Raw genomic sequence first — 64,976 nt, forward strand, 5'->3', positions numbered from 1 at the left:
TTTTTTTTTATTGTGGTGTCCCCTGTAGGCTTAATCCACATTGTAAGTGAAAACGGGAGAATGCCAGTCTACCACAACAATGATGGTTAATTCACAAAGATTTGTTCAGCAAAAACTTGCACTTATCTAGTATAAAATGCATCTTGAACATGAATAATTAAATAAATAAATAAAATATATCGAATTACAAATGTAATTGTTTCTAATTTAGAACTGTTCATTTTGTCGCATCACGGCACTCACCTATATTCAACTTACTGAGGTTGAATTTAAGACTTGTATTTTGTCGATGGAAAGGTACCGAGGCTGCAGACGCTGAGGAATTTGTATTTGTCGAATAATAATTATAAGTCCAAGAAGTAAAAAAGGTAAATATTTTTTGTGGAGTACAGATTTTTACTCCCTGAATTTATAACACATTTGTGACGGGCGTGAAAATAATTGATTATACGTCCTGATATTATAATATTAATAACAGTCGTTTAAATTGATATAAAGGAGCCCTCCTCCGGATACTTATTTAAATTCAACACTGTCCTAATGATATAATATAAGGTAGGTACTACAATATTAGTATTATCAAATTTATCACATAAGATAATATTTAATTATATTAGGTGGGTACATATTTTTTATTAGTTTATTACCATTTACTGATCAACCAGAGACCTATTTATAAGTTTCCAACCACTCACTCCAATTAATAAAACTTCACGGCTATTCAACCTTATCAAAATGTGGCAAAACTCCTTCATACGAATCTTTTTACATTTTTTTTTACCAGAACAGAGTGTTTATGAGTGACAATCTTGTCGGCACGATATGTTGGGGGTGGAGATGAAAAGGTGAGTCATGGGTGGACGACAATATTAAATAAAATAATAATAATACGCTACACGAATAATACGAAGTCGATGCGCCACAAACATTTTTCATTCCCATCACTAAGTCACAGAAATCCTCTAGACACTGGTTTATTGTCATCTACCATTATAACAGGTGACCTCCTGAGAGTTAGTCTATCAAATAAATTTAAAGATATATAGTACTTATATTATAATATTATATACTATTACGATACATAATAAAATATATACTCAATAGGTATTACTAAATAGGTACACTCTAAAGCGTCTAAATACTAATATTTATAAAATACATAAAATTAACTTGCCAAGACTTAATATTTAAAAATAATTTCTTACTATCACTTGGACTCAATTAATTTGCTATAGCGGCATAAGGCTTAACTTACAGTGATGAAACATTGTACATAAAAACTATCTCAGATCTTTGCTCTGAGAAATTAAATCCTTTGTTAATAATATAGAATTCATTATTGATGAATGCATCTAAGAATCTAAAACGGATTAATGATTTTAAATTAAAAATTTAAAAAACATACATTTCACGAACAAAAAGAAACTAAAGAAAGTCAAAAATCATCTCGAAATAATTTTACAAATGACAAATGGCAACATTAATTGGAAAAATATAAACATTATTTGTGAAAACTAAAACCAACAGGATAATGTTTAAATTTATTTTGAACAAAATTGAAATAATAGTTAATAATAAACAAACGGTTATTATAACAATATAACATATATTATGCAGTTAGTTTCTTATATTGGAATAAAATGAATAACAAACACATATTAATTAGTCAGTGTAATATAATATTATTTATCATAATGTGAAATCACAAAATATACTTCATACTTGTTTGTTTATTGTATACGTTTAATATTATGTTTGTTGCCAACACACGATAATAAGAATTAACACTGTGCACTAAGTAGGTATAGCCAGCACAGCACCCTTCAATAGGGCCAACCTCGGGACTAGCTGGGCATAGAGCTCAAATTAATTTGTAAGGCCTACTGTTGTAGATTAATTTAGTTTTTAATTAAAACGGTCCAAGTACAATAATCACAGGATTTAAATTCACATCAATGTTATGTTTTTGTAAACTCCATTTTTCGGGACTATAATTATTATTTTTCTTATTATAAACAATTCAATAGCTGAGTAAGTACTCTTTTGAATTTTGAAGTAGGTACAAACCTACTTGCATCAACATTTTACAAAAAAATATCCCCTAATTAATTTACACTTAAAGAAGATGTGGCGAGGAGGGGAGGGGGTGTTCTCATTTTGAAAACAAAATTCTGCATCTTCACACTCTGACACTCTTTAAGTAGTACTAATAATCATAAGGATTTTTAAGCTGCTAATATTTAAAAATTCAAAAAATCAGAATTCGAATAAATTCGTTATTAAAATAAAAAAATAAAAATTGTGATGCGGTGAATCGCCTGTATAGCATACTCATAATGGTTATAACGTCTTTTACACTGTCACTCAACAACGATGTTCTCCTTTTCTCTTATAGTTATATAATATGTACGTTCAAATAGTAAACATTTTTTTGGAAATACATACTTACCAACGCGCAACTATGTATGTAAATTATTTCTTACGTAGCATTAACCAGAGTTCACAACTAAAAAATATACACATCTAATTAATATAGTCGATCTCGGTTTTGTTTAAAAAGATTACTGCGTAACAACTAATTTTTTATGCATAAATTAATATTAACAATATAATAAGTAGTATTTTTCATATTCGAAAAATTACATCGAGTATATTATTATAACTGAATGATTTGGCATAATATTATTATTCAATAATCATCAGTCATCACATAACATAGTAAAGGTACCTATTATCAGGATAATCTTTGCATACACATGTATGTTTGTCTTTTTTTGTCCTCTATAGAATCTAGAATCTAGATTCAGAAACTATTGGTCTAGGACAGCGGTTCTCATACTTTTTTATTCGCGGAGCCCTAATGTTTCTAAAAAAAATTACGGAGCCCCCAAAATTCAGAAATGTCTATTTGAGACAACAATAGTTCATAGAAAATGATGTTGATTATAAAAAAATATGTGGATTTATAAGTAGTATACAATTTTAAACTTTAAAATAATACATATTGGTACGGTCCAAATAATAATGAATACAAGTATAAAAATTAAAAATGTAACTAAGAAATATAATAATAATTTAATTAATACAGATAATATATGGGAGCTATGGAGCCCCTAGATTACTTTCGCGGAGACCCAGGACTCCGCGGAACACAGTTTGAGAATCGCTGGTCTAGGATGTTTACAACCGAATCTCTTCTCTGATTCATTGGACTTCCCACCCCCAAACGAATTTTCTCCTTGACAAAAAATTAAAAGTAAAATCATTAAAAAATAATATGCAATGCAAATCAATAAATGTATAAATTATTAAATTGATATATAAGTATAATCGAATTGTAGTTTCACATAATACTTTGGTGTACCCATCATTACTCATTAAATTAGGTAATAAATCAATAACATAAATGATGATAATCGGTAGATACCAATATGACGACCATATATTTTGGGTAAAACCAAAGAACCTATTTTTATGTGTAGAAAATATAAAATCATTCAGGGGAGAAATGTCTCAGTCCAGGCCGGAAACGTCCAGTACCCTCTAAAATTCTTAAGAAAGAGAGGCACGAAGGGGGGGGGTCCAAATACCGAAACTACTAGACAGATTTCCAAAAAAGTTATGTCAACAGATTTCTAGAAACTTATGGAGTATTTATCTTCGTTGTCAACCTATATAATACTTATATGAATAATATTTGTCGGGTTTTAATATTTGAATGAAGCTTATACAAGTCAATAATTTTTGACAAATTGGCATCAAATTTTGAACACATTTTACTTGGAAAATCGGACGGGCAGGGGGAAGGTGCTACAATAAGAGTATTAGAATAGACTCAATGGCAACAGTTATATTATTATACAAATTAAAACTTAAAAGCCAATGTGTATTACTGAGGCTCACAGAATCAAAAAAAACACGATCGATATTGACGATTCAAGGAAGGTTTTTACAATATTATTATACTGAACCGGTTAATTTAGGATACCTACTCACTGTTAATAATATTAAAATAAGAACCAAGTATTCGTTTATTTCTGCTCACAATTATTGGTTACTGTGCGAAAAAAAGCTACTTATTAACAAAGCTATGATATATATGCAATACAAAATTGTAAAATATGCATTTGATTTACTAAAACTATGCATAAATATTATATTCTCCTATAAATATGAAATATCAATCCGAAAAAAGAAATTAATAGATTTTATAATTAATGAAATGTAATTCTTAACTATTGACGCTATCTAAATGTATTATACGAAATTATTATATGGTGTTTTTAAATTTTCAAAACTAAATGATCTTTTGTTAGCCCTTATAATATGTTCCTATATTTACTAATATTCCGTTCGACATCACATGACGTCATTTTCTCGTTAGAACTATTGTAGCTGTTGCATATAAATCCTAGTCCTGCTTACAATAGCCACAACAGGTAGATTGTCCATATCGAATTAATTTATCTTTGTTAAACTCCTCGTAACAATATACCTACAGCTAGTAGCTAGTACCTACCTATTAAAATATTATTTACGTTTTTATATTTTATTGATGCCATGGCACAAAAGCCCAACGGAGACGATGTCAACAACCAAGTAATATATTATATCACCACGCAGACGAAGTTCATCAAAACTGTATTCTTATGCTTTCCCAAACTGGGTTGAAATATCTACCCGAGTGTTTGTATTTTATTTTAAAATGTATCTGATGGAAGGACAAAATGTCTTGTAAATGGATATGTAGTGCACACTTCTCACACACAATCCAAGACACTGAATGCAACGATTTGATTTGATTTCCTAGGTAAAGTTACAATATCATAGATTATGAAAAACTTTCTTGAGAAATCTTCAGCAAAATATTTTTATATTTTCTGTTTGTTGGCAGTTGAATATATCGTCAACAGTGTGATTCATGATTTACTGAAAGCTCAGTTATAACAGTTTAATTAGTAAAATTTAATTATAAACAGATAGGTAGTTACTGTGTGATGGTTCAATAAAAAAAAATTCAATCCAAATTATTGTTTTTTGACATTATATCTTAGTTACGCCAATACAACATCAGTAGTAACAACTGCGCCTTACGTCAAATTTCATCAAGAATTTATGGCGAAATAATTTACACCGGGGGTTGGGTGGGGAAATATCGATAAAAAATGGTCAGCCAGTCAAAAAGCTTTAACATTTTAAACAATCTTTCGTGTAATATTATTATTTAATACTGAAATAGAAAAAACTGAGAGTGTAAATCCGCAATAAATTTTGTTATGCTCGTATAAAGTTAGAATTTTGTCAAAATATTTTAGCTTACTGCTAACACTCGCCGAATCTTATCTGTACGGAACACTATTAGCGAATGAGTATAGTAATAACAATATAATTCACATTTCAGTTGGTTTTATATGATATTATACTTTCACCGAGTCGATGCAGCACGGTCAACGCAGTACATATATGGCCGTATATGATGTATAGACACATGCGAGTGGCACGAACAATAATATTGTGTGTTACATAAAATAATATGAGTGTGTGCGTATAATATCGTTCATATACTCACACACGTAATAGGTATAACGATAAATACTCGGCCGTGTAATATAATAATATACATTATTATTGTATATAGCCTCTACCAAGCGAGATTGGAGTATGACCGCTGCTGTGACGATGATATCGGCCACTACAGCGTCGGCGGCGGGTAGGTGGGTGGGCAAGTGGATGGCGGTGGCTGCAGTATTGGATCAGCATCCGCGCACGAACCATCGCCAGCTCCGTCGACCGACCATTATAATATATTCTAACTGTTTCTATTATTATTATTATTATTATTCCACATCCTAGCCGACGATTATTTTACATACACCCAATATAACATCGTAGCTTATTAAAACAAATCCTTTAAAAATGCAGACCACTCAACGGCTCTCGGTCAGCGTGCTGATGGTGTTGTTACTGCTGGTCATCGGATGCCTTTGCAGACCGCAGGACACCGGCAATGGCCAACCGGCAAAGGACGGAGGAGTCAAACCACTGGAGACAGCGACCGGGCCCACGATTCCTTCCAACAACCGGATGAGCAGACTTCAGAAACCCACCCAAGGTAAAATTTCATATACGAAACGAGGAGAATGAAAAAATGGGTTTTCCCCCTCGACTCCTTATCACTAAATTAATTGTGACGTCGCAGTAGGCACTTATATCTAGCGAATACACCCTTTGCAATCCAACCTATTTATTTGATATCAGAGGCATATACCAAATTTTACGTCACAACCGTTTTTTAATGATTCAATATTGGTTTTTTGGTAGTGTTAAACGTGGGCTTCGACGAGATCGTCGTCGAGTCGAATTTGCAAGTGCACAACCGAGTCGGATCCAAAAACAAATCAAAGATCATGTTGCCTTCCAACTCGACGACCGCGGCCACATCGATGCAGCCCAACAAATCGGCCAGAGCGTTGGTGGTCTGACGCGTGCGACGGCGCACTTATCACTGAAACCAAGAGATGTATAATATTTTAATATACCTTTACCTGTCTTACTATTATTTACCATAAGCCACGCGCAATGTTTTAATCCGGACAATATTATTATTATTTTTATTCAAACCGCATCGCGTTTCGGTTTGCGTCGAGTTCGACAATTAATGCACCGAACATGTTTGTAATACGAAAAAAAATGGATGTAATATATATTTATTCATGAATTTAATATAAAATACTTAATATACGAACAAGACTCACGTAATGTAGAGTTGTAATTATGCGTTAAGACATATGCCAACAGCTATTGACTTGTATTATGGTTGTTTATCGAATTAAGAATTGTAAAAATTTGACCATATATAGTAATATAGGTACTTCAACAATACAATTTCTTCTTGCGTATAGATTCCTGTACAGATCCATACTGTTATTTTTTTGCGCCTATATAAAAGTAAGAATTACGATAAGATTAATAAGATTAAAAAAGTTTTCGTTTTGCTATTGAGTAATATTATTGAAACAATATTAAAACATTTTCAATGAATAATCTAAATAGTAAATTATATAATACATGTATATTACAAAAAATATTACAGTTATAATCTCGATTAAAACTATATAATTGTATAACTTTAGTGTTGATTCGTTTGTGCTTGTGTAACAGCAACTAAATATTTAATAAATAAAAAGCTGAGTCTTAAGAAACTTTTTTACACTATAATACTGTATACGTCTTATTTAAGTTGTTTAATATAATGTGAATCCAAACTACATGTACATGGTTTTTTTATTATACTATTTTAAGGTTCTTAATTTTCTATAAATACAGATTGAATAACATAACAATACAAATTAATATACGATTTATAGACAGTAAATTATTGTTTTATAAATTTCAAACGCAGTCATAAGTCTAAACTAGAGTGTTATAATGATTATGCTCTTAAGCTTTAATTATAATATTATTTATATAGTTTATACTATACATTATAAAATATGAGACTCAATATTATGACTGTTTGGCATTCAGGTGGATCTCATATACATTTTTTTTTTTGATGTAGTGCGTTTAGGTTTCGTGGTTTACCTAGGTCCATATAATTTTGATTATAACTTCTGAAAAGAATATTAGATGTATTAGACTATTAACGAAAATATTTTTTTACATAATCTGAAATCGTTAAAAACCATTTTTTATCGTTTTTGTATTTTATTTATCTTAACAAGATGTATATTTAATTCCTTATTCCAAGTAGAATATTTTTTAAAGTACCCACTTACTTCAAATTTTGAACGAGTAGCTTTTGAGGTAAAAGTATTTAAAGTTTTGGTGAGCGAAGTGAAGTGGTGGTCCCCTACAAAATATTGGTTCTTTACTCCATTCGTCAAAACTTTAAAATTTAAATACTTATAAGTTTTAACTAATTATCTTGGTACGTGACTGAAATTTGAGTCTTATAGATCGAAATCTCTAACCTAGTAACATTGGATTATGTAATTAAAAATGTAAGTTGACGTTCAATTAGGTAAAAAAATTTAAGAAATAGTAAAAATCAATTGTTTTCTAAGGACTTTCAATATCATGTCAAAGAAATATTTTCAAAAACGTTAGCGTTTTCTGAAGTAATGAGTGTCTTACGTTACATAGATCACCCCATATACCTGAATGCTGGCTATTAGCGATGTATTGAATGAATACCTAGCTAAAATACAACATTAACTCCGTACTTGAAATGATCATTAAAATATTATAAAACGTTTGGGTACTTAAGGGATTATTGCTTCTGTGATTTAATATCAGGGAGATTAAACCATATTAATGCGTACCTACACGCATAGGTAGGTATTACAGAAGTATTTTGACCCATAGCAAAACGGTTCATGTAATGTCGAAACCGAAACGTTTCCTCCTAATATAACGGCAATTAATAATTGTATTATCCTATATAAGTGTTTATTAAGATGCATTACCATTTACAGTATGATGGCAAGCGAACGCGTCACGAATAACCATAACTTTTCACTCGTCATAATTTTATAGTTATTGGTTTCAAGTATATCATCGTATATTTTAGTTTTTGAGAACCTATGTTTGATTTTTGTTCTATTATATCAATATAATATCGATCGGTAAGTGTGCGCAGAGTTCAATGACAAATAAATAATAATGAAACACACTTTATATACCAACATGTGTGGCTACACAGTACACGTGCATACCGTAAACCCGTTATAAATAATTCATATTGTCAGTTGCACTTAAGCGTGTTGTTGTGGGTATGATCACTATTGTAACTTGTAAGTGTAACTCGAAAAACGAAGAAAAAACGATTATGTTAAAATGCTCATAACACAAAAAATATTTTAAATACGTTATTGCAATTCGGATACCATATTTCTTGTGGAAAGAAAATATAGTATGAAAATAATAAGTACTTCTCGAGTGCATTATAAAAACGTATAAGTAATATTTTATACCATAAGAGACCACGACCTGCAACCAAAACAAATATATCATTTTTTAGTTATCTTTTCAATGTTGGAGACGTAGACACTGACAGTGTGAATTCTGTACAGTCCCAAGTCACTTGGTGAAATAATAATTTAGTATAGTTATATATTCGCCATTCAACTAAAGACAAATTTCGCTTATAATAATCAATATTAGTTAGGTCTTAGTACAGTTAGGTACAGTGGAGTAGCCAGGGGGGTTTGAGTGTTTAACTTACCCACCCCCATTGCCTTTACCCCCTCCCCCCAATAAATCTATTATTTATACAAGATAACTGTAAAAATCTTAGTTTCATTTATACTTAACCCTCCCCAATTCATAAATCTGGCTACGCCACTAGTTGGGTTTAATATAATATTCAAAATAATCATAGCACTTAGGTAATAGATACTTTAAACCGATGCAATTCAATTAAGGAAATATAAATTATTTAATGACATATACTCCGTGGTAAAAATAATATACAATATACATAGGTACATCGATATTTTAAAATAATTATCGTAATTAGTGAAAATATAAAAAACAGGAAAACAATTTTGCTGATGTAAAATAAAAATGTGTTACTAGAATTTCAAAAAAAACCTCAATCTTCCTAAAATAAAAATGTTCTAATGCCTTGTGTGTACATTCTATAATGCTTCCGCTATAAAAAAACTACCTTTAAGGTTTTTTTAACACATTTTCTAAACTCAATTTTCCACAGCGTCATAAGAAAACCTTGAAATTTTTTCCTGTTCAGGTATATCTAATATATTATGTATGTGGACCGTGAAGTAATTCAAATTATATTAACTCGTATGTTATATCTACCTAGCTTGTAAGATTATAATATTACATATCACACATTTTTTTTGAACAAGGCATCTAATAAATTAAAATGCAACATTGAAGTAAAATGTTTACTCAGTAAACTGTAGCTGTACACATGTAACTGAAATTTTCAGATATTGTGAAGCAGATTTTTTCATACGTAAGCATAATATTTAACCATTTCACGGGTATCTAGGTACGTACAATAATATTGTTTTAATATTCTTGTGATTTCGTCAGTCATAACTCATAACTAATGACGATATTATACAACTTACTTCGGGCAACTAATGAACAAACATAATATTATGTAGTAAGCTAACTAATATTGCTATGCAAAATACTTTTGGTTTTCGTAAGGCTTAGTTGAAAACGAGTAACAAACACTTAACAATGACATATCTGAGTTTATGAATAGTAATTATGATTTACAATGTATACCATTGTACCTACCTATTTGTTGTTAATAGCGCACTTAAAGTACAAAATCTAGTTTCCCCGATTTCAATGATTTCTAGAAGTCTTCTACTGCAGTTAAATCGACCAACCTATTGGTAATCGAAAACATCGCTACTTGACTCATTCCATTATACAAATACATGGGATTATACTATTTTCGAGTTTGAATATAATATTTTGTTGTACTCTACAAAAGTGATTTTATTTTAAAATATTTTTGGTGGTAAATTGAAAAAACAATAATATTACTTATAGTTATGTCATAGGAATATTATAATAGTCGCCACTGAAATATACGACGGACGTGCAAGTCACTGTATTATGCAGTATTAGAAGAAGATTGAACCATACCCGGATATGACCTGTTGACAAGAAAACGTAGGAAAACACTTAACGCTTTCGTATAATGTATTGTGTACATTGTCCGACATAAAAGAAACATGCCAACCACCACGACCTTGGCTACTGAGTTTTTTCATGCATGTTTTGTCTTTACATAATAATATGTGTCAAAAATGAATTATAATCATTATTTTTGAATCCATATAACTCAATCAAAATATTATATTAAAATAAAACATTTTAATTTGAGAATCAATCGCAATAATGTAACTATAATATTCACATTTTATTCAAAAAACCAAAATTGTAAATCATAGATTATTTATATCTTCTACTGTATTTTAATACATTACAGACTGTTTACCATGTGTAAAAAAATAGAAGATTAAAAGATAGTGTATTATAATAAATTATTATTAATAATTTATAGGGTATAATATGTTAAAAAAATTTACTGTGAATATTAATCCGCTTTTAGTTAAAACTAAGATATTATACCTACACAACAGGTTTATGTCTACATTTTGTTAGTTTCGTTTCATGTACAAAGCTATCGACCTAAATAAAATTAGAAAATTTAATACCTATAGTGTTTAAGTATGTAATTGATGTGGTATTCTGTCTTAGCTTTGCTTAATTTATTATATATATTCCTCCGGATGTTCTGTTTTAGACAGTAAAATAACTTTAAAATGCATAATGTATAATATAATAAAGTACACCATCTATATAAATGTAGGTATATAATTATATTCAAAAACTATTTATCTATTCATTTTTCCAACGGATGAACCAAAAATTCCAAAATATAAGCACAGTAACTACGAAATACCAAGTGAAATGTCACATATTAAGTTATGTATTAATCAAATTTGAGCAACTTTTAATTTTTTCAATAATTCAACAATATGGTGTGAATAAAAGTTTACGCGAATAAATCAATTTTCTAAAAATATAAATTTTAAACACAAAACATTTTTAATTAATTTTAAATATTATAAATCGTTACGTATTGGTTGAACTCTCTAATTAGGCGCTTTTTGTATTTTAATTATCTGCTGTACGCTGCATAACATTTATTTAATCGGAGCACTGCTACATTTTACATTAATTGTATTGCTTTAGAATAATAGTAGTCTCTATTAGAGTAGGATAGTTTAGGTAGTGATCATTTTACAAAAAAAAAAAAAACTTTGTTACAGTTATTACACCCCGTCAGCCCCCCTCCCCCAAAAAAATCTTCGGCACTATTATCTATTATTTACAACTTTGGTTATAAACCCGTTTTATATTTGTTTCATACATTGATTTCTTTTAAAGATACGGTGTAAAAATATGGAAAAACGGGATAAAAAGCGTCCATTTCGAAATTGGTCGGGACAACGGAACATGGTGGTCAAAAGAGGAACAATCCCGGAACGCTGGTCACCCTAGGTTAGTTTCATCTTACTGCTGTTTCCTGCAGTAATAATAACTAATGATAATTTCCCTAATTTATTATTTTTTACAAAGATACTGCAAGTAGTTACCAGAGCTTAATTGCTAATATCTAATCAGTGTTCTTTGATCAACTCACCACCCATTTGTCCAGAGTAAATATTACAAGGTACAAACTTTAGATTAATAATTAACTTTATGTTACTACCTGCAGACCCTAACAGAACTTGAAGATGAACATTGATTATTTTTAATTTATTTAAACGTCTTAATGTTGTAAATTATAGTATTTTATATCATACAGCCATTTTAATCCTATGCACATTAACTTATTTTTTCAATGAACGTACCAGCTACTTACAAGCATAATTAATAAAAAAGAAACTATAACTCTTATTTAATTACTTAAATGATATAATGCCCTGCAATAGAACAGTTATACTGTACTGATAAACAAAAACTGTACCCAGTAATGTGGTCGCAATTAAATAATACAATAAATATATTAATAATAATTAATATATTGTTTAACATAGTATTATCTTACTGTATTACACAAAAATAGTGTGTCTCCTTGTAAATAATTCAACTTAACCAAAGTCTGTATATCAGTAGGACCTATCTTACCTTTGTAAAAACAATGAGTAGATTGTGATTCCTTAAGAAAGTATTTATTTCAACATTAAATCCGAATATATGTGTGTGTGTGCTTATTTTATTGATCATTTAAAACATAAACGACGACAAATTTTATGATTTTAACATTTACAATACCTCTTTTACAATTGAGAGATGATAAAAATCATAAAAATTACATTTATTTTATTTTAAATTTAAATTTTATTGTACTGGTTTCATAAAAAGTCCATCATATTGTTGATGTTTTCTGTGTTTTACGGAATAATTCTAAGTTTATAATTTACTCAAAGCTTACTCTTAAATTATATTTATTAGTGTATTTTTTTAAACTAAATGGTTTTATAACGCTGTGCCTTCGACACAAGCCCAGATTAGAAAATGTATTTCAAATTTCAAAATTTCACTCTTATTTATATAGTTTAATAAATATACACAAATTTAAAAAAATATATATTTGATGGGATTTTGTATTTTCTGAAGTCATTAATATATATATATGTATTGTATTTAACTGTTAGGTTTAACGCCACAGGTTGTACACTGCACACTTGTATGTAATATACATATACGTAAGTAGTGTGTATACATATTTTATCACCTTATATATTATATTTATGTATCTATCACCTCTTGGTTACATATTATTCTAATCAATTTTGTAACATCTGTAACACAACATATTTTTAACCTGTTCTCCTTCTTTTTCTTTTTCTTCTTTTTATTTTTATTTTTCTCATTCTCAACTTTCTCTTCTTTAACTGCTCAGTTTCATCCAGGTTCATTGTGAGTGTTATACATTTCATGCATATTTAAATACATTTTCTCTAGTTCTTTGAAGGATATTATAATGCAACACAGACATTACAAATACCTACATAATATTAAACATGTTTAGACTAATATCGCCCAGCTAAGTATATAATTTCAAACATTTAGTGTGTCCAAAAAAATTTTATTTTTAATTAGTAACCGTTCTGTTGCACTGCGCATTAGGTGACGATTATTGAGTATTAAATTTGATTTAAATGATAAATCATTATCAAATTTTCATAAAAACGAAAACGATTCTGAACAAAAACAAGTATTGTATCTATATTATAATAGTATATTTTTATTTCAATATTAAAGTTATTTATTTTACTATTAATATAATAAAACGTTATTCTTCGTTTAAATACCTAATTTCGTCTTTAAAAATTACAAATATATAAAATGTCTAAAAGAATATTTTGTTCCTACATTCTTTAGTTTTTTTTGGTTACACGATAAGCTACATATAAGAAACCTGATATCCGATTTTCAATCTTTTTGACACAAAGGAAAATCTATACCTCTAGTCATTTACAGAAAAAAATATAAAGAAAATTTCAAATATTTATAAATAGCTTAAAACAAAACAAAATTTTAAAAAAATTCTACTATTTAAGGGAAATGATAATATTTTTGTGAACATTTTAAATATCTACTGATATTTGTGTTTTAGTTGTACCAAAACGACAAAATCGATTTTGTCGAGTACTGGTTTTGCACGAAAATTCCCGTTTTTCTTCAATATATTTTTTGTTTTCCCCGGTTATTTTGAATAGTTCTATTAATTATTTACATTTTACTCCTCAATAAGATGCAATTTTCTTAAAGTATATTTTATCCTCAAATTTATTAAAGAAACTTTTTGCATTTAAGTTTTTACTACCCCAAAAGGTAAGGTTACAGATAGGACAAATGAGAATTATTATAAAAAAACACACATCGTTGTAAAATCTGTACACTCATTGCTCATCCACTTAGAATTCAAAATCGTCTTTTCTCTCTTTTATTTTATACCGACTAAATAGTTTAATAAATATCCGAACGGATTATTAAGATTATAATTAACATTTATTGTACTTTGTTTTGTTTTTTCATATCAATCGTTATTCTTAAACAAATTAACAATAATAATACATTTTAAATTCTTAAAAACATGTTTTATTTTAAACGAAACCATGTCTTAAATGCAATATAAAAATACGTTGTTATTTATTGTACAAATAAATTTTAAAAATAACATTATTTCTAAATAAGTCAGTCGATTTTGATGAATTATTTCATCATTTAATCTAACCAACCGAACAAACAGTTTTCAAAACGGATAGAAAGTTTAAAAAGATTATAGTATATGAAAAAACATTTTGACATTTTAAAAAGTGATATTGAACAGCAAAAGAGTCGTTTACAAAGTCGGATAAATAATCTTATCTAAAACCAATTATTTCTACTATAATTTTTCAATAAAATACAAATAAATAAACATTATAAATTATAATAATAAACATAAATTAACAATAAAAAAAACAACATAGCACACGCATAAAATTGATTTAAAACAAAATATCTGATGTTTGAGTAATATATGCCATCTAATATTTAGACAAACAACAAAAATAATTCACTATTTTTTTCAATAATTAAAGTTATTTTAATTATAACTAAAATAATATATCTTGAATATACTAATATAATTTTTATTAATTAATTTTTATTTATATAAAAAGGTAACTTAATATATTATGTGACGCTTAAAACTAAAAAAAAAATATTCAATTAGAAAAATAATAAATTAACAAAATAAAAATCGATTTTAATTTGTAAAATTAAAATAAATTATTATTGTTTTACAAGAAAACGAATACAGCCTTTTCATCGTTTTAATTTTTTGGGTCTCCGGGGTCCATCATGAATTTGAGATTACAAAAACAACACACTATAATATTATTATAATTCAAAAACGTGAGATAAGTCGATTTTACATTGTATATTATTATCTAATTGTATATAATAAAGTGATGTATACTGTAAGCTTAATACAATAAAAATTGCAATAATGTAGTAAAGTCATAAAAAAAAGGTTGTTTGTAGCAAAAGTAATTGACTTTAAAATATGAAAAAAAGTTTCACCTAAAATAACAAATTTCCTATCAACAATAAAATACGCATATAGTCGTTTATAAAAATATATCTAATAAAAAACATATAAAAAAAATTCTATTGTTTATTTTTCGTTGCCTACAATAAATGTATTATTGTACCGGTAAGGAACGAAAATAATTATTCTATCTATATAAACTGTAAGTGATGCTACTTTTTTATATAAATTGAAAGCACCTTGTGGTGATCATTATAATATAAATTTGTCATGTTTTGACTTGCGTAAAATTATTAAAAACATTTATAATATACCTTATATATTTACATAAGTTATAAATGAAAAATTTATACATTTAATCCGTATAAAATTCAATAACAATTAAACAGATCTCTCCGAGGTTATGAATAAGGAACATGACATATCGTGTTGATGTTGATGTTCTTTAGTACCATCTACCTGCAAATAAAAAAAACATGAGTACCTATAGTACTTTTTTTTTATTGAAAGAAATATGGGCTTCAACAATTTTTTTTTTTTATTAAAATAAAAAAATTTACAATCCGTAACATAGGAACAGTAAGCAAATTTGATGATAAAATAATATTAACATCAAATGACTAGTATGAGGAGGGATGCTGTCCAGTGACAGCACCCTCAGGAGCTTCAACAACTTAGCCTGATTATGATTTTTATAATTAATAGTTAAAAAAAATGAATTACTACTAGTTAATGATAATTAAATATTTTAAATGAAAATGATTGCTGTTACATTTGGAGACTAATGATTTTAATTCGTATGTAATGTACTAATATATAGGTATAGGTATACCAAGTAAAAAACTGAAAACTTAATTAAATAATAACAGTCAAAGAAAATTGGTAGAACTTTGGTTTGAAAGCGATTCTTCTTTGTTAATACTACAATTAAATTGTACATCGGTTTAACTTATACTCTGCAACTGTTATATAATACATTTAAAAAATTCAATTATAATTTATAAATAAAATTAATTGTTGTTAATATTTTTTATGTCGTTTTTATTTTTATTTTTGTGTACACACATCTTATCATTATATTTTTATTTTTTACACAACCAAAAATGGTTCTCAAACAATAGCCAAACCTAATCTGAGACGTCTTCAAAAAAATACATTTTGACAAAAACGAGAATCAAACCTTTTACGTTTTTGATGGAACCAGGCTACCAGTAACCGATTTTATGGCGGAAAAGATCCATGACCCTATTAAATTCGATATATTCGTCGAATAAATACATTAAACATTCAATCTAGATTAAAAAATATACATGGCCATCAAATTTCCGTATTCATATTATAGGTATTATTATTATTTAGATAACATTAAGGTTGTTAAAATATTTGGTGTGAGTCCAACCAAAATAATGTTGATCTAATCCAATGAAATGTAGATTTTCCGAAGTTATTGAACTTTAAATCAGCCGACAACCTGTACGACCTATTTACCGTTATTTCAGTACAATGATGTTAGATAACCTGTTACATATCATAATATATAATATTATTATGTTTATGAGACTATTACCATATACTATGTTATTCATATTAAATTATATGATAATTCTGATTCTCGAGAATAATATATCATCAAAAACAGATCCATATTAATATGTAGGTTGTTATTGAATATGATTTACAATTTATACTTTACGGAACTTTATTATTTTCAATTCAACTTATTCATATAAATTATTGTAATTTGTTTTTTTTCGTGATACTTAATATATTATGATAGAAAAAGTGATATTTCTCGATGGATTAAATTGTTTTTATTTTTAGCCTCCATTTCAATAATACGCACTCCGACTTAACAAATGTATGTTCCGGAATATTTAAGATTTAAATTATGTTACGTTCCACATTATAATAATATTTTTTTTTACGGCTTCTGCTATAAGATTTTATTATTGATTCCCAGTTTTAAACTTAATAGATTCAAATTAAATAATATTATGTAAATTCAAAATGTTGAAAGCCCTAGCTCCTCCGTAAAATCAATTTAAATCCATGACATTTCTCACTTTAGTCAAACAGTCGTTTCGGTTTTGTCAGTTATAGGTGTCAGTTGGCTCAGTTCTTCCTCGTTAATCGGCAGTTGATGGTCGTCCTCAAAGCTTATACTCCCCGCCTTGTACCAGACAATTATATCAACGAAAAAGGCGCACATCATCAGCAGTCCAGTAACACCTGTTGTGAACAAAATATATTTTAAGGTTTATTGGAATATATAATCATAATATAATCTGAAACATTTTTACGATAAGTATATTGTATATTGTGAGTAAGAAATATTGGCAGAGAATGCTCGAGGGGAGTAGCTACCCAGTAGTAACACTCGACCAATGAACAAAATATAAACAGTTAATTGGAAATTAATTTGAGATTAAATTATCATATAAACGGAATGTTTGCATATCATAAGCAAACGGCGCTGGCAATAATTATAACAAATTATTATTAACCCACGCACCGTCCAATTTATATTTGTATAGTCTCTTTTAACATATTTTGGATAAACAATTAATTGTTCTTACAATTTAGCTTTATAATAGTTTATAAACGCTTTGCTTCAATATTATGTATCGTGTAAAATATCATTAGTAGACTGAGATTTTGATGCATTTTCATTTTTTTATTTTTATTTTTATTTTTTGTGTGTGTTTAAAAATTTAGTTTTATAAATAAAATAACATTAGTATTATAGATATTCAAATGTAATTTGTATTTTACACTCTTCCTCGTTGTGTACGTTTTGCTCATTCTTAGAATTTTCAAAGGTAGCAATTTATCAGCCAACCTATGAAAATTTTTTATTCAAATATTAAACAACAACGAACCATAATTTATACAACTAAGACAACGTCAATTCATTTTCAAGTTATATCAAACCTGCTTATCTTATTTTTTTATTTTAAAGAATAGTTTTTCATTATAATTAGGTTGGGTAAAATACAGAAAAACATACTTAATATTGAGTAATAAAATTATAGAGGTTAGCCAGTAGTAACACCCTAAAATATCAAAATATCCCTAATATCAAACCTAGTCAGAATATGATTATTTTTTGTACTATTTGAAATGTATTTCAATCATTTTAAAAAGACGAAATCATATAATGTTTAAAAATAGGTACCTATCTAATTCAAGATTTTTTTCACATTTCAAAGATAAAAAAGATAAATTTAACCGTTTTTTTCTACAGTCAATTATTTGAATATTTATAAAGCATTTAGCTTTTCTTTTTTTTAGGTGAATTTTTAAAACGTATTTAGGCATCAAAATCTCACCCCTAGTCATTACATTTTTTCCACAATAGGTATTAGGTAAGCTACGTATAATATAATATTAATATATCTACGATCTCCGAGGAAACAGAAACACATATACTTATTACAAAATAATAACGACACCCAAAGTCTATAATGATAATAATTGTGTTATTATCGGAAATCGAATCTTCCCAGATCGACCGCCGCCTGTTATTACCGTGGTAGAAGATACGGAACGAGTCCGAGTTGTACAGAGAGCACGCTCCTTGTTTTCCGCACGTCATTTCCCATATGAGACAGGCAGAGTCGACGACTGCTCCGTATAGTATGGGGCAAGGAACGTTACCTGTGTGACAATAAAACAATTATATAACTCATAGTAATCGTCACAGTGTGTGAAAAAGTTTTAAAAATAATATTAATATAATATAATATAGACACGATAAATAGTTTAGTACCGATGATCGTTTTAATGCAATATGTAGATATAGACAATCAGTCAGTCCAAGTAAGCGCCAGGAAGAGGATGCGGGCTTAACATTTTGGTTATTTTATTATGTGTAGACATTAAGTTGTGATCTAAAAATAACTATTAATAATCTTACTAAGATCGTTCACAAGCTAGCTTTTGGATTTAAAAATAAATACTATTACTAGGTATTTAAAAATAATTGTATTTATCCCTTCCAAAGAAAATCTTGGGTGCACCCCTCCTTAGCTCTTGAGTATGTAATAGGCGTGAGTGTACGATATAATATATCTACATACAATTATATCATATTTATAATATTATTTACCTATGTAGCTATCCTATGAATGTAAATCTAAATTGGTTCCGAAACGTCTGAGTTGATTATGGGATTATTTCGTAGGATACGTAGAATATTTTTATTTTCAATTTTCCAATACCATTTCAATACGGTTATTTGTTTTTTATGACATTTTTTGTATGTAATTTAAATACTAAAACACCGGTAGATAATGTTTGAATAAGATTTAACCAACTCCTTACGATTTGTTATAGTAAAAAAATGGGCAATCATATAATACCTCTTGAATCTTACTTTTAGAGGTATTCCTTACAGATTTTACCTGTTTATAATATTTTTTTCTATGATTTTCGTGGTTATATTTAACTAGAATTTTTCCGCGGTAAAATCTAATTTATTTAATATTAAGCATGACTTATAAATTATAATATATTATTGTAGGTACAAGTCTACAGTTTTTTTATAGACAAAATTTAAAACCTCCAAATACTACTAATTGTTGTTTTATTTACTAAACGAAAATTCTCTCTTCCACTCGCTATACATTATAATATGTTACAAAATATGTACGTTTCAAAAGTATAGGGACCGCTTTATTCTGTATTTTTAATTTCTTGGTAAAAAAATCGATATTAACAGCGGCAGTTTGGTTCCCCATCAAGGATTTATTAAATTAAATTCATAATATTGTAAGCTAAATTAACTAAATATCTAACTTGACAACCGTTTTTATTATTTGCATTATTTCCAAGACTATCCCTCTAACATCCCTTTATGCTGCAATGACACCCATTGAACTTCCTAAATGCGACCCTGGATTTCCAACCGGCAACCACTAGATGTTCGACGAATGTTGTCACTATCATCTATCACTCTGCCGAGGATAATTTTCCCCCTGAACTATTATATAAATACAATACGTTTGTGTTATGGCCGTTCTGGGTACTTTTCCCTGTAGATGCTCCACATATTAAGCTGACTGAATATTACCACAGGTGGCTATGTTATTAGTAAACATGGAAGTCGGACGGTTTATGGCCGCTATATATATTATGGACTTACCGAATAGGCCTATGGCGAATTGTATGAGCCCGAGAGCCATGGCCTTGTCCTGAGGATGTACGCACCGAAGTATAAGCAACATGCTGCCCACCTCTGAAGTGGAATGGATGAACACGAACAAGGAGAACAGAGCTATGTACCAGAAGCCTGAGTCCTCGCAATCGTCTTTGCACGAGCCCGGATACGCCTCAGTGGCGTTGCTGTTCATGCACTGGCAGTCCGTGAACTGCAAAATAATGTAGAAGATAAAGATTTGTGTCTTAACTCGGGATAAAAGAGCACCAAATAAGATAGTAGACATTAAAATATTATGTGACTATAAAATTTGACGGATTGTGCTGTGATCGATTTGTTATATAGAATAATGTTATGGAAAGTTCTGCAAGATAAGTGTAAAAAAAATATATAAGGTTTATCTCATTAATAAGTCAACTAAATATAGAGTAAAATAGCTATAAGTTAAATGGAGGCCTAAATGTTAACTAAATTTAATTAAAAGTTAAAAGTTGACATTTTTATTTGTTTTTATGACAATACATATTATATTAATATTATTTAATAGCAACCATATTCATATTTTATTTATTTATGCATTGATCTGCAGAAAGCACGAGAAAAAATGTCTAAAGATAACTCTTTGTTTTGATGCCTTTATAACTGCATCTAAATAATTTAACTAGAAGTATTAATAATTTTATTTTTATTTTATTTTATAATGAGTATATAATGAGTATATATGACAGTAGGTACAACAAATGTAAATTGTTGAATTAAAATTTGAAAGATAAAATATGGTTAGCTCGTAAATCATCTTTTAATGATTGAATCTTAATATTATTGTTCTCAACTCGTTGGTGTCCAACGTCGGAGTGACAATAATGATTATACGCAGTCAATTATTTTTATAGTCGTGTTTTGGGGGATAACTCACTGAGGGAGAGTGGTAAACATGATATAAAAACAATAGTATATGATCGTGGTGACAAAAATAAGTCGACGACATCACGATTGCGATGTGACCCATATAATATCACAGGCGGTACAATATACATCATACTATTAGTAGGTACCTTGTAGCCAGCGCTGTACTCTTTTCCAAACGTCTGATTCCGGCATCCGGCGTGGCACGCCGAGAAGTAAGTTATCCCATCCACGCCACAAATCGGACTGAACATCTCCTCGTCGCACACACATCGGTCCGAGCACGGTGACTCGAACTTGGGCTGATCCCTGTACAAGACAATATTAAACGAACAATATTATGAGGCCATTCTACTGACTCGTGAGGTTATTATATCCAAAAAAACGACGCTTACATACTAATTGCAGTGACCCCAGTGTTCACCCCACAACATTTTAGAAAAATTAAAGAAACATAATATAATATGTTATAATATACTTCATTATACTTTGATACTTTGTTTCACTAAACGGCTAACTTTACAATCGTTTTTTTTCACACTATTTCCAAGATAGGTCCTCACACGTTATCCGTTTGTTAGGTATGCGTCCATTACGCCTCATAAATGCTGACTCACAGGGTTCCAACATCAAGAGGTAACGAACCTATTGTCACTATGACTCTACTCGAAATCTTTTCCCTGCTGAACTATCAGAAAATATGCAATATACTTTTTTATTGCGGATACTTTTCACTGTAGATACTAGTTGATGTTCTACCTAATACTGAATATTAAGTACAAGTGGGACGGACATATGTAATTATTAAAGCTGGACTCGCCGTAACAACTAAGGAGGACATCAGCTCCTCGTGTCACACGCGACGATCCGAGCACGGAGACTTGAGCTAGAGCTGATTCTTGTGCAAGACAACCACGAAACCGATAAAATTAGAAAGCCGTTCACACCGCACACTGAAGTGCAAAGTGACTTTAGCGTGTGACACGAAAATGCACTGTTCAGCAAAAAAAAATATCACGACGCATTACGTGCATTAGGTGCTTAGATAAAACTCGATGTCTTCGAGAATAAATTTTTACTGTGAATTATTTTTCTCGTGATTTAGTTTATTTTTTAAAGTCGTTTAAAATTTAAAAAAAAAAACAATTCTACTTGGCTTGTCTGAATCGACACTCATAACCACCGTAATTACTTAGATTTATTCATTTCTACAAATATACAATATTATTATAATGCCTTGTAGTTGTTCGTTTACTCCGATATAATAGAATAACATTACCTTTATCGATTCGTATAATATACCTACTTGATTTTTCACACTAACTTCACTCATAATCTGAGACGTCATAAGAGTTTTTCAGCGAAATATAAATAAAAAATAACCGAAATCTATAACCCATTATACTACCTGTGGATTGTGTGTGTATTTATTTAAAGGTCCCCGAAAATAAAACCGTACAAGAGTCAATGACTTTCCAAAGTATAATGATATACGTTACAGTGATCGTGTTGCATAATTTTGTATACTCACAGTTCGTCGTATCGCAATCCTGTGATATTCGTAGTTGGACATCCGAAAAACATTAAAATGCACATACCTATAAATCGTAATAATAATTCAAGTCAATGCCTCTGTGTCTGCCGACGTACCTAACCATGATATTATACTCGTCTTACCGATGGCGTATGCCAGGGCCGTAAACGCGATCCACGCGGCCACTGCTCTGGCATTTGGATTTTTCTTCAGTATGAATATTCCCGATATTATGATTCCAATGCCCATGACCATAATTCCGTAAATGCCTGAGATGAAAAAAAAGAGAAAAACTTTCAGTTTTCATGCGTTCATGGTTTTGTTCGCAGTTATGCCTGCGACACAATATACCTATGCTATAATATGACTAGAGCTTAAAAATTAAAAACACCGGTATTTGAACTTTACCGGTACGTTTTTACGATTTTCTTATAGGAACCTATACCGATACCGATATTCGTCGTTTTTTTCCGGTTCCAATATTGTTCAGATATTTTATTTATTAAGGTAATTATAATTGGTTCATTTTATTTGGTTGTAAACGTGGCTTTACAATTTTCTATTTCTATATAATCTATAAAAGTTCCAAAAAACGATAAAATAATAAGACTTTATTTGTACCACAAAAATAGATAGCAACACGTCAACACGTATTTTATTGCAAATGCAACACTTTCAAAATATGAAATCTAGTGATTTTTCTACAGATTTCATCAACAAAAACAAAGCCAAAGTAATTACATATTATACAGTTTATAAATCTTCCTTAAATTGCATACAAACAATTTAAAACTAAATTGTTGGCATTATAAGTATACAGTATAATATTAAATGTCCCTACAATAGTTAAATATTATGGTCAAAAAGTGGTATATATTACGTTTATATTAGCTCGTAGTTTTGTTTGTTAAAATGATATTTAAAAAAAGCTCATTTGTGTAAAATAATTTATTAAAGCTGGATATTTAGTTCATAAATATGATATGTGTAGTGGAAAGTACAGATTTATCCAATAAAAAATTGATTAAACAATTGATATTTTTGTTTTTCAATTTTACTAGACATTAGGTGAATTTATTATGAATATCCCAAAACATCGTTCCGTAATTTAAAACAGATTGCACTAAGGATAAGTATATAGCATTATAGTAAATTTCATATAAATAGTAAAAATAAATAATGTTTTTGAATATAATTTCCGAAGATGCAGAAAAACTTTCGTAAAGAAGTGGCCAAATGATGATATGACTATTCCACTTCAGTTCATTGTTAATTAAGATACCAAAATATTTAAGTTCTTCAACTTTTTCCAACAGATTGTATTTACAATTATTATTGACAGTGTGAAGATTAAAATTACAATGATAGGAATGTATAAAGTAACTTAGGTAACACATTAAGGTTATTATTATGAGTAGTTATCAACATTATTGTAGTATATAAATTGTTATTTACTCGTCCGATAGTCATTGACCCATCGTTGTGATTATTTCTTTATAATTTGTTTATAGTTTTGGACGATGAAGTCTAGTGACGTTGATGACTAATAAAATTATTAGACCATACTCATAACGCTAAGTTGTTTTCGTATAAAAATTAAATAGCATTTTGTACTAAAACATTTAGTATACACAATTTTGTTATTTGAAATTTTTATAAAAAAAACTCTCAGATGAGTACCTATTAATAAGAAGATACATAAAATAAACATCTCAATACATTGCACTAATGCTAGCATAAATGTCAGTAGTTTTAAGTTAACACTTTTATACAACTGAAGCCTACGATAACTTACAAGTTACAAGTTGCAATGAGAGGTCACAGACTCACATCTATTATAGAGTAATTTAATCAATGAATTAGGAACTGTATATAATAGATTATAATTAGTAATTACCATATTCATAAAAAATATCCTTTTGGATCACACAAAATTATGCACCTATCACTCGTGTGTTCAGTGAGCGAGCAAATGACGACAATTACAAAGTTGGACACACACATCTTGTAAAAATCAAGACCACTTAAAAAAAAAAATCACTTTTGACAGATAAAATGGATTATTTGATTGTATAAAACTATGATATTAAAACTATGATGCACTCTGGTACCACAACTTCTCACGACACGGATCAACCCAGGTTTTTTTTAAATTTGTTTTGCATGTATTTAGAGAAACAGTTAAACTCACTTAAGTTCCCTAAACCTATTAAGACAACTATTATTTTATCAGAATATTTTATATAATATGAAGTTTGTACTTACTTGAATATTTTATTACATTTGGAAAAAAAATTATATTTCTAAATACCGGTATATACCGGAACCGGAACCGAAACCGGTAATGAATTAATTTTTAAAACAGCCGTATTAGAACCGAAAACGAAAAACTCATAAAGGTACCTAGCCCTGATATAATATACTTGTGCTAAACTGCAGGCACTTTCCTTTTTAGTTGAATAAGATTGTTTTGGACGAAAATTCAAGTGCTGCCGATTTAGATTCGGAGTGGTTCAATTTTTGTCCGATAGATGCCGCCTACCTCTGGTACAAGTAAAATATTATATTACTCGTTATTTTAAAATCATAAGTGTGCATTTATCTATCTAATGCCCTAATGGTTTATGAAACATTGCACTATACGTGTGATACCGACAACTTTGGTTTTGGGCAACCTATATTTTTATCAAAATGAAAGGGACCACATTGTTAATAATTATTGAACTGATTTTTAAGTTTCAGTTCATCAATGTTTCAATAACATTACATTACAGTCAACTTAAATTTAACCTGCGAAGCTTAAAATTTACTATTGAAAATAATATTCAGAAGGAAAAATTTATACTTTCACTACCCTAAAAAACTGTGTTTATGGCGGATATGGCCGTTTGCCTGTATCCGCCGAGTAAACATCTATGAAACGTGAGTACTGAGTAGGTCCACTCACCCACAACGACAAACACGACATATACATTATAAAAATGACGTAATTATAAATTACATTAATATCTTTACCTGTGACCATGTTGGCGGTGTGCGTGGGAAAGTGGAATTGTGACTCGAAATACTTGGGCAGGAACGTGTAGATGCCAGCCAGTGGCAACAGGTGGAACACGCTACTCGCGGTCCTGTACATGAGCATGTCGTTTTTCAGAAGCCTCTTGACGGCGGTCGGAAAATCTTTGAGCTTAGGCGTCTTGGGCACGTCCGACGAGCCGTCGTAAGGGGGAGGTGGTGGCAAAGACAGGGATACATCGGCGCACCCGTTGACGGCTCGCTGGGGTGGGTGCTGCTTTTTCAGGGCGGCATTGGTGGCCGACGGCGGACCAGGCAACCGCTTGGGGAACGCGAACATCGGCACGGAGGCCAACAACAGAGTGGCCGAAATGCCGACCAGGCCCAGCCACCAGGCGCCCACCCACCGCGGGTTGTTGGTATCCATGTTGGGCTCGCTGCTCAGGTCAGCGTACAGGCTGGTGCACAATGCGCCCAACAGGAACCCAAAAGAGGGTCCGAGTATGCGGACCCCAATCGTGATGGAGAAGTACAGTGGCGACTCGCGGCTGGCCACGTTGTCGTCGATGAACGGTATGCCCAGCGTGTAAACGGCAGTCTGTCCGATGCCCACTCCCAGCAGGCTGGTGAAAAATATGGCCAACACAATTTGCGTGTTTCTGGACTGTTCCAACTGTTCGGATAGTTCGTTCTGTTCGCACATGTCGTGTTGCTGCACCGGTGGCCGAGGACTACCTTCGGCACCGATGCTGAGGTCGGGAGCCACGCACACGTTGGAAGGATAATAGTCGTTGGTCGAGTTTCCAGCCGACCCGGCCACACCGCCGCTCATCATCGAAGCCGACGGCGAATACTGGTGGTGGCCGAACAGGAAGTGCGGCGACGAGCACGCGAAGGCAGCAACACCGAACAGCACCATGCTGGAAGCTATCCACCTGGGCCGATGTCCCTGGCCGCCGTAGTATGTGAGCAACAAGGACGATCCGATCTGTCCGATTTCGGTGGCACTCAGCACCAGTCCCATGGTCTTGCTCTGCAGCTGGAACAGCTTCTCCAACGTGGTGATCACGCTAACGAAGTACGTGGAGAACATGCCCTGCAGCACCCAGCTGAAACAGAACGTGGCCAGGAACACTTGCTTGGACGCGAACACCTGCATCCACTTGGACCTGCACGGCCCTATGCCGCACTGCAAGTCGCGATCATCGTCGTCGTCGTCGTCGTCGGTGACCGTGGTGACGCCGCCTATCACGGTGGTGGCCAGCATGGCGTCTGCCGCCTCCTTGTCATCGGCTGCTGTCCCGGTTCGGCCCTTGAATGCTGCCATATTGGTAACGTAACTATAATGATAATAATTCTGCGGGGTTACTGCGCCGTCGTATTGTACGACTGCTCACTGTGCACTGCGTCGGCCGGTCGTCTCTGTGGAAAACAAGAGAAAAATATAAATCGGCTAGTCGGAGGTAATCGGTCATAATATCGAGGCAAACGGTTGAAATATTATTTTATCATCGGCGTCGTCGTGACGAATACAAAAGTGCAAAGCTAACAGGAAATCGCGGCAAGTCCGGGAATAAAAGGCGATTCTCGAGCACTCGGAAGTGCTGCGTTATCCGGCAGACGACGCGTCTGTACGGGAAGCGCGCGTGCTGCGTAGTCCACGCTCGTTTGCGCACCAGAGCGGCAGAGCGCGGACAAACAGACGGACGGACGAATAAAGACGAACGACTCTCCCTTTCGGACGTCGTAGGTAGGTTTATTGTGCGCAACGTATTATTATTATTACGCCCCAAGGTTTGCCGCACGCTCACGCGCACGCGCGCTCGCCGATATTGTGATGATGGCCTGTGCGGGGCAAGGTCGATGGCAATTAAACGTCACGGCGGACGCGGCCAAAAGTGAACGCGCGCGTGCGGCCGAAAGCGACACGACGATGATGCGCGCTACAATATTATATTATTATATTATTATCTCCCGAAAAAATTATATTATTATTATTATTATTACTATTACTATTACTATTATTACTATTATTGTGTTGGTTAAGCGTGCTCGTAACACAGACGCACAAATCTACACGATCGGTGCGTGTGTGAAGCGCGCTCGACCTTGGCGTGCGCGCGGACAAAAAAGGGTGACGGACTGGGCGCGCGCGGTCTCCCGAGATAGCAACAGGTTGAGATCGACGACGAATTATTCGCAAACGACCACCGCCGTGCAGCGTGCGTATTTACAAGCGTATTAGATATGACAATAATAGTGTAATATTGTGTTATATTGTACGAATTATTATGACATGATAATATTGTGTTTTGAATAGTATTTATTGATGCTATTACATATTTACATGTATGTGATTTCATTAACTGGATGGCCAATAAATTATCATTAGGTATTTAAAAAAATTACTACATTGGACGAGGTTTAGTTTTTAACAATTGTTCGTATTGTAAACGAAGTAGGCGTGTTGCAGTATCATCGTAACAATTCGCCTGTCTGGTGCTAGTCTTGACTTAGTCGTACCTAGGTGAAAACCCGATCGATTGGTCGGTAAGACAATATCTTTTCGAGTATTTACCAGAGAAATATTTTTTGTCCCCTTAAACACGTACCTAGTTTTGTTTAATATTGTCCTCGTCAATATTGTTATTAAATATTTTGTCATACTACACAAATATAAATCATATTTCGATCATTTCACAGAACAATGTAAACTTATACAGGAAGTCTGCTGTTTTCATAATATAACTATATCGATTTATATTCAAAGCTGTGTCTCTATCAGTTTATTCCCAAAACATGTTTATCATTCATTTAGTTGGCCAGTATTACTATAATATATTAAAACTCAGAGTATTTAGGAATTATTGCTATCCTTTTTACGTTTTTCGCGTATTTATGACATCGAACAAATAAAATAGGTAGGTAAACTACAGAAAATAGGAATTAAAATTAAACCATAATATATTGGATATAATCATATTATGGATATTATATTATTTTATTAACCATAACAATATTATGCCACATAAATAATATTTATGTGTCCTTATTATTAAAATTAAAAAAATATATCAAATTTACCCATCACTATTATATTATTAGGTGAGATATTCTTACTTGAATGCGCACGTTATGTTGTATTATAATATTATAGGGCACCGCCGCCGCCGTCGAGACGAATGTGTTTTTTAATCGTATTATTCTTTTAGGAAAAGAATATTTTGATTATCGTTTTTTACCTCACCCCGGCCTGCTGCCATTGCGGTGTACAATATCGCATGATGTACGCACGCGCAAGTGTATTATTCTTTTGTGCTCGTCAAATGCTCTGACAAACTCCACTCATCGACATACATATATACATTACATGATCACCCATATTATATATTAATATAATGCAGAGCTACAACAATATGACGGTCGTTCATTATTATTAAAATATATTGTAACAAATAGAAGCTATATTTATATAACTTACAATATGCTACGTGCACCTATGTGGGTATATCGCATGATGCGAAGTATGCGGAGGGACGCGCGTTTGTTAAGTGAAAAAACCTCTCTAATTACTACACACGATCGATCGTCCAAAATTCATTACCTCATTTTCTCATCGATTACACGTGTAGAATTGGTATTCGGTTGGATACGAATATCCACACGAAAGGTTTAAATCTATGATTTATGAAGGTATAACACTCACATATATTATCGTTTGTCTTTTAAATTTCACCTGAAAAACAATATACCCAAATATCGAAACAAACTATTTGAATGCATGTGAAATAAAATGTCAAACCCTCGGTGGATAAGCAAACGAGTGCTTTTTTTAGCTAAGACTTGGAGTTCCACAAAATATACCGACACACAGCTGTGCTTCTCGAACCTAAATAAATTAAACAGTGACATCTCAGATACACTTGTGCATTATATTTACATTACGGAGTTACTGCACCAAACTACCAAAGAGCATATTATTTGTCGTCGACTTACAAGCTGCAAACCGACTAAAAGTTGTCTATAATAGGTACGATTATTATATTATATTATTATGATACCGTCATCCAAAGCGCGAGGAAGTATAAAAATATTTTAATATTACGAGTTATAAAATATAATTATTGCGTGTATTGACAATTATACTAACGGGGCTCCACATTCTCTACTTTTCGGGTGTGACACTATAATTTTTGATGCAGCTTTGAACGCCCACGCCTATTTGTTTGATTTTGAGAAACTTTAACAATTTTTAAGCCGGCTAAATCTATTTATTTTTTCTTTGCAAAATATGATACTAAGATGACAATAATATTATGCAACGCTCGTGCACATTTATCAATCATTTATTGTACATCGCGTCGGTCACGTCACCGTTGAACGACGAGTGACGACGTATTACAATAATATCAAATCACTCTATTCAATATAATTGACAAACTTAACCATGTGTGATGACAACAATAAGATGTAGAATGTTAAGTCGAGTCACTTTGGACCGACGACAATGTCATAACGGGTTTTCTGTAACAATCGGATGACCGAGATTCGTCTCGTTTGCACGTGGAACACAATATTATTTCAAAAGCCGTCCGGCCGCCGTTGCTGAAGCATTATAATATACGCGCATATATTATTATTATGTTATTGTATACCTACATACATACGTATTTAGATATATCATCATTTTATTATATTATTGTATTAACGATTGTTGAACATCATAATATTCTTTAGACGGATCCTTTCTTTATTATCACAATAAACGCGCGACAGAGTCTGGTAGGTATACAACTACAGTTAGCAACAGCAGAGTACAACGCCACCGTCATAGTCGTGACTTGAGACTTGAGATGTATATTTGCGTATTTTTTTAGTTTTTTTCTATAAATTCGCTCGCAAAGCAAAACTATTGTTACGATATTGAATAAACTATTCCGATGGCTAATATAATAACGGAGAAATCTTTCTAAATCTTAAAAATGATGTAAAATATCATGTTATATTATAAAATCGTGTCTTGTGAATTGCATATTTTTACTTAATCAATCTCACTGACAGTCCTGGATTAAGATCGAGCATAGCCCTAGGAACAACATTTTTTTATAGCCCATTGTATTAAGTCGACGGCTTAGTGTTTCGTATAATATGCCATGTAATTTCGAATTTAGAAAACAGTTTCTAGTTGATTCCGAAAATCAACATTTTGCGTTACCCTTTTAAAGATTAAATTGTTTAATGATATGTGTTCTTTTAGTAACTAGATGGTCACAACCTGTGACTGAATTTCAATATTTGTTAATCCATAGATAATCGAAATATTGTACCAAACAATAATATATTATAACTAGATTGCATTTTAAACTGCAAATAAGTGTAACTAATTCCATTAGATCATAAAGGCAATCCTCGTTAGTCGTTTCATAACCGAGTTTAATAGCCTTTTCGTTGAAAGAACGCTTAAATATAAAAAAACAAAAACAATATGGCATTAGATAGGTATGGAAAAATGTTCGTTCTATCAAAATTTGATTTTTGAAAGGAGAGCATGATAAAAATAATATTATGCACCTTGCCTAACCTAATCATGTTTAAGCACACAACTCATCATAATATAATGTACATACGACGATCATATTGTACACTATGTAGCGCATCGAATTTAACTGTTTGCCTAGTCAATCGGAGAGGCACTCCCATTTTTTTCTCTGGAAAAACTTTAATCTTATCTGTGTAGTAATAATACACGCCGTATAATAATATAATACTGTCATTATGTTTGACTACAACTGCTGCAGGACTGGAGAGTTACAAATATTTTTTGTGTTGTGCTTCAAAATCAGAACACCCGTATCTTATTATGATAATATTAACAAGCTAGGTATGTTATACCACGCCGATAGCATAATACTACTAATAATAATAATATTATAATGTATGTAAAATAATATCAGCTGTCCTGCTTTTTTCACGATTGATTATTACAATAATTGCGTTCGAGGCCCGAAACCCGAGTTCGCTACTTAGGCATACGACGTAGGTAGGTAGGTATATAATAATGATTGCCATCCGATCGATGGCCCATATTTTCGTATTATTTAAACAACACGATTACGTACGTTTTCTTGTAACAATATAATATGATAAACTAAACATCGCGTTTATATTATTTTAATTTTTTTCAATCTCGCTTACCGATCGCAATATACCGAGTGTGCTGCAGGTGTGTATTGAAACGATATTAAAAGCCAACATTTTTTTAAAAATATTATTTTCGTTTATTTTTTGTTAAAAATCGCTCCCACCGAACCCATACGCGAACCCTCCCACCCACTCTGTCCCCTTATTGTTTTATTATATTTTATGCCCGACCGAAAACGCGCCGAGCTAGTTCACGTCGACTCGTGTACCACAAGCGAGTCGGGAATAGTGCAATGCGGCGGCTTACAAATAAAACATAATAATATTATAATATACGCACCCGGTTTCTGCAGTGGAATAATATATTTATATCTTTATTGATAATCGTTTTTAATATATTCACAAGCAACACGAGCATTCCCAAAACACATTCCAAATTATATTATATATGTTTTAAGCACGAAGTATAGCTGCAGGTACCTAGGTACTTTCAAGATATGTCTAAAATATTTTTTTTTTTGCTTTTTTAAACATTATACTATACCCGTAGATATTATGCTTAATTTCAGTTGTACATACATAGTTTCACATATTATTATTATTATTATTATTATATACGTCTGCGCGTTACCCATTAACAAATATTACAATTTTCTACACACACACGCCACAATAATATGTCTGTTCATTTGTGTTTGTGACGTTTGTGCGTAACGCATCGAGTATATAATATAATATCACGGTACAAAACGAGTTTTGACGGTCAATTTCACTTACTCGCGATTTCAAACAACATTTTGGCTGTCACGCGGAAAATTTACATAAACGCACACTATATTATATGTTATGTATAGGTACGTTCCTACAATTTTTTTTCAGAGAACAAGTCGTATATTATTATTATACGTGCGACACCGCGGTAACGTGTCTACATGCACAAGTTTTAAGTGTATTTTATTAACGAGAAAACAATTGTATATTATATAGTGGTCTATATTCCTACGGGTCTGTCTATAAATCCGCCTCCACACGACACACGCCCATCGGATCAAAAGTGGGTTCTTAAAAAAATATATTTTATCATCCCTCCTCTGATCTAAACAGTAATAACAGAACGATTTGCCAAAGTCGCGATTAATATACGTTTCAACAATATTATTACTATTATTTGTGCAGTATTGTGGGTACTTATGGCAGCTGGACATGACGAAAGTGCTCAACTCGTTTGTGTATATTAAAATAATAATATTGTGTGTACTAAACTATGCATTATTGAGCTTTTATTTCCACGACAACCAAAAGTAGTTGTTGTAACAAACTAGGAGCAATAACAATCTATATTCGATACTGTTAAATATTTCAATTCGGACCTCTCAATAATATTATATACCACTGTACCTATAGTTATTATATAGCCACTGCGCACAAATTCACATGTGTATTACGTCCGTTTGAATCGTCTCCAATTATTAATGAGTCTAAATTGCGTTCTGTGCCGGCACGATTTGCGACTTGTTTACAAATCAATATAATATTCCTATTATGTGCTAACCTATTGTTGATGTTAGGGTTCGGGTTTATTCATATTATATATTATAAATGTATATTTTGCATGTACTTAAAATAAAAAAAATATGTAGATTTAAATAATGAGTTCCAAGGTACCTAGTTATAGTTAATCGGAATAATACGATATAATATAATATGTATTTTAATAATACTTAATGACTCTTTAATCGTTTCTAATACTTAAATTAACTATACCCTTGTTATTCATCTTGATTTATAACTATTATACTATATTTTTGAACCTTTTCTATATGCCCCTGACGATTTGATAAAACTATGTATTTTGTATACGATCGCACTAAAAAAAAAAACACAAACATTTTACCAGAGGACGATATTCGTTTTTTCGTGGCATCAACGTCACATAAAATAAGGGCTTCAAAGTGCACCTCGTAACCACTCGGTCATGAAGATATTAGATATTTTGTTTCCTAAATTATATCTTTTGAAAATTTTATCTTGTATCCGGTGAAACAATCCTCTTTCGTACTCTACGACCACCGAAAATAGATAATATGTGTTTAGGTGTTGATTTCTCACCACCTCCCAATTTTTTTTTTATTATGACTATGTAGTAATTTTGATGTTTTGTAATTTTTTGTTTGTTTTTATTTGTGGTATCAGCGAGAAGCACTCCATAGTTGAAGACCGTATAATCGTCATAAGGCTCAGAAGTTGTGTTAATTGTTCGTCATTGAATGTACCTGTATTTCAAAAATATTATGTTTATGGCTTAGGTAAACCCACTACATTAATTTCGATTGAGGTACTATCATTAATTTTACTGATAACCCAGTTAGAGTGTGTAATTTTTTGTTTTTCGTTAATTTATGTGCATATTTTGCATACTTTAATTTTAATATTGTACGTAAGTTATAATTAGATTCTCAGCAAATGTTTCAAAAATATCATGTCCATCAACAACAATCATAGCCACACGACACATGGAAAATAATAATATGCAGGTAATAGACATATTTCTCTGAATTAATCGAACTGTAGTTACTTACTGGCAGTCGCTATAATTATTTCGTATTATACGAGTCAAGTTTCTTTATTTTTTTTTATCAATATTCACTGGACACGATCCACACAACTCCATAATATTATTATAATGTAAACTACATAATATTATTTGCTTCAAATACTCAAAAATATGTTGTTTTTGCATAATGTTTAACACATTTGTATTTTCTTAATTTTAGCCATTAATAACTCCTGGCCATTATAATATAACTTTGAACCTCGTCGTGACTTAAGAACAACAACAATCTACTAATTGTAATAATATATATTGAATAGGTTCTTACTGTATAGTCTGGTCTCTCATTATAATATTATTATGCTATATCATTTTGCGTCATCGTTTTACTTGTTATTGACTTAGAAGTTAAAACCCACAGTATGTCGTGGTCGTGGTGTATATTTGACGTTTAATAATTACTAATTTATACTTATCACATTATATTATAATTTTTTCGTACGCCATCGTCTCCATCGCATTACGCAAATTACTCTATACAACTGTTAGCACCTAGTTAGTTCGGGATTTGTTGTTGTTTTTCTTCCATTAATTATTTAAAAATATACTTACAAACTACCACCACCACACGAATGCTTGACGATTATTGAAAAAAAAAAATGTGAATAATAAATTAAAAGGAATTAGTCATTATGCATTGTCTTTGATTCGTGTCTAACCGTCTAACGGTCGTAAAATTAACACCAGTGATGAAAAGAAAACAAAATATTGTTACTTCAATACGTGTATTATCGTTTATCGAAGAACCACTAATATGTCTTTTTTATCTGCTCTAAATAATTGAAGAGCGTGGAGTTATTACATCGTTTAAATTTTTAATATTATATATTATACTTAACATACTAATCGTCGTTGATGAATGCTAGAAAGACAAATAAATATAATAAGGCGATGCAGTCTAGACGGTCTAATTTAAAATATGTAAACAAAAAAAAAAATACACTACAATGCATTTTAATCAAATTAAAAAGATGCATGAGTAATAACGATAGACATATTAATTGCCGATGCAATTATTATTATTGTTCAACTAACAAGTGCGTTTAATTATTATAAAGATGCACAATGCACTTTATAGAATATGCCACCGCCTATTTAACTATACTAATCAAGCTGTTATAATTTAGTGTAATTATAATAATGTATATAGTAGTTGTATACGAATGTTCATTTGTTAAGAAACAAATCAATAACAAAACAAACAACACTGTGTAAGAACGCAATGTTTTAACTATATACTCGAGTTTTCGAGACATGCAAGTACGATATTAATTATTGAAGATTTTCCATAAGTTTCTAATTATAATATTATGTAATACACATTGTTGTAATTGTTCAATAAATAAACTTTTTTTTTCTTGTTAGTTGCCTCGATTGTTTTCCTATTGACGAGTCATTTAATATAATTATATATTATGATTATGTATCGGCGGGAAGACAGACGGCTAAACTTGCACTTCAGTGATATCAATATATCGGTAAAAAAATAACAATAAATATATAACTGCATTGACGCACATATGGGGATACCAGGTTATGCTTAGTACCCCCAAGTCCTTAATTAGCACCCCTATTTTATTTGGAGTTAAACATTATTCTTTAAAGTGTAGTTTTGTAGTTTTGCATTTATAAGAATGAGTTTATTCCAGTTTGTATTTGGTAGTGCACTAAAACCACGGTCATATATTTTCTGTTTAAATATGTTTGGTTCATTTAAATTCAATAAAACAAGTAAAAAAACAAAAATGATGAAAGTAGTGAAAATGTGATTGCATCTCTTATTCATCGAAGAATTTAATAGTCGTCGTAATAGTTGGTAGTAGTGTATCGGTCAAAAAAGATTCTTTATTGAAAATCAGGTCCACTACTTCGATTTTTGTTAACATAATTTTAAAATTATAAAAATAATTTATTATTTATAATAAAAAAAAAAAAATATATAATAATATTTTTTGTTCATAATTTTATTTGAAATGAAATTAATTTATGCATGGTGTGTATAATTGTATAGCCGTAAGTGTACAAGGGGGCGAAACCCCCCACGGGTCACTTTGGTATAAAATATTTTAGTATACCCAAATTCAAGACTGAATGTGCACCTATGTGTTTAAGTACTATATAGCATAACATATAGATATATAAATAAATAAATAGTAAATATCATAATGTTGTTACAATAGTGCAAGTACCTATGATATGCACTTATGTAATGTAAAATATGTATATAAAAAATAATAAAATAATATAAATACACAATATATATGGAATGATTCACCGCAAGCATGATCATCCCTATTTCCCCAACAATTAAGCAGTTATTCAAATTCTGGATTTTTAGATTTTTAAATATTATAATAAGTATTTACTCAAAGACCATATTTTCAAATTTATGATATTATTTTGTACTACCTTTGGGAGTGACCTCAAGCGATAAAAACTTATTTTTACAAATGAGAATCAAAATTTTTTTGGTAATAAATTATTAAACAGATGATTTTGTTGAATATGTTGATATATTTAAACCTAAATTCTAACGAGTAGTTTCTAAATTATTGAAATGCATATTATGTTTGGTATAATCCTTAAAAATTGTTTATAAAAAACTTAAAAATATGTAACATTGAATTTCGTCTTATAAATCTTCACTTAGTTTTTAGAAAATATTAATAGATTAGATAATATTAATAAGTTATTTTATAGCTTAAAGATTATCATCCCCAATATCCTCCAAACTTATTATCAAGGACTTATTTAAACATACAGTATCAAATAACTCGAAAATTATTCGTTTTATATTCTACTTAGATTCTTCGATGTTTTTAAAACAGTCATCTGTTTAATAATTAATATCAAAAAAGATGTTTCTCATTGGAAAAAAATGAACTTAGTATCACCACAGGACACTCCAAAAACAATTTAAAAATCCATGTATTTTGAAAAATATACAGTCGTACATTTAAAAAAAATTTTAAAAAATTACTTTATTGCATTATGTAAGCCATTCTTCCGAAATCTCTTTTTGTCGCCATACTCTTTGCGGTGGAGCCAAATGATGGTCGTGTATCATTGTTTTTTTTTTTTTACCAGCCTATTGTAATTGACTCAACCTCATCTACATAGGTACTAAGACCGTGTAAATACAATATTACATCCTGTCGAAATGTTATTTTTAGTCCACATGGTGAGGCGTATAATTATAAAACGATATAACAATATAAAGTTTGTACGATGATAATATTATGCATTATTGATGTGCACGGCGTCCAGTAGGTGCATCGAACGATAACCGTTTTTTCAATACTCTCTACTCTGCCCTATAGTAATAATAATATGTATATCATTATACCTGTAACGTGGTAATCAGCTCTTAGGAGTGAGTCATTCGGGACGCGAGTTCGGGCTTGAATAATACAATATATATTGTTATTATACCAATTTATTTATAGGTACCTACCCATAGCAGTGCCCGGCGCCCGCAGTAGACAGAATACGGTGTCGAACGATTGTTTTTTGTTTGTAAATTGTAATTGTTTTGTTTTTTATTTTCTAATGACCGTCGTCGTAGTTGCTCGACACAATATATATATATATATATATACCTAGTGTCCCCTTCAGACCACGGGCAACACACACACACGTAAAGTGTGTACCTTAAACCGAAGAGGGAGAAAGAATTCCTATATTGGGATCACGTGCATGCACTCCATGGAGGTCGTAAGCCGAACGTGCATATAGTATGTGCGCGTGTTTGCGCCGATGCCTCGGCAAAGGGCGCTCTCTCTCTCTCTCTATCTCTCTGGGAACAAGTTTCGATGTGCATTAATAATAGATTGACTAATGACGTGTTGTCTCGGATCGGTTTTTTTAAGAGAAAAAAAGATAAAAGTCTTAACGCACAACCGTTTTTTTATTTTGTATTATTTGTTTCTTCTGGACGTATATAATAATATTGTTGTTTCTCGGGCAGCAATAATGCTCAACTGCATTTTTACTGCACCAGCAGGCGCCCGACGAGATGGAACGACGATTATTTCGGTCATGTCTGGACGACTCGAAACGAAAGGGAAAGGAAAAAAATAATAATGATCGCAAAAAATTCTGCTTGAAACGATTTGCTGAAAATAAATGCCCGACTTCTTGGTGTATAAAACAATCGAATAATTTAATGTTATTTATTAGTATATTGTCTCCGCTGTGCCGTGGATACCACTGCAGCAGCAGTACCTAGAATCTAGTTGTGTACAGTAAATAATAAAATAGTATGCACCATACAGCAGGCTGTGATAAAAAATTATTTCATTAATGCCATTAGAGTTCAATTATAAATATTAAATACCTACCAACTATTATAATATCATCATTATTCAGTTTAATATTAATATTGTGGTATTGTTGAATGATATATACTAACGTACGTATAGCGCGTACACTAGCTATGTCAAACTATGCTCGTAAATTTGTTTTCACTGTCGTCCGTTTAATTTATTATCACATATGTTTTATAACGTTCCCGGCCCCCTTGACATTGGTTACCATAGAATAAAAATAGTAACGATTTATAATGTAATAGTAGATGACCGAACCGTATTGTAATCGATTATCGTTTATATAATGTTTACTGACCAGAAAATAAAACATTCATTAACTTTTAATCGGTATAAGCAATTATTTCGGGTGCGATGCGTCTAGTTTTTTTTTTTTTAATTTTCCAGCAGGTGTGGTTTTGATGAAAATCTCGAAAAAATACGAATAAATAACATACTACTCCCAGTAGGTATTAGAGATATTTTAGAGTCTTTAGATTTTATTGATTTCCAATGTAATGGCCTCGGATACTGTTCCCGGCTACTATTGTCGACTTACAATTAATTTGCTGTGTGACTTCCATTTTAATGTGTAGAATTCAATTTAATTTAATTTTTCCTGTGAGGTTAATATTTTTAAAGTAGATAGTATCAATCATGGACGTCGCTTCTATCCTATCAATATACAATATTCAATATACCACCATGCAGACATGCTACATACATACCATTGAAAATATTGGGTGGTCTACTATTTTTAAAATGAACCTACATCGTGGGAGGCTTTGCCTCTTCACAATAACTGTTGGACTTTGGGATTTTATCGCCCCCCCCCCCAATTTCTGTATATGACTACATACTGTGTTAAAGAAGCAATATAATTTACAGTGTCCATGTATTATCTCGTTTACACGTATTTTGTATTTTTTATACTTCGCACATTATAAATTGGAGGAAAAAAAAATCTAGTGTTGGCAATTTACATTTTATAGGTGCGACGAAATCAATATCCAATCAAACAACTTCGAGTACAAAATGTCATGTTTTATTAATTATAACTGTATGTGTTTATCAATGATCGAAAACCTTAACCAGGCAAGGCTGTAGGTTCCTGTCAGTGACGCTGTTCGGTCACCAATCTTAACTGACATTTTTTTTTAAGTAGTAAGATATGGTAAGAGTAAATATAAACTATTGCCATATTAAAAATGTCCTACAAAGTACCATCAATATAAAGGTACTTTTTTAAAAATGTAAACGAAATAATGGTCTTCATATTTTTATAACTATAACCTTTAATACTACTAATGATGATAACAATAAGAAAATAGGTGTGAGCGAATCAAGGATAAACATCCTGTCTATATAATCAGAACTTATGTATTTATATATTTTCATTTTTTATTTAATGTGAGTTTGGGAATTTTATGCGGTACAAAGTATTACGTTTTAATTATTCAGTTGGCTGCTTTTCATTATTCTACATGTCCTTAATAGTAATAACGAGGTTTGAAAAGTTATAATTTGAATTACGCGTCATTGATGCATTTTTTTATGCTCAACGTTTTTTTATGGAATAACAAATAACATTTATTTCATATACCTAGAGAGAGTTAATTATTAATTTGTAACAGAAAGGATTTTTTTCAAAAATTGCACAACATACGTAATATTTTCGTTGCTTATCAAACATCAAACATTTAATGCAACGATTACTTCATCACAATCGTTAGTTTATCAGAAATTAATAAACGCATCCATAGTTTGATTTATTGTACTTAAATACACTTTATAATAGTTTACTTTAGTATTATACATTGGTTATTAAATTTTTTTGTCTATGTAAATGCAGTGGGGTACATATATGAAGAAGGTGTTTGAACTCCCCCTTGGTAATTTGTTACTATATATTGTCTAAATGTTTAAAATTTAATACAATTTAAAAAATATTTTAATGTATAATATAAAATATAGTATAATATATTATATGCATATGCATGTAATTTGTTTTATGTAACCCTTCCCACTGAAAACATCTGTGCACACAATTGTGTATTTAACAAAAAAATGGGTTTCAAAATAAAGGCATTTTAATATTATGTAAAATAATAACAACCATAATATTATCTATGTACCTATAATATCATGTGTCTACATAATAAGCTTTAAATATATTATATAAACTATATTCTATAATAAATATATTCGATTAAAATTTTAGTTACTTTCAAAGTTATTGTATAAAAAAATGTCTGTGATTTTTTATTAGTTTTTCGTCAGAAGTTGCGTATTTTGGCGTTATCATTATGGCATGACTAAACGGGTACTGCAGTAGATAGTGAGGGGTTAGAGGGGATAATGATGTCCATTGGCAATAAACATGAGATTCTACAATTCCAAGAAATAATACCAGTGTTTATATACCACATAAAGAGTCAAACCACCACGCACTGCGTTATGAGTACGGAAGTATGTAACTCAATGAATGTGCATTATAATAATATTTTACAGACACTTGGTAAAACAATCAAAGAATATGTAACTGAATTAATAACATAGACGAGAATTTGTGAATTTGAATAGTCCAAGATCATATTCAGCGAGCAATAGAGATAGAATAAGTACTTAATATAGAAGGAATATTTATAAAAAAATTTAACAAAAGAAATGATGAAATAAAAAATATAATAAATTGATAAAAATAAAATATTAAATACAGCAAAAATAATAAAAATGCGATGTAGAGATCACAAGATGAGGTAGAAAGGTGATAAAACCTACAGCAAACAACGTTATCCTTATTATAATGGCACAAATCTGCACTCGGATCATGGAATATCAAATATCTAACGAGAATTGTATCAGTACACATTTTTCCTATACCTAGGGATCATATTGGGGATACAATTATGATATTTAGGAAGTTAAGGTATTTATATTTTACTTGAAATTATTTTTAAGATATCCATTATATCTGCTATATCTTCTCGACAGTAATACGATTTATGAAATACTTCTGATTTTGAACAGCATACATTTGGATGATACATAAATATTTGAAAAAATAGTCTGGCGAGTAATAAATAAATTATTCTATACCAAAGCTAAGATTATAAAAATTAATTTTTGATTCGTAGAGTACAGTATACGTTTATAAGGGTGGTTAAGGGGAATTTTAAAAAAGTAACTACTTAACTTAGGATAGTTGTTCAAATTCATTTTTAAATTGACTTTGCTTAACTATTAATTAATTTTCTCTATGATAACTAACTTAAAAAAATTTAAAAAAAAATTAGGGAACTTGTCCAGCTTTGTATTTAGAGTATACATTTATGAATACATTATAATTAAAAATAGGCAGGTAAAATTGAATTATTAAAATTCATTAAATACTTTATAACATTAATTATTTTTCCGCTACTGCATATTCATATAAGTATTATGTAATATTATTATTATCTAATCTTATTATTATCAATATTAATTTTTGTAAAAACACACGTCATGTTTAGAACGCACCAACACCTGTTAATATTCGTTTTTTTTTCGTAAACTTTATACCATATATTATATTATATGCATACATATTTTCATATTATTCTTATTTATAATATTATAGTTCATAGTTTGAGTTTTTTTTTTTTTTTGTTTTACTCTAGAACTATAAGCTGTCAATAAAATATTATCATTGATACAACTGCAGAAAGCTCATCAAATTGTTCTCTATTTCATATTTATTATAACTAAATAATAAAGTCAAAGACGTATGTACCAATCGATTTTTCCTCGATATACTATTCCATTTATCGGTGTGTTAAGAGGTATTATATAACAATCACTATGCCGTATATTATGTGAATGCGAGAGAAGAAAAATGAATTGCTTTCGTGCGCATCCAGTTAATCAAAAAATTGTCTTTACTCTCGGCGGTGCGAATTATAGTATATTAGGTGTATCGTGTGTATTATAATAGGTAGTACCTAATAATATTCACTGATACCTGAGTCATTAAACTACCACAACACATAATTACTGATTTTTAACTGGGATTATTAACGTAGACATAATATGCATAATATTGATAAAATGTTCCACAGTGCAGCGCTTTTTAAATACGCTCTGTTCGGACTCTACTCCGAACATTTTACAATGACTTAATGATTTTTAAACACTTGACGGTCTAACACGCTCGTGCGGTGAAGGTCAAGAGCAATTTACGAGTATTCGTGCTTGCGTACGGCGTACCCATCAATGAAGATTTTTTCTGTCTCTGACCGACAACCGCAATGCGAGTGTATGTGTGTATGTGTGTGAGAGAGAGTGAGAGAGTGGGAGTGTGGGAACAATACACTGTAATGTAACTATAGACTTGTAAGATATTATGTAATACGATTTAGACATTAATGTTATTGGGTCTGAGAATAGTATAAGGCGTTTAAGTGTATCCGACAAATTATTATTAAACGTGTCGTTTTTAAAATTAGAAATACGCGCATTTCTACTAATGAATCGTGACCAGAACTATACATAACATTGCGGAGTGCTATACAAGGGTTCCCCTTTCATGTCATATTTTTTTCGCATCCTAATTATTGGAATATTCTTAATAATATAGTTAAGATTTTCGTCACAACTGAATTTGTTATTGTTATTTTAAGTGCAATTACCTCTCTCTCTCTCTCTCTCTGAAAATGTGTTATCTTAAATTCTGTCAATCCGTCAATCTGCCCCAGCAGTTGAGATATACCTCAATAATCAAATCTCAACACCGCATACTAAGTTCTCTTTTTATAAGCCAAATATTGAATAACTCACCGTTTATTAAACAAAAATATAACTGTCTATTATTATATATTTTTGTTAAATTTAAATTTGCGAAATTTCGAATCTATAACGTGGTATGAGTATAATATTATCCAGAATACAATATCATTTACGTCGACCAATATAGCTGTTATTCGTTTTTTTTTCCGTTCCCTATTAACATATTATTCAAACACATATTTTTTGGCGTTATGCGACCAATTTATACGCGCGTCTTGTGGCAATGAACTTTACTCGGCAATCATGTTGTTCGCTAACGTGCCCGTCATGCATTATATATATTAAGTGTCTGTGTATACACATTAAACACATTAAACACATTGCACACCATGTTGTTTTTTTGACCCGTGTCTACATTATATTCACTTCGACAACTTTCAATCGTAATCATTTTCGCGGTGTTATTACTATTCTTTATTACTCAAACTTGCGGTGGAATCTGGTAAACGATAATATTATTGTTAGTGTTTTAATCCCCATATATGTGTGATGCGTCACGCGAGCTCACGCCAACGACGTTTGTATACCCACAGCTATTCGAACTCGTGAATATTATTATATAATTATAGTCACCTATTATAGCTATTATCACAACACACCTATAGTCTGTCCGCTATTAAAAAGCTAGACAACTATATGGTTTCGGAACTCATTCGATTGGATTTTTTCACTTTTTCAGTTTCGGTCCCAAAGCCCTTGGCTAATATTATATTGGGGGGAAGACGTACGCCTGCGTCTTATCATACGAAATCGAGGAAGTACCTACGTACCTCCTCCTTCTACTGTGTGTAGGAGGAAATGGTCGAAAAACACTGCACTTTATAATATACCTGCAACGCCGTCGAAAAATCGTACAATTTTCGCTTTGACTCTGCTGCAGCGTATAATACACGTAAACATATCCGTTGCATTTACGTACAATAATATTGTATGCATATTACCTGCGTTGCAAGTATATACGTTTTTTTTTTCACGAAATCGTGTACCTTTTCGACGTAGGCCTCGGCGAATATTACAATATAATATTGTGTTGCAGTATACTATACTTATGTTCGCTCGCTCGTCTTGTGGCAATGAACTTTATCGAGCGATCATTTTTATAATATACTCCGACGCCCGTTGTTTGCCGACGTGCCCGTCACTTAGTCGTATATAATAATATTATGCGTGTCCTATTATACATACGCGTACCTATGTATAAACACATTATATTATGTACACTGGTGCAGTGTTGTACACTACGTGTGTGTGTATATAAAACGAGCACATTGCGTTCAAATAGTAGTAGAAGAGTAGTTGTAGTAGAAGTAAAGGTAGTAGTGGTGAATACTGATGCGATTTATAATATGTCATTATCGTGAGCATGTATATAGTATTATATAGGTACTATAGGTACGGCTCCGCGCAAAGAGCGTAAAAAATACTTCGCCACCGCGCGATACGTTTTTTAATTTTTTTTTTTTTTTTACGGATCGTCATTGTCTGTGCAGGATGGCATTTACCACTGCGGCGGCAACGTCCATACACACACACACACACACGACCCAACCGTTGGGAGGAGGGGAGACTCGGTTAGGTTAAGTTAGGCTGCAGTATATATAAATGTATGTTCCAGATCAGATAAACTACCTCTATAATACCTCTATAATATATAATCACACAACACAAGCGCATCATCCGTTAATATTTTAATACACAAAGGTATTTATGAATATGTATAGTGTATACACGCCACCGCCGGTTTAGAGTTACGTGAACAACATATTATAAGTACGACAACGGGCGGGCAATTTCTTTTCGAGACATTTATACGACTCCGATGCACTCACTTCCGGTATGACACTACACGGATGCTGGCCCAGCGTACAATATTAGACGTCGTGAGTACCTATATAATATATGAAATGTGCGCACAATACATCGACTTCAAATAACTACATTAGCGCAGTAGTGAATAGTGATGCGATTTATAATCACAATGTGTCATTATCGCTCGAATATATTACATTATAAACTGTACCACGGAAGTCGCGTAAAAAAAGACTTAACCGCCGCGATACGACACTTTTCGATTTTTTTCGTCACCGTTGTCTGGTATTTACCATTACGGCGGTAACGTCTTTACACAAGCACACACTACCCATCCGCGGGGGACTCGGGCCGCATATTAAATGTATATTCCAGATCAGATAATCTACCTAGGTACCTAATACCTATGTATATAATCACATCACAATACTCGCACTTCATTGTCCGTTAATAACATACATAGATAATACTATAATATTATAATGTCACGCCACCGCCAGCTCAGAGTTACGTACTCTACACACACACACACACACACACACACACACACACACACACACACACGATAATACGCTCGGGCAATTTCTTTTCGAGACATTTCTATAACTCCGATGCACACTTCCGGTATAACAGTGTGTGTGGATACCCACGCACGCACGCACGCCCGGCGATAATTGGCAACAAGTCAACGACGAAGCCGACGACGACGACTACGACGACGGTATAAAAAAATTACATAGCACTGCGTAGTAAAAAAAAACGCACTGGAATAGAATGTGTGTGTGGTTGACCTTTTTTTCTCTCTCTCTCTCTCTCAAAGCCCCCCCCCCCCACTCACAATCGCCCTGGACACCGCCGCCGCCACCGCTGTAGTGTTATTATACTAGTATAGTATCGTGTATGTGTACGCGATATATGATAATAATTATGCAATGAAGAAAAAGGGTTTAGTCGTCGTCCACGTGAAGGAGAATTATATTTCTCTCACGTAACTCATACGTATTTTTCTTTTCTTTTTTTTTTGATATTTTCAATTACACGTTTCTCGTCAGGCGGCGGCGGCGGCGGCGCTGCTGCTGATATGCGTGACAACAGGATGCCAGCAGGAATCAGAATATTATGCCGCGTTCAATAATATAATAATAATAATAATATTATACGAATGGTACGAAAATATCGCTGTGCGTTATCCGTCATTACAATATTGTAATAATAATTTATACGATATCGATAGCGGTTTTTTTCGTCTGCGAGTATAAAATAAATTATTATTATTTTTAGGTAAGGCGCAGCGTAATGTCGTATTATATTACGCGCATTTATGAGACGTTCGACGCATCCGACCGTCGTCGTCCGTCATTGTCGTTCGGTTTTTGAACTGAAACGATATTATATTATTCTTTGTGGCTGTAATCTCTATCTCTCTCGCTATTCGGGTTTACCCTAAATACATAAAGTATAGCATGATATTAATATTAATAATATAATGATGATGAATAATATAAGGCAAAACTGGCCAAATTATGTGTAGCGATAATATCGCATACAGTTAGGCACTCATAATAATATTATTAAGTATTATTAAGTGTTCGGAGTCGCTGCGAGAAAATCGGAAACAATGCTCGCTCTGACCTCGCCGCAGTGACAGCCATCGGCACATTCGCTACAATTACGTAACATTACGCACGTGATTATTCGGACGATGGTAGAGAAAAGACACGACCGTAAAAATATTGTTCGCACCTTTATAAGCTAATCTACATATAATATTCAGCAGGTGGCTGTAAAAATGGTGACTATCGTGGTAACGCGCGAAACTCGACGGTGTCAGCCGCTGTCTGAGAAAAAAAATCGACCCAGAAATACTATATTAACAGCTCTCAAAACACGAAGTGTTTCGTTATACTGCAGGGTACAGTTGACATTTTTTCATAGCGCAAGTTTATTTAGAAGTCTTATAAAAAGTGTCGCCACCAAACTAGCAAGTATTTAAGTACTAAACTGAATAACCCAAATTTTTCACTTAGTAAAAACAAAACACAATATTAAATTTAAAAAAAATTGTATTTAAATAATTCCTTACGGTTTTTTATCTAATAAATCACTTTTGTTTTTAACCATGCCAATTTATAGTATTGATGTTTTCAACATCTATATTTTTCAATATATTTGCCTTTACTGCCTCTGATTATTTGTATGAATAACCCACTGCCAGCCGTGGCCCACCCGTTAAAGACCCGACGGCACTGTCCAGCCCTAAGGTACACCACTGCACTCATATTGATATTACAATATGAAGTATAACGTACCTACAATTAAGATCATAGCAGTTTATTTATTTCGTATTTCATATTATTATTTTTTACTTTATTGTGTTGATTAATAATTAATCGTTACGATTACACGATTAACACGTATGCGGTTGAATATAAATGTGCATTTGTTTGGTATCACATATTATTTCGAGTTCGGTATTTAATAATAATAGCTAAGTTTAAAAACATTTTCCAAGTCAGAACTCTACAAAGAACTTTAGAAAATACTGAATGCGTATAACAGAACAATGCCAGATAACACGAAGAACTCCATTAATGTTCTCTGGTAATTTTGCTCAACAAACGTTTATTATGTTTTATAGAATTGTCCTCTGCGTATACCCGCACATTTGCACAAGATGAGTAAGGGTCATTTAAACCGTTCGACCATTAACTACAGATACCAGATTACTCATGAGATGAAGATGATAATAAAAATATGTTTATTAATGGTTAAATATTTAACATATGAATTATTTTTTTAAACATTCAAGTGAAAATGAAAATACGTATCGGATAAAATTCGTAAAAAGTGCTACGTCGAAAAATGTGTAGACTCTTACCAAATTTTTGACCGAGGAAAATGAAGGTACGCCAACAACCCTATTCCTTCTACCTACTACTCCCTCCTACCAACTCTCTCCCTGTACCAAACACACACTCACACACATACTCCAATCGCCACTAAAGGACTTCTATTGTTTAATAATATAACAACGAAATCATCTTGAGTCTTGATGGATTAAAACAAATACGATCAATAACGAAACATTTTTGATCGGGCAAAGTGTTCAAAGTGTTTCGTTCATTACTATTTTGTCGTAATTCATAACACTTGTACAATATATTATTATTTTAGTACGTAGTGTTTAATAATATTCATATGTATTATTGTGTGAGCTGTTCCCCGTTTATGACAAGAATAGCGATTTCGCTTTACCAAAATTGATGTGTTTTTAATAGACCCATCGTGCCTTAAACAACTCGCGCTCGTAACAATAATAAATTGGTTTGACAGTGGCGGAGGCGAATCACTCGATATTAACTTCATATATATATATATATATATATATCTCAGATATATTTATGTGTATATGTTTATATATTATAATATATGTATTTTAGATACGAGGCACAAGGACGATGTCATCGTCGACGTCGTCGCAGGAGGAGAATTTCGCAGGTCATAAAACTATGTACAATATGCGCATGTGTAATGTATTATTATTTCTTTTTTTGTTTTTGATGCGTATCTCTATATTTGGATGTTCAACGATCTGTGTTTAACGGTCTTCCTGTTCTATATGATTATTATTATTATTGTTATTGTTCAAGTTGTTTTCCACGTCGTACTATTCATGTACTATACACTTATGTAATTGAGTAGGTGTACGATGAGGGCCTCATAGTATCAGAAAAACTGCAGTTTACGACTGCACGTCTACATTATGAAATAAGTACACCGGTACAGCCATAAATCACAGACCACGAGCACTTGTATGACTTGACATCAACATTTCACAGACGATTTCTTTTCAGAAAAAAACTTCACGGTTTTGATTTAACCGATGTCTCATAATTGCTCTGATATATTTTTGTTTGATGCTATAATATTATGTGTTCAACATTAAAGGGTATCACAAAATAATAATTGTTTTGGAAATAAAATATTTGTCAATATTCTTTTACGTATTTCCGAGAATAAGAAAATATGAAATGTTTGAACGTTTCCCGAAATGTTGGTGTACAAAAAACCTCTTATCTCCTGTATTCGTGTTAAATGCAGTCATCCAATTATAATTATTATTATTATTATAATCAACGAACGCGGTGTAGCGTATTAATTCTGATTGATCGATGATTATATAATATTTACTCGACGCAACTTTGAACAGGCCACGCGCTCGATCACAGTCAACCGCCTCGGAGGTTTTAATAAACTATTTGTTATTATAAATAATTCTGTCGTTTTCGCCCACGCGACAAGTCTCATCTCGACAACACACTTAACAGTTTCAAATTTCGGTTAGGCGTGTGCATAATGTAATGTAATATTGCACACATCATCTAGGTTATGGGTAGGTAGCTGTTTTTTAGCGACCGGGTAGGCTGCAGGCAGAGATACTTACAATTTGTGTACTCAAATGCGAACGCACTCGGGTTATAGGCCAACAACCAGCAGCTGCTGCTGTTGATAAGTTGATTTAATGCATATAACACGCGAGATGCTATAGCTTATAATAATAACAATATTATACCTCTCCATAATTTGCGTTTCAATAATATTTTATTCATGTAGATATTATTATTATCCTTAAAATATTACGTTCTTGTTTGTCACCGATCGTTAGATATTCGTTCTCGGTCATTTTATCCGATTTCTATTTCGGAGTTTTCCATGCGCCGTGTAGTCTGTTATTGTCTCTAAGTGCATAGCCACTGTGTCACCGTCCGCTCGACTCCACGAGCGTGTAACCATTATTAAAATTGATGTATAAATTTAAATTTTTTATTCGTTTATAAAGTATTATAGTTACATATGACACGTATTATTATAATATATAATATACCTAATAATACTAAATGTGTGCAGCCCTATTTGTGTGTGTGTGTGTATGTGTATGTGTGTGTGTGTGTGTTAGTAAATGTTACATGTATTACTATACACGTATCAAGTCTTAATCACTTTAAACAATAATTATTACAGCTAGGTATAATAGTAATTAATAGAGCAACGCAATAGAATATAATATCTAAAATCAAAGTCAATGGAGTATTTGATCCATGCCCATGTCATATGGTGGTGGGGGAGGGGGCATCTAGTAACGACTTTGTTTGGTAAAATGCGTTCTAGTTTTTAATTAGTTAATGTATAATGTAAAAAAAAAAGTCACGATCATCGATAACAATATACAGCCACCAATACGTATAGATACAAGTAAACACTTACGTACTTACAATCAAATAATATAGAATATGTTTTGTATTTTAATAATATTAAATTATATTATACATTACGTACTAACAAATTACAATCGTCGGCACCTACACGTTTAATCGTAGTTCAAGGACTCATTAAAATTAAATAAAAGTGTACAGTGTCTAAGAATGCAAACTCAATCGTGACAATTCTCTGAAGAGATTTAACAGCCATATAGCTGTATGTCCAATCACGCACAACACTATGATATTGATGTATTATTTTTATCGAAGCCTATGCTAGTGTACAATTAGATAGTTGTCGGAGATATTATACCGAAAACCGGGAATTACTCTTTTTTTTTCATTTTACTTTTAATTAGAAGCAGTTAAACATAAGAACCAAACTTTTTTTTAGTGTTGTGAGACATATTAACAAAATATGTCATCCAACACGAAAATTATAAAAAATAAACGACAAAAGTTCTGATGGACTCTATTATATTACTATAATTTCATTACTTAAGTAAGCTTTGTAAACAAAATTGAAGATCGTGAATTCTTTAATTAAAATAGTAAATTCATTGAACCGATTTGTGTATTATTTTTTTGTTAGTTATAAATTATAATATACTTAAGAAAAATTATATATTACCATTTGCTATGACAAAGTCACTCACTTATAATAATAAGTATATCAATTACATTCAATCCTTGGTTTTTAAATAATTGATGGAAAATGTACAATTCCAGGTTAAAAGTTTAAAAAAGTTCTGAAATAATAGTATCACTTTAAGTGGTTATTTATTTTACAGCAGTTTGTTTTGTTTATTGCGATTTTCTTACACTGTTAAAATATAATACTAATTAGTTATTACCGAGATAAGTACATGGGAATAAGAACGAATAACGATGTTTACAACAACATACAAATTTAATCGTCAGTTACATATTATATTTGAATATTACGTAGTATGTAATATGTATATTATTTTCAGAGCTAAAATAGTTATAAATGGTACAATATTCATGTTTTAATTTTTTTTTAATGTTTAGTACGTAATTAAATTATTTTATATTTTCACTTTTTTCATAATTCATAACATTAAAAGCGTTGACCAAGTCTTGTCGATTTGTTTATACCAACATATAATTATACAACTGTCCCACGGAATAAACATTTGAGATTGGTTAAGTACAATATTAGGAATAATACGTTGTTTTATTTTATCGAAAAATGTTTTGTATTCTTGGCAACGCAAAGATTTATTTTTAAATTCCCTTTTAATTAGACGTTATTAAAATTGAGGTTGATTTAATGTTTTAATTTGTAAAAAGCAGTAGACTTGTTGCGCGTCTTTCTACTTTTTTAAATTTCCATCACACTATACTTTGTAAAAACAAGTATATAATATACGTATATTTTTTTATTGGTCGTGAAAACCGTGTTTTGGCTTCTACAACTAGGTCATTAGCCATTTATAAATAAATTATATTATATATTATGTTTATCAAAATATCAATATTATTTATTTTTCCATTGAATAGTTGGAACAGCGGTTTTTATAACTATACATGCAAAGCGTGTAACTATCTCATAATTCAAAAGGTACATGTACGATGTGATATACTTAATGTAAACATAGGTTTTATGGGTGGTCGATCAATATATTAATATAATAGACAGTTAGATTTTATGAACATTAAAAGGAAGGGACCTTTATTACAAACTATTATTTTATTTATAAGCCACAACATTTTGTAAAGTCTTCAAATATTTTAGAAACCTTTAGAGTGGTTTTAACAAAATGTGTTAAAATGTTTATGTGCTAATAACTGATAACACAGAAATCTGATTTCATAGAATCCGGAAGTAAACCTATGTGAGAAAATATATATTTAACGTGTTACCTATAATATAGGTGACAAACAATTATGATTAAAATTATTTAAAATCAACAAGCAATATCTAGTTTTATGGTTCGAAATGATTTAGAAACTATTATAGTGGGAGGCCAATATTGTTACTACACTAAAAACAATTAAACCAGGCTTCGATCTCGATGTCCATACATTTTTTAAAGTATGCCCATCTCGCTCCTATCAGTTGTGTACCAAGGTCTTCGTGAGAATGCTCTTGAACCAAAATCGTAAGGTCTACTTTTAGAAGTGGTAGAAAATGATGTGAATAAGTTGAAAAAACATGAAACCGTTTTTTCATACCTATTATCAGCCTATAGCACGATCTAGAAAAGAAGGTTAAACCTAATGTATTTAAGAAATTAAATAAAGATTATAAAATCATGTTTATAATTCAAACGAAAACTTAAGCATTGTTTATGTAAAAAATATATACTTTTATATCAGTATTTGAAAGTTTCTAAAATACCCTTGTGTTATCATTTTTAATTTTAAAATATCCAACCACAAGGGGAAAGTACATTTTCATAATATGTAGTTAATAACATATTTATTGAATTTTTAATTTAATTTAATGTTCACTTAATTATTAATACTGTGTAATGATACACTTTATTTATTATTTGGTACATTATGAAAAATATGGAGAAAAGAAATAATTAATAACAGACCACAAAAATAAGTTTAAAATGTATGATCAATTATACTTTTTATTTTATTTTATTAACTGTAATATAATAATTATTACATATTATAATCGCTTTGATGCTATCATTTTTAGTGGTATTACTTTTAGTACGCTTTGCAATTTAAAGTTTTGTTTAAAATTTGGACTGACTCTACTGTTCCAAACCTCCTTCTAAAATAGCCATTGCGATTAATTACATCTCATTTTAGTGTCTGTATTTAAAATCTCGAAAATGTATAAATAAAAAGCAATTCGCGTTATTTTTAAGTACTGTTTAAATTATGCACTATCTCGTCGCTCTTAATTAAAAAGTTACGATGGCTTTCTAAACCAAATAACTTAAGGACGTAATAATATATTATATGGATCCAATATTGATAGATGTACCATATCAGAATTAAATATTGATAAATTACCATTTAATTTCAACAAGTTTTTTGTGGTTCTGCAATGAAAAATGATCGAAAAGCATACAGTTATTTTAATATTTTAAAAACTTAACATCATACAGAGTTTTTTATTTATTAATATGAAGCCCGGCAACTATATCAATTGGCTGTTTGAAAGTTTAGTAGGTTTATTACTGTGTTGGAGGGTACTGTTGGTTAGAACACGTGTGTGTGTGGCAAGAATTTGTCACTAAAAATCCAGATGGATGGCCACCCATCCGGAAACTAGTGACACTGGCCGATGCTTGCTCTTAGAAACCAAACGTGACTGAATAAAACCACCATACCACACTAGGCCACCATATCACGTATTGTAATTTGTAGCTAGCTAATAAAATAAGACATTAATTTCCTCAATTCCTAATACAGTGACTTGCTATGTAAATTATTATGTACCTATAATCGTATTATTTGTAACTAAACGTAAGCGTATCATAAAACCACAGCTCAAATGCCTTTTAGAATAAATACACAACCTAATTATTATTAATGATAAGTAAAGTTACACCTACCATCGTTATAAAAAAATAATGATTAGGTATGTAATAAATGGACTATAGAACTACTTGTCTTGGAATCTATAATGTACAATATTTAAATGTGTACATACTTCAACTTTAGTTTATTTTCACTTATCAAATAAAAACGGTGTATATATTATATTATTTTATTGAACAGGTATAAAATATTTTAATAAAATAAGCGGTTTTTTTTTTTAGTTAAGTAATACATTTTTTTTGTTATTATTATATTTTTTTCGTCAGCATATTATGTTTTAACATTTTTGTTTACATAGCTTAGTGTCTTTTATTTTATATCCTTGGCTTTCAACCAATCTACTTAGTGAATCCCACATTAAAATGTTTTCGAGAAAGTTAATTTATCTAACAAAAAAAAAGTACCTTTATAATCCGTCGATTCTCCCAGATTTATCTTATAAAGTCCTAAAGGATTGTTAGAAATGAACAATGCTTTAAATTTAAAGCCGATGTGGCGATCGCTTATGATATGAACACAGTTTATTTTAGAAAATCAATTTGGAATTACTAACTTAAGCACACGCAATAAAGACCGAAGAATAGATCGAGTTTTACAAATATTAATCACCAAATATAATCATTGCATAAAACATTTTACTATATTTAATCACTTTAGACATTTATAACATAATACTATATTTTGTTTACCATCATAATATTATCTTTGATCGTTGCAGTCTATAGTAAAATTATTTAGCAAAATTGTTTGAAATGTAGGAACTTTAATTGTTTCTATCCTTCATATAGGTACAGCACCTATCAAATATCCTTTTCATCTAAACATATTTTAACTTAGTTTTTACTTCCTTATCTAAACTATACACAGTAAAATTATACACTTTTCATATATAACCTACTATATATAGATTATGGATAAAAAAATATTGGAGATTGAATTGATTTTTTTCTCTTTTCAAGGACAATCTGGACAATAATATAAAAAAATACATAACTCAGAATGTTGTTAGCATAGTTTTTTAATATGTGATTTACAGCATGTATATGAATCTTGAAAACAATAAAAGAATATTTTATTTCTTCTGAAGACAACTTTTATCACTTTTGTTTGACCTTAAAGTCATTGTATTAAATGTTAAACGTTTTAAAATAAACACATTTTTTTTATTGTCTCATTCAACTTATTTTTTTAATAAAAAAAACAATTATTTAAATTTTTTGATGTTACTGTCTATATAAATCAGAAATTAAGAACAAAAACAATTATAGATATTTAAATATAGTTTCATACTGAAAATACAATCGTTTTTTCTTTTTATTACGTAATTATTATTTATTATTAATGCATGATAAAATAAAAAAATTAATAAATGATGAACTATATTCACTAGATTGAAAATATACACTAATGATCATTTTTTCTTCTACATGTAGTCTGAAAATCACAATAGTTTGATTCTTTATTGATTTATTATTTAGTACAGCTTCATTTGATACTCAATACATATTATATTAAATCATTATTCATAACAGCTGAGTCAGTCAAGCAATCGTCAGTAAATAATTAATTTTTGGTATAAAAACGTAAACTGTATAATATTGAGTTATATTGATTATGTGATAAACAACTTAAAACATAAAACACCAACGTCCAGTACGATTTAATTAACATTATCAACAAAATTCAAAAAAAACATATGACGAAAATTGTATTTTAATTTTTACAATTTATTTACAAAATCATTCAGCTAATAAGTGCACATAACAGTTGACCAAATTAAACATAACCAAATATTTATAATATTTTGAAATATTAATCATTTGATTGCTCGAATAGCATATTTAATTATACTCGACATATTTTAATAATTAATATGCAATTATTCTTACGATTATTTATTTACAGTATAAAATATAAATTATAATAATGGTGTGTGTGTGTCAAATAACACATGTGCGAAAAACCTAACGTAATATTTTTAGACAATTAATATGAAACATTTGGCGGATGATGTAACGAACGATTAATATTAAAGTTTGATACGGTTTTTTTACAAATTCAATTATGCTACAAAAACATTCTACCAGACATTGGTTTACGTAACGTCTTTGAACGTTTAAATAAGTTTCAAAAAACATCCTTTGAATAAGAGTCAACAAATAATTCCACCGAGTAATTAATAAAGAAGAAAAACAAAATTATATAAAATATAATGAAGAAACTCACTACGTCGCAAATGTCACGTATATATGTAGCATAGGTAATATGATTACGTATTGAGCTATACGAATATACTGCCTATACATTTTATAGTGTTAAATATTTTTCACCCGGTTCAACAAACTATGTAGATATGTCAAATTGTTTATTTTACTACAAATAGAAGTCCCAACGCATCACTATAGTCGTTTTTGAGCAGTTTTCACAGTTTTAATGAACCTAAAAGGAAATCGTAGAAAATCGTTTGAAAATGTCTTAGTCCCTAATGCGGTAATTCATAACTAGTAATATCACTACTTTTGTGCTTAAAATAATATATTAAAAGGTGCTAAATACATGGTATTTCCAATAAATCTGGATTCAAAAAATACAAAAAAAAAAATAAACAACAACCACGTTTCCCTCAAAATGGAGTCAGATGATTTCGGGAATGGAAGGGATAAGACTGATTTTTTAACATTCACTCTGATCATTAAAAACATAATTTAATATTTATAGATCAATTAATTTATTAAAAACTTAAGCCAAGGTCATAAATTAGTACCTAAATTAATACATTTTTCCGTCGGTTTATCTAATACTTGGGATTATATTTACAGCCCTTAGCCAAGACATCGAAACAACCGCAGAATATCAAAATAATTAAAAAAATTTAAGTTTTAAATCAACGCTTGATTTTTGATTGATCTATAAAATGAATGAAAAACAACATCTAAAAAGTTTTAGTTTATACTTTGTGATATAAATGTCTTATGTTTTAGCTGTTAATTTAATACTTAGATAATTTAAGCAACCTTTTTTTTAGCCTAAATCACATTGAATAGGTATAGTATTTACCTCTACAACAACTCTACCTTAATAATTTTTCTAATAGAAAAAAAAATTATTTTGTCATGATAAATTGCGGTTCATATTTTATCAAAGAACAATAAAAAAATAATAGTATTATTATTATTCAAATTATTTTCAGTATAAAAGAAACCAATAATATATAATATTAACATAAAAAATACGAAAAAAAGGCCATCGGGAGGCTATACATCCTCCCCTTGTCCCCCTACCGAAAAACCACCCCTGGTAGTTTCACACGTGCACACGTGTACGCTACCGCTTCTGTCCAGAGCGCGTGTACAAGTTCAACCCTTCGCGCTGACCATGGTATACCTGCCTATACAAATAATAACAATGAAACCGTTGCCAACTAGGGTAGTTTCTTATAATACACTCGCACCAACGGTGGTATCGCCGCCGCGCGGGGTTATTACTCCCGCAGGCTTTTGGCAGGGGCACGAGGGGGCAAAACGCGCGTGCGTCGTGGCGGCGATTAGGTTAGGCAACACGCCGTATTTTCGGTTTTTTATTTTTCCCCGTGCTCGGAACCACGAGTCCACGATCGCCGTTATGGAAATATACCGTATTTCGAGGTTTAATACCGTTTTTGGCATCACTCGGACACCGTACGCATATAACTACGATGGTCGTCGCATAATATATATAATACGGCGTGCGTGTCGTCCGTGTGCATTATTATAATATTATTATTTTTTACTGCCGAGTCGCACGACCGACGGCTGAACGCGGCGTAATATATACGTTTACGACCGCGTTGCCACGGGTTACCGCACACCGAGTATACAAAACGATGTGACACCGGCGTGCGACTCTAAACGCCGGCGATACAGTCGCCGGCGCGCGCGCGCGCACTTCGAAAACCTTGAAAACCCGTACACAGAGCTGCTGCGTACCTACGTAAATGTTTGTATATAAATTAAATATATATATATATAGCGTTTCCCACGTGGAATAATACGCCGGTTGTGGTATTTTTTCGTCATGTTTTTTGAAAGTACAACAATGTTTTTAAAATATTTTTAAAACCAAACTATCCCCCCCCTTCTTTCAGAACCACCTGGAGGGAAGGGGAAGGCGCTCGATGCAACCCCTGGGGCTAGGTTTTGTATTATATTATTTGCTGTGCACCTTCTATACTATAAAGATCGTCGACTCGCAAGAACATTTAAAATACCTACCGATTTTTACAACGGAGCCTTCGTTACCTCCGTTACCTAACCACGTTTGCCCAGCCCCCCAAAACTCATATTTGAGAATGATGGTTTCGACTAACCTGTTGTCATCGTGATCTTGGGTTCCACTGACCGGGCACCAGAACTTTGGCTGTTGCTGGTGCTGATGCTGTTCCGCTCCTCGCTGCTGCAGCTCGTGACCGATCCCGATCCCGATGTACTGCCCCGCACCGACAGTGCGCGTCTGTCGCCTCGCTTGTGTGCAGCGGAAGCTGTCGCTATGATATTTTATTTATCTGTTTATCGTTTGGACTATACTTGTATGCACTCGCGACAAACCGTCAAAAAGATTTTTCCAAGAATGTTTTAAGTATGATATAGTATAATATTATTATGCCTATCGAACTTTCAGCAGGTAAATATCCAATTTTATATTACTTCCGATGAGCTGGACGAAAGAACAAACGAGAGCTTCAAAAAATATAACGCTCTCTGTGCGCCGTGTACTATGTGTGTGTATGTGTTGTTACTGTTGTGATTATTTGTATTATTATTATTATTGTTATTGTTATTGTTATTATCATTCGCCCCGGACGGCGGTGGCGGTGGCGGCGGCGGTTTGGAAGAGCATGCGCGCGAGTGTGTCGGGAGGTCTGGACGACCGGAGCACTGCTACTGCGATCGGCGGCGGCGCGCTCGCTCGGTACGGTGTCGGTTTGCCGGCGAAGCCGAGCCGCCGCCACCGCCGCCGCGCGACCCACAGACGACCTTCGTGCTTGGCCGGCTTCGATCCAGATGGTGTTGGTGCGCCGCTCGGCGACGGCCGCGGCGTTGCCACGTGACGAGATACAAAATATCCTCGGCCGCCGACGCCGCCCAAGTTGCCTCCACCGCCGCCGCTTTTTTCACATCCTGTCCGCCGCTAGTATTTATACGGTGACCGGCGCTCCGTCGCCTCCTCATCCCCCACCACACCGCCACCCACCCCGCCGTCACGCGCGATTGTCATAATAATAATATGGAGTGTATATATTATACACACTATTATTGTAATTTTCCACTCTCACCGGTAGCCGTGTGGGTTTACATGTCTTGGGTCCGTCGGTTCGCGACTTTGGTGTTTTCTCTCTTGTTTCCCTCTCTCTATTCGTTCGTCTCTTTCTCCCCTTTCGTTATCCACTAGCTATCTCTCTCTCTCTCTCTCACACATACTCTCGTTTCAACTCTCATCTCTCTCCTCTGTCCATCTCTCCGTCTCTCGCTACAAATCGTCTCGTTTCCACAGCGCCACATCATGCCTCAAAGTTTCCGAGATAACGAGTTTTCTGTTTTCCCGACGATGCTTTCTTTCTGCACTTTTCTTCGTAGAGTTTTCACCACTCCGAAGAGCAGCCGATCTTTACGATGATAATATTATCGTTCACTACAACAATCCCAATGCACGGTGCGTATAGCATCATAATTATAATGACTGCCTACATAGTGTAATAATTGGACGGTATACACAAAATAATTGTGTAGACGTGCCGTGGTTGACGGCGATACTTTCTATATCCACCGAATCGCAGTTATATTTCGTCCGCCATCGCAGGACTCGAAATACGATAATAATTGTATACGTTGCCATGTATGTAGGTACCTGCATCCGTCCACTCGTGCACCCCACGATGTGCCTATCTATTGAAGTATAGTTATTTTATATACCATCATTGTAAAACCTATACAATATACATACGACTGCTGAAGCAGCTATAATTTATACTGCACCAAAACCTGACGAGAGTTGCAGTGCTCGTTCCGCTCCCCTCGTGTATTAATAAGTTACATGTGTTTACGCATTGAGTACACGACGCACAACTTTAACGCATTTTAGAGACGTATATGATCTATATGTTTATTATCAGTTATCACTATAAATCTAGGTCTATGACTGTATGGCACAAGCTCAAACTTGGTTCCTCGACACGTATGTGCTATACCCATCGGAGTAAGGTGTGCAACTAAAGTGGCTAGGGAGAGAGTCTAGCCAGGACATACCTAGTTTAGCCAGGACATAAACGTGTTTAGGCCCTCCATATACGGTTTTATTTGTTTAGCACCTACTGGTTAAAAACCAAATATTTGCAAAAAAAAAAACTGTTATGATGAATTCTTTATGTAAAATGATTAATAATTAATTATTACATTTGTAGGTATATGATATATAAATAGGCACTGTGGATATACCAAGCACAAGGAGAATCAAAACGTCATATACATCAGGGAGATGTTTCTATAACGGATATATAGCAATAGAAAGAGAATTATCTAATGAACATTTTCATCTAAACTGAGGTGTAATGAAGTTATAAAATATATTAGGTATTATATATTATACTTATTTTATTGTTGGCATTTTATTTTTTATGACGGGGGGGAGGCGCTTTTACTCAATGATTTATTTTCAAATTTAATCTTACATGACTCCCTGTTACTAGTAAGTAGTGACGTTCATGATGTCAGGTAATGGATTTTCAACTTGGATTTTCTAGGATTATCCCCTGATTAAATTCTAAAGTTATGTCCATGCCTATACCTATACACGATACGTATATTATTAATATATATTTATATTATTGTAGGTACCCAATTCTAACCTCAAATTAGGATTTAACACAGGCGTTGGCTCTGATCAGACTCAGCAGTTTCGTTCTCATCTATAAACATTATAATAATATGTACTCGTACATTTTATACCTATTATAAAGATTAGACCTCTGGACCGAGTCGTCATGGCTATAGCAATATAGGCTATAGCAATACATCCGTGCCTGTTTGTGGTATATTATGCGATCAGTGAAAATTTTCCTCGACGGCATCTGTTGATGTCGTTAAACAGATATTCTGACAAGTATGGACATAATTTCTTAATTAGAATTTTTTTTACCAATTGGTAAATTATAAACTATGCTAGTTGTTTGGCCATGTATCAACTTTTTTGGGAGATTTATCTCTAAGATGTATATCAATAGATGATTTTCATATCTGAGAAATACCTCAGGAGTGTTTTCCCATTATATAATAATCATTTAAATTATCTCCATTCCTACTGATCGATGAGCAATAGTTAATAATTAATAATAATTGTGCACAGTCCTAAATGCTTTATTTACATCTAAAATATCAAATCAACAAAAATTACATTAAAACCTGTTGAACTGCACTCAGATTGCAAAAAAAAAAATGTCAATGCCCTCAAATATATATTAAATATTATTGCGTATGCATCTAATAAGAGATGAATTTTTCGCAATGCATTTTATAGAGAATATCATAAGTTATACCAATATACCGACCCCGGCATAATAGCAAGACTTACCTATATACCCTGCAATCAGTGAGACAGGTTAAATTTATGTGCTAATGTATTCACATACCAAGACGCGTAACGGAGAGTTATTTGAAAAGTCGCCAAAATGCAGATTACATGCAGCATACTGTACTTATATTGTGCCGAGGTCATGTAATATTTCTAAAGACGACTTTTACGCACTACGAGGTTCAAGTATCGATTTTAAAGAAAATCTTATCCAACTTGACAACAACAACAACTTGGTCATAGCTATTTTCGTAATCAATCACCTTAGACACTTAGAGGATAATACATTTATTTTGTAATAAAACATTATTATTTTTTTTTATTTTACACCATGTAAGTAGTATAGTTAAAAAGATTAGAATCAAAAAGTTCGACTAAATTATATTATTATACATATTACATTAACTGCATACTAAGGTGTTTTTTTAAATTTTATAATGGCAGTAATTTGTTTATTTCAACACATAATAATAATATGACGATATCAGTTTTATTAAAACTTAATTATACTTCTTCTCCATATATTATTGAATATATTGTGTAGCCTTAACTTGCATTTAGGGAATCTAGTGCAAAAATCCAATTATTACCTGTTTAAAGAACCATAGTAGGAATGAGCAGTCGATTAAAAAAATTCCTATCAGGCGAACTAAAAAGCTCGTAAATTATTTATAGCTTTTTATGAAAAAAAAGGTTCGCAAAAGAATTAACTACACGTTGTCTTAGATCTTAGTGAGTGTGAGTGTGTTAACGACGAAATGTGCATAATATACGACACATCCTTTGCTTCAGTCAGAATATTCTATAAGACGATTAACACATTTTCAAAGAACCTATTTATTAACAAAGCCTCGACCGTTTTTATTTCAGTAAACCAAACTCTGCTCTATTGCATTTATAAAAATTACTTGTTTATTAATTTATAGTGTTCAAACTTAAATTAATAATATATTACACCCGACCCTCGTTTTCGTATACGCCACGTAAGACGTGGTCCACATATAAATTAATATCACGGTAACTTCGGTGAAAATATACAAATGCATTGTTTTTTTTTTTAATGTACGTCCCTACATATTATAATATTATAATCATTCGCCATTGTATTATATTATTATATGTTATACTAATTCGTTACAATAGAAACAATGTACTTACGCTGTGTTTTAAATTACATTTTGCAGCTGGCTCATACGTATCAAACTAATTTAAAAATCGAACTTGTGAAAAAGTGGTTGTATTATATAGATGTAATATATTCTTTTTAAATGGTCTAAAATTCATAATCCATGAAGCGTGTATAATAATAATAATATATGATCCGTTTTAAATTAGAGAGAGATGATAAGTAAGATAGATAATGAGTATCACTGCAGAACGTGTGGGGGCGTGGGACCAAATAATATTAAATAATTATAGGTCGATATTCGGGTTACCGTGAAAACAATAAGCTATTTTTTAATCACAGATATTTATGGACATTTCATTTAATTTGATTAACCGGTTAATCACTTACACGCGAAAAATTAATATAATGCAATACTATCAATGTAAATTATAATTATTAATTTCAGCTTGTTACCACGATGAACTATATATTGTTATTGCTTACTCAGAGAAGTATTACACGTGTAATGTATTTAATATAAAACTATACTGCGTAAAAACGTAAATAATTTATAAATTAACGTCATATAAATTATTTCTAAACACAAGCTCTCTTTCAGGCGATTTTTTAATACACGTTTTATTGGTTGTTGATACTTGGACAACTATCTCAAAAGACTAAAAGAGATACATTTCCCTATTTTGCTCATTAAAAAACAAAGATTTCTTAGTACCTACATCATTTGAATCATTTGCAAAGACTCAAATTTGATAGTTATATTTAAGTTTTTATTTACAAATTTCAATATTACAAAATTTTTAGTTAATTTTTATCCAATGTTGTCATATGATATCAACATATATCTTTATATAAACACAAAATATGCATATTATTAAAATGTTAATAAAAAAAAAATATTACTTTTATATTAAATATTATTACTATTATTATTTAAAATTTTAATTTTTCTTGTTGACATCCTACATAATTTTTATTTCCTGATACAGTTATTGATTTTGAATCGTATAAAATTCTGAATAGTATTAAAAAAATTTTTTTATACTATTGTAACAAGTTGTAATTTTTTATTGTTTAGGATTTGAAGTATAATTTATTGATAATCACATATCTATTACAAGTGTTAGGTATGTGTACATTATTTTCATAGATCCAATTTCTACAAAACAATATAACATATTAATAATGCATTCTGTGGCAATATCTATTATTATAAACGTACCTACATAATAAAATGTAATGAATCATTGTATTATAATGGTTATAAGTATACGCCAGTATAAATTTAATATAGAAATATAATGAATTCTGTGTTATAAAGACAATAGTATTTAAGTTAAAAACGAATACATTTCATACAAAAGTAAAAAGTAATGTCCAGTAGTTTCCAGTAATGTCTACAACTACAGCATACACATGTTTATCCCGATGTTATATTAATATTATTATAATATATTACTATCAATAAACGTGTTCTATGAAAAAAAAAAAAAATATTAATACGATTTCACCGTTGACTTGGGGCCACAACACCGGCGTACTTCTACTTTCAC

At 31.4% G+C, this 64,976-nt stretch overlaps 2 protein-coding genes across 2 annotated transcripts; one reads left to right on the forward strand and one right to left on the reverse strand.

Annotated features, from left to right (window-relative positions):
* The first annotated feature begins 5,719 nt into the window (after window positions 1-5,719).
* Window positions 5,720-7,270, forward strand: LOC111036166. Its single transcript, XM_022318093.1, has 2 exons — window positions 5,720-6,112; window positions 6,322-7,270. Exons 1-2 carry the CDS (start codon window positions 5,917-5,919, stop codon window positions 6,480-6,482), a joined length of 357 nt encoding a protein of 118 aa, XP_022173785.1. The 5' UTR covers window positions 5,720-5,916; the 3' UTR covers window positions 6,483-7,270.
* An 8,427-nt stretch (window positions 7,271-15,697) lies between these two features.
* Window positions 15,698-59,718, reverse strand: LOC111036156 (solute carrier organic anion transporter family member 3A1). The gene is made up of 9 exons (XM_022318078.1): window positions 59,041-59,718; window positions 26,218-27,639; window positions 23,346-23,471; window positions 23,200-23,266; window positions 21,818-21,977; window positions 20,748-20,973; window positions 19,133-19,261; window positions 17,668-17,833; window positions 15,698-16,063 (listed from the first exon to the last, which is right to left on the reverse strand). The coding sequence occupies exons 2-8, from the start codon at window positions 27,542-27,544 to the stop codon at window positions 17,673-17,675; spliced, it is 2,196 nt and encodes a 731-aa protein (XP_022173770.1). The 5' UTR covers window positions 27,545-27,639; window positions 59,041-59,718; the 3' UTR covers window positions 15,698-16,063; window positions 17,668-17,672.
* Between the last annotated feature and the right edge of the window lie 5,258 nt (window positions 59,719-64,976).

Source organism: Myzus persicae, unplaced genomic scaffold, assembly GCF_001856785.1.
Source record: "Myzus persicae strain clone G006 unplaced genomic scaffold, MPER_G0061.0, whole genome shotgun sequence".
NCBI lineage: Eukaryota > Metazoa > Arthropoda > Insecta > Hemiptera > Aphididae > Myzus > Myzus persicae.

Coding starts and splice junctions, on each gene's coding strand:
- LOC111036156 (XM_022318078.1), bottom strand. CDS start 27,544: ATGGCAGCATTCAAGGGCCGAACCGGGACAGCAGCCGATGACAAGGAG. Junction 23,472..26,217: donor CACCGCCAACATGGTCACAG/GTAAAGATATTA, acceptor TTTTCATCTCAG/GCATTTACGGAATTATGGTC. Junction 21,978..23,199: donor GGATTGCGATACGACGAACT/GTGAGTATACAA, acceptor TGTCTTGTACAG/GGATCAGCCCAAGTTCGAGT.
- LOC111036166 (XM_022318093.1), top strand. CDS start 5,917: ATGCAGACCACTCAACGGCTCTCGGTCAGCGTGCTGATGGTGTTGTTA. Junction 6,113..6,321: donor ACTTCAGAAACCCACCCAAG/GTAAAATTTCAT, acceptor GTTTTTTGGTAG/TGTTAAACGTGGGCTTCGAC.